Source organism: Brassica rapa, chromosome A10, assembly GCF_000309985.2.
Source record: "Brassica rapa cultivar Chiifu-401-42 chromosome A10, CAAS_Brap_v3.01, whole genome shotgun sequence".
In the NCBI taxonomy this organism is placed as follows: domain Eukaryota; kingdom Viridiplantae; phylum Streptophyta; class Magnoliopsida; order Brassicales; family Brassicaceae; genus Brassica; species Brassica rapa.
In genome coordinates, this window is record NC_024804.2 from 10,614,897 (window position 1) to 10,674,286 (window position 59,390).

Sequence of the window (59,390 nt, forward strand, 5' to 3'; positions counted from 1 at the left end):
TATTCTTCACTTCAGTTTTAAGCTTGTCATAGTCCTTTACTTTCTTGGAAAAAGGATAAGTCGGTATCATTAAAACTTCTGCACCATTACACAAACAAATAATATAAATATTAAAATGTCAAGAGTCTGTGATTCAAACTTCTCATCATGTGAAACTAAATAATAAGAAAATAGAAAGTAGAAAACATGTTTAAAAAATTCGGGTCTAGCAAAACTGCTGGTTGTTTGCCATGTTCAAGAGAGGCCCATGTGATTATCTCTGCTTTTAAAAGACTTTTCTTAATTTTGGTTGATATTACTTCATATCTGCACTTCACTACCGCTATATGAATACATACCGCAAGGAAAAAAAAGGTCAATACAATGTGTACAACTTAGAACATAGCATTGTTTGAGTTTAAAGGGACTGCTTGGTACTATCTAATAAAACGTATCATTTATATCTGATAAAACGTATCCTTTAGATACATAACTCTTTGAACTACTTATAGGTTAAGCATGATTATTCTGTTAGTTCAAAAAGTTCGAGTTCAAAAGGTTTAAAAGGACTGCTTGGTACTATCTAATAAAATGTATCCTTTAGATATCAATTATCCAATTACATCTATAAACCAATTACCTTTCCCAACAATCTCGGTTTGAGATGATACGCTTTCTCTCTTGGAACATCAGTCACAATACTCAGTTGCAAAATCACTAACATAATTGACACAATTTACATAGAAGTGTTTATCATGAAGGTGTGTTCTGAGAATGCATTATGCTTCAAACGATCACATTTAACACTAATCTTAAAACATCAGAAAATATAATTGAGAAAAAACAAATATTTCACGCATAACCTCAATAAAAAAATCAGCCATGAAATATAAAAGAGAGATTTGAATTACCTGAGTTTTATTATCATTGGTTTCATTGTAACAGCAGAGATAATTTACGGTTTCCTTCTCTAAGCCTTGAGTCAGAAAAGAGGTAATTCTAACAAAAATATTTAAAGATGTAAACAATCCCCAAAAGATAACAAATTATATAATTGATAGGACAACGTCAATGAGTTTCAAAGATTTTTAAAAAGCTTTGAGATTACCTTTGGCTCTCAGACGTACCGGAAGCGGATCAAGCACAATAAATAAATTGCACTTGATTAGCATACACATCTTATATTATATACTTGCTAAGTGATTTAACTTTATAAAAAAAAGAATTACTTTTTTCGAAATGGAAGATCAGTTCTTGGATAAACAGGTCGTCTCTTTTTGTACTCTTTTTGTTAGTTGAATCACTACTGATGCAAAAATATAGATAGAGATACAACATGGGGAGGAAGAGAACAAAAATAAACGGAGAAGAAGAATCCCCCATAAAATTACCGGTAATGGTGTTCCCATCTATGAATTACTTATTGATTATCATACACCTGTGCAAGATCGCAAAAGTAGAATTTAAAATTAGAACGATCAAAAACATATGAAAACTTAAAAGATAGATGCGTGAAACTAATGGGGGTGGCATGATATTTATATAGCAAATTAGTTTAAGTTTCTAAATGACCTAGCTTTCAAGAGAAGTTATGAGATAGAATATCTTCTAATAAATTTTAATTCAGCCATGAGAGAGAAAATCTTCTAATAAATTTTTTAAGATATTCTCGTTATAATATATACATAATTTTGGTAACTCAAATTTTGTAATATATATATATTTAAATATTAAATGCATGGTATTAGGAAAGAAGATATCTCGTTAGTTGATTGCAACTGGTTTTTGATATAACAAATCCCACTATAAAGATTTAAATAACAGATAATAAGAAAATAATAAGGAATTTTAACGTCAAAACCCCTCAACTAAGTTTGTTTTGAGTAAAAATCCTCAAACTAAGTATTTAACGAAATACCCCCTAAATTAACTTTATTTAATGAATTTAACTATAACAGGTCATAATTACCATTACTACCAGTAAATCTTTAGTTTAGGGGTTTATACACTAAGTAAACATAGTTGAGGAATTTTACCATTAAAAATGAAAAATTTAAAATATTGTAATAGGAGGATAAATTTTCAAAACACATTTTATAAATTAATGTATAAGCTTCTATAAATGATTTAGAACCTCTTATAATAATTTAAAACATCTGATAAGCCAATATAAATAATTTTATAAATGTATTTATAATTTTATAAATAATTTATAAAGCATGCATTGAATTATTAGACATTAATAGTTGAGGTTTTTGCCAAAACTAACCCACAACTTGATTTTAACCCCAAACATATACCCAAACTTGAATCAAATGCAAAACTAACCTAAAAGCCTAGTGAAATTACAGCTCAGCCCTTGTGACCAAACAAAAAAACAGAAGCCATTTTTACGAATATAGCCCCAGTAAATCGTCTGAGTCGTCTGAGATGTTGGAAGTCGTCTGAGATGTTGGAAGTCATCTGGACGACTGAAATATAAGTCGTCTGGTACCAGTTTATTTTAAAAATAATTTATAAATTTTGTAAAAAAATATTTTGATGCGTGAAAAATAAAAATCAAGTAATTATAAACAGTTTTAAGTGATATAAATTAAGATATGATAAAATTGATTTGTTTTGAAGATGGATGAGTGGAAGTAGTGAATCATGAAATACTTTGGTTTAGGAGTTTGGCAAACATATGTTGTAGTATTGAATGTATTGTTAGGGTTAGATTTTGGAAAACTAAAATGTTTTTTTCAAAAATTAGTTTTCACCTATATGTGTTTATTTCTGTGTACAGTAAACACTTTTCAAGTTTGATTTGATTTTATAAAGTGTTTAATTAGATAATTAAGTTTAGGGGTTATGTTTAGGGTGTGGACGACTTATATTTCAGTCGTCTGTTGAATAATTTACTCGGACGACGTATATTTCAGTCGTCCACATCGTACAGAACCTTTAATTTTACCAATGTATGTTTTAACCTAACCGGATCATTTACCGGACATATAAAAGCTAGTTTAGGGGTTATGTTTAGGGTCTAGACGACTTACATTTCAGTCGTCTGGTGAAGAAATTAAAACAGACGACTTACATGTAAGTCGTCCAAATATTACCGCCTAAAATTTTTTAAAAAAATTATTTTTCCGCTTAAATAATTTAAATGAGACGACTTACATGTAAGTCGTCTGGAAAGTCTTCTATTTTAGTTTCCCGCTAAAAATATTTAATTTCCCGCTAAGAATATTAAACTCCTCTGGACGACTTACATGTAAGTCGTCTGTTTTAATTTCTTCACCAGACGACTGAAATGTAAGTCGTCCAGGAAGTCGTCTGAGTCAAAAATATTTAACCTAATTGGATTTTTTGTCTTCCTATATAAAGAAAAATTTACACATTCTCTCTCCTCCTCTCAAATGGCTGCAACAAAAATGTAATGTTCATCATTCTAAAACTCTCCAACCTCTCTCTAATCTCTTTGACTTGAAAACACCAAACTTTATATGAATTTTTCAGTTTTGTCCTATGTATTTCTTACTAATCTATCTCTTTTGCTGGTTTTTAATCAAATGGTACTCATCTTCCACTAATTTAAAGGTAGATCTATTAATTTTAGATATGTATTTTTGTGTGTTCTATAAATGTAGATTTATCTAATCTTCCACTCATTTTCTCTATTTTTAAGTCATTTGAACGTTTTTGGATATGCAGGTTTTTTAGATCTGGATTTGATATGCAGGTTTTTCAGATCTGGAAGACTTCTGGGACGACTTACCTGTTAGTTGTCTGGAAGTCGTCTGGACTTCTTGGAAGTCTTCTGACAAAGTCGTCTGGACTTCCAGGAAGTCGTTTGGACTTCCAGGAAGTCGTCTGGATTTTCAAGAAGTCGTCTGGACTTCCAGGAAGTCGTCTGGACTTCCTGGAAGTCATCTGGACTTCATGGAAGTCTTCTGACGAAGTCTCCCTTTCATAATAGATCTGAGCGTTTTGGTAAGTTCTTATGTCTGATTTTTCTTCATTTGGTAACTTCTTGTTGTATAAAGTTCTTACTTTTTTTCCAAACTAAAACTCTCCAAACCCACTCTAATCTCTTTGACTAGAAAACACCAAACTTTATATGAATTTTTCAGTTTTGTCTCATGTCTTTCTTACTAATCTATCTTTTTTGCAGGTTTTTAATTAGATGGTACTCATCTTCCACTAATTTAAAGGTAGATCTATTATTTTTAGATATGTATTTTTGTGTGTTCTGTAAAGGTAGATTTATCTAATCTTCCACTCATTTTTTCTGTTTTTATGCTATTTGAACGTTTTTGGATATGCAGGGTTTTCAGATCTGGATTTAATATGCAGGTTTTTCAGATCTGGAAGACTTCTGGGACGACTTACCTGTTAGTCGTCTGGAAGTCGTCTGGACTTCTTGGAAGTCTTCTGACAAAGTCGTCTGGACTTCCTGGAAGTCGTCTGGACTTCCTGTAAAGTCGTCTGGAAGTCGTCTAAACTTCCTAAAAGTCTTCTCACAAAGTCGTCTGAACTTCCTCGAAGTCGTCTGGACTTCTTAAAAGTCGTCTGGACTTCCTGGAAGTCTTCTGTCAAAGTTTTCTTCCATATCAAGTGGAGTCCAAGCTTGTCTTTGTCGAGGAATGATCTATAATAGTTTTGTTTGTGGTCTGTTTTGTGAATTGCATGTCTACTCTTTTAGTTGTGAATTTTTTGTAAAATCAGTAATCATGTTTTCCAAGATGTATTAAATGTGCTAACAATGTGTTTACACATTTACAAATCAATGAAATAATAGACTTCAGTAGCCTTTTTCTTATCTTTGGATCTCTCATATGCAATAATAAACTCCAATGGCCTTTTTCTCATCTTAATAAACAAGAATGTTGGTAGCTTCATATTGATACAACATTTTAAGAAGCATTTTAACCCTTCTTCCAACTCATAACAATAGTCATCATTATTGTCTATAACAATAATACTTAAGAGATGGAAACAAACAATAGTAACTAGTCAAAGCATATCATATTTTTATAAGTTTGCGTTGAAAAACTTAGTCAAATTTAGTAAAACTAAGGGAGAGAACATATTTTGTAAATATGAGTTTTACATATCTTGAAGTTACTTATCACTCTTAAAAACACAAGTTATTCAAAAACTAACGTAGAAGACTTAAAAACTAGCAGAGAAGACGCAGACGACTTCAATCTAAGTTGTCCAGACGACTAAACTATATGTCGTCTGGTCATCGCAGAGGTTATTTTTGCAATTGACTTTGAAATCTGTTATTTCGGACGACTGAAAAATAAGTCGTCTACTATTGTTTAGTTAAAAAAAACTCCAAAAAAGCTAGACGACTTACATTTCAGTCGTCATAGGTTAGTTTTGCATTTGACTGGATTATTTCAGAAGTTTGACTTTTCTGGACGACTTACATTTCAGTCGTCTAGTAAAAATTAAAATAATAATATTTTTTTAAAAGTAGACGACTTACAGTTAAGTCGTCATAGGTTAGTTTTACAATTGAAAAAAAAAACTTCAAGATTTAATTATATACATATGACTTATAATTCAGTCGTCCACGAGACGACTGAAATGTAAGTCGTCCAGGATTTACGAGGTTTGACCAGAATCTCGGAAAAAAATCCTGGACGACTTACAAGTAAGTCGTCTCGTGGACGACTGAATTATAAGTCGTTTGTGTATAATTAAATCTTGAAGTTTTTTTTTTCAATTGCAAAACTAACCTATGACTACTTAATTGTAAGTCGTTTACTTTTTAAAAAATATTATTATTTTAATTTTCGCGAGACGACTGAAATGTAAGTCGTCTGGGGAAGTCAAACTTCTGAAATTATCCAGTCAAATGCAAAACTAACCTATGACGACTGAAATGTAAGTCGTCTAGGTTCTTTAGAAATTTTTTTGAAACCAAACAAAAACAGACGACTTAACTTTCAGTCGTCTCAGGTTACAGATTTCAAAGTCAATTGCAAAAATAACCTCTGCGTTGACCAGACGACTTCCAGGTAAGTCGTCTACAGCCAGACGACTTCCCAAGTAAGTCGTCTGACGAACAGATATGGAAAAAAACTCGATGTCATACCTTAAATTGGTGAGATAAGTTCCTTAGCATACATAAGGCTTCTCCAAGCACACAGAATCACAAACGAAAGTAACCCACCCAGAATCGTTAGTTTCTATGACTCTATGAACCATAAAAATTTTAGAATCAAAATCTTGGGTTTTTTTAGCTCATTGTGGAGAGAAAGTGAGAGATATGTTGTGTTTAGTTCACAAGAATGAAAAAAGAAGAAGGGTAAATCAATTTTGGGAGCATTAAGAGCTTCAAATTGGTTGTTCATGGTGGTTGTGGTATTGATGACAATGGCAATCTTGTAATTACTTGAAGATGATAAGGGTGAGAGAGTAAAAATGTCATTTTCGGAAAGAAAAAAAATTTGATGGCATTTTCGTAAATTATATGAACTTGTGGGGTGAATAGGACAGAACCAATTTTCAAAAAAAAATGAGGTTAGTTTTGTGTTTGACTTTAACTTGTAGGTCAATTCTGCAAAAAACATTTAATAGTTATTATGATACTTTATATACAAATATAATTATTTCTATACGAATATAAAATCATTATATCAACTCAAATAAACATTTTTGTTTATTATTTTATGTAATTTATAAATATATAAAAAAAATTGATCGCATTATTACTCTTTCATAATTTCAACAATTAGTTATCATAAATAATTATTTCTAATATTATGTAGATTATTTGTAAAGTGGTAATTAAATTATCCTTTTCTTTTAGATATAATTATAATAAATAAAATTAAAAATCATCGCCCAATCAAATTATAACAATTTGAAGAGTTCATTTATGATCAACACGTAATAAAAAATCACTTATGTGACTTCTCAATCAATATATAGTAGGATTTATATTTTTATAAATAATTTATAACATTATATAAATAATTTTAAAATTCTGATAAATTTATTCTGTAAACAACGATAAATAATTTAAAAATCATATTAATAGACATGTTTGGATTTTGTAATATTTAAAACTGTTATTATATAATTATATTCGAATACAATTCATCAAGTAGAGTATAAAACTATTATAATTATCTTATATAAAAATTCGTTCATTATATTTTATAGTTTATAAATACTAAAAGTAATAAATAAAACATTATTAATCTTTCTATAATTTCGAGAATTATTTGCCATAAATTGTTATTTTTGATATTCTTTAGATTATATGGCAAGTGATGTTAAATGTTTTTAGACGTACCTTAAATTTTAGATCTAATTTAAATAAATAAAAATTAAAAACAATCGACCAATCAAATTATAATAATTTTTTGAAACTTCACCTATGAGCGACACATCACCAGAAATCACTAAATTGACTTCACTTTTAATATATAGGGGGGTTACTACTTAACTTGCCTTGCACAAGTAATAAAATTTTTGACTTGTACTTACTTGTTAAAAACGAGTACTTGCTATTTCGAGTACTTGATCAAAAATGAATTACTTGCAAGTTACTTGTCCTGCTCTATTACTTGCTATATACGAGCACTTTGAACTATTTACAAGTACTTGCGATATATTTATGAGTTTTTTGAGTATTTAAGAACTAGTTACTAAATAATCAATACTATTAAAAGGGAATGAGTCCTAAAAAATCTACTTAGAAAAAGTTGTTGCACCTATTCATTAACTAATTAATTTTAGTCCTACTATTAATTACTTCCTTTAATTATTCTATTATACACAACTAATTAAACTAAGATGTTACAACAAGAAATATATGTTCCTATTTATTCTCCGAATCTTCATTGTCATATTAAAATGTATTAAATAGTGATCGTTTCATAAAGGTTCGTCAATAAATATTATATAACTATTGTCATTTTAAACACAAGTTGTTTTATGCTATATCACTTTTTCATTATCATCTCATGGTAACTGAACAAACCCTTATAGCATCAATAATGAAACTGCAATCAAAACATATATTTATGTACATATTTATATACAAATTTAAATATCAGTTTAAATATATAAAAATAGTTCTAATAGTATGTTCACCATAACGAAACAAAAAACTTATGAATTTCATTTAATATAATAAAATATATTTGATATAGGAACAATTATAGCAGACATAATAAAATTGAAATATGATTTTTTTGATCAATATCATTAAAAAAGGATCATTCCCAAATTATACCCTTAATGAAAATTGTAGTTTTCTCAAAAATATCATTTATTTTTACAAAGGATTAATAAAATTCATTAATGGCATTTAAGTCTTTTGGTTTTAGGCCTACAGATACACCTAAATGAATCTATAAATAATGGGCTTATATTTTTTTTTTTGATCAAAAATGGGCTTATATATATATTTAAAAGATATACTAACTTTAAATTTAATATAATTATAAATATATTATGACCTATAAATAAATTAACAACCATGAAAATATTATTTTCTTAAATATACATATCAATATTTAAAGTAGATCATTTGAATATTATACAGATTTTCAATACAAACTAAAATCCTATATCCTACATCATATATTATATACATATTTGAATATCATTTTTTCATGTATAATGTCATTTTATACATAATATTGATATGACAATTACGAGTGTTCAATAATATTTTAAAAACTATCTTAAAATATATTTTTAAATCTAAAATGAAAACAAAAACTTATAATAGGTTATTAATAACGAAAAATAAACTAATATTGTCATATTAATAAGTTTTCTTATATTATCATTTTTTTTATTTGGATGACATAGTAAAATTTTATCATATTCTAAGGAATCACTAATTTATGTAATATTAAAAAATATATGAGTAATTTAATCATTTTTAAAAAAAAATACTATCAGATATTTTATGTTTTGTCGGATCAATGGTATCAGATCGCAGGTTAATAATGAGTTTTTTGGTTTTTACCGAGGTATATCGGATTTTTAATTAACAAATTTTTGATTAAATCTGAACCGAATTATATACAATATATCGGGTATATAAGTTCAACCATGAATCTAGGTCGGATATGAAAACAAATCTTAAAACTCAAACATTATTATAGATCAACTACCATATTTCGAAGAAATACCATATTTTGAAAAGAAAAAAAAACAAATGATAAAAGCCTAAAAACTCAATTGTTATGGTTCGAAACAAAAATAATGATAGTTTGTAAATTAGTTTTCGATTAATAAATGAAAAATAAATAAACCCGCGCTTTCTAAGCGCGGGTCAAAATCTAGTATTATATTAAAAATAGACATAAAAGTTTGTTTTGTTTATTCTTTACTTAAAATAACATATGTATTAATTTAAACGAAATATTTGTTCATATTATAAAGAAGAAAAATAAAAAATCTATAAATATTTTGATATATAAATATTATATAATTTTTACGATGACAAAAATGTCTTTTCTAATCAAGTAACACAAGTAATACCAAGCCACATAGCTAAATATTTAATACTTATTACTATTTAATACTTGACTAGATGACGGCGAGTATTTAAAAAACAAGATGGATACGAAATAAATAACAAGTATAAGAAGAGTAATGAGTATTTTTGTCTAATCCTAAATGCAAGTAAAACAAAAAACAAATATGAACAAATGTTTAATAGATCATGTAACAAAATACTAAATAATGAAACAAGTAATAAATCAACTATTAAAAATAATAATGATACTTGATATTTGACTTGGTCTTGTAAGTAATAAAAATTGTTCGACTTGTTATTTGACTTAACAACAACGAGTATTTGAATTTTCGAAACGGGTACAAATTAAGTAACGAGTTTAAGGCGAGTAACGAGTAATGAGGCCCAGCCCTAACTGTCACCGTATATGCAATTTTTTTCCACCAAAGGTATTCGCATTTTTGTCGTTGAAAAAGTCTTATGTAAGCATTTGTCAGTTTACTAATCTTTCCTATATAAAATAGTGAAGTTAGTGTCAGTCGACAATCCATACTTTCAGTTTTACAGAAAAATACACATTATGAGACCATTTACAAGAAGGTTGTTGAATGGAGTAGGGATGGAGATGCCCTTAGAACTGTTGAATGGTTCCAATGAAAATGTTGAAAAAATTATGAATGTTAGGTGGATTATTTGTGTTTTATAGATAGAGACTTGTTTTGTTGGATTTGGACAAATAAATATTTTATATAATTATTAAATATTCTTTGTTTATATGTTTAGATAATTTTGTGTAAGATAAAATCTAAAAAAATTATAATCATAAAATTTAAATATTTATAAATATTAAATAAAAATAGATGAATAAAGTGTTGGACCTTTTTTATAAAAAAACTTGTAAATATATAAAAAAAATAGATGTATTATGAATGATTATGTGAAGATGAGAAAAAAGTTTAACTAATGTACATAGTCTGATAGGTTTGTCACTTAGCCTCACATTATTTTTAATCTATTTTTCTTGAAGCAATTTGCAAACTAGCCTAAAATTATAAAGTCATATACCTAGTTATAGCATTTCTAAAAAGATTATCTATTTTGAATTTTGAAAATTTTTATATTTGAAGTTTAAAGTGTTCTTCCGCAAAATCAAAATTTCAAACATAACTTAAAAACTTCAAAGTTTCTTTTAAAGATGCTCTATAATTTCAAATATAATTCTTTTTGCTCTAAAAAACCTGTAAAACTTCAAATATACAGTTTTATGGAGTAAAACTTTCATTACTCAAAACTTTAAATTTGAAGTTTCATCTTTTTATTTGTATTTTGGTTCTTATAATTAATTACATATCATATTTATGATCTCTTAAGTATTTTTTCACTTCTCGTTCTAATCTTTAAAATTTCTATATCTCATAAATATTTTTAATTTTTTTTTGTAAATTAAATTTTTACACATAAAATTAAAGAAAAAATTATAATAAGATTTATAATATTTTTAAACTATATTAGAAAAAAGAATATTACAAAAGAAATTTAATGAAATTTATTTTTAAAAGATACATGAAAACACAATTATTACATAAATTTAAATATTACAACAATGTTTATAGTTTGGTAAATTTGCTTCAGAAGTTCCAAAATCTCCAAAATATTGTCTAAACAAAATTTTGTGTAACCTAAGATAGAAAATTACAAAAATAATTTTATAGAATAATGTGGTATTTTATTTGTATTTTAATATTTAATTATGTATTTTGATTTATAATTTTCATTTTTTGTGTAAGATTTTATTAATTAATATTATTGTATTATTTTTGATATATGTGCTAATTATTTATAAAAAAAATTAATGATAAACTTAATTATGACAAATATAAGAATTATAATGTAAAATAAAAATAATTTTGTAAGTTAAATTTGAAATTTTGTTTTTACAGAATAATACTTTGAAACTTCAGACATAGAGTTCTGCAAACTTCGAACTCTTTGACACAATTTCTTTTTTTGAAACTTTTACGCATTTATTGAAAATTTTACGCATTTAAACTTATACATATTGTTCATATACAGTCTGGTGAGAAATAAATAATACTCCCTCTGTTTTTAATTGTAAGTAGTTTTACTTGAAAGCACAAATATTTAGAAAGTTGTTATTTTAAAAAATATATCATTTAATCAATTAATCCAACCAATTATAAAAAGCTTAACATTATTTTATTGGTCACACAATATCCAATAAATAAAAAAGGTGCATTGAAATATGTAAACTACTTATATTATGAAATAAACTCTTTTTGCTAAAACTACTTACATTTGGAAACAGAGGGAGTAATTTTACTTTTGAATTTCCTTAATGGAGTAGGAAATAAATAAAGTTAATAGCGTTCTCTCCCAAGCGCATATACCCTACTTATATACTGCATAGTTTTTTTAATATATAATTATCTTTTCTCTATAAACACTGACTGGGAAGAAGAACATGAGCTCGAGTTGTTGTTGTAATAAGAACATCGAGTTGTTGTAAGATCTCTCTTGATCTGAATTCTTCTTCGTTTAAGATTCCAAGTCAAACCCTTGATCGCTTCTCTTGCTACTAACGAACGACCTTCTCCTTGATCAAAGTTTTAACATTTTATTTTAATTCGACGAAAAAGTCTTTTCCTTTTCTCTCTCTCTCTTTTATTCCGACGATGGTTTTAGCGGCGAAGCAGGCTCTCTCCGCTAAGATCGGGTTCTCCAACCCTCTTTCGCGACGGAACCCATCTTCCCCGCTCCAACGATCTCCTCTCGCCGCCTCGTTTCCATCGACGACGGACCTTCCAAAACGCACCGTTTTAGCCGTCTCCAAGCCTCTGCACCTCTCTCCCATGAGAGCGAAGCCTCCGGCGAGACGCGAGGCGTACGAAGGCGATAAGTCGGAGCCTCAGCCGATCGATGATGCGGCGGAAACGAAGTCGGAGGCGGCGAAGAAGCTGAAGATCGGAATCTACTTCGCGACTTGGTGGGCGTTGAACGTTGTGTTCAACATCTACAACAAGAAGGTGTTGAACGCTTACCCTTATCCTTGGCTTACCTCCACGCTCTCTCTCGCCGCCGGTTCGTTGATGATGCTCATCTCCTGGGCTGTTGGGATCGTTGAGACTCCGAAAACTGATTTCGATTTCTGGAAAACTCTTTTTCCGGTAAGTGTGTTGGTGGAAAGGTGGAAACTTTAGGTTAGAAGTCGATGTTTACGATGAGGTTTATGGTCAAATTTGATACAGATCTTGCATGAATATTTGTTGTCTTTTTGTTACCTGAGTGATATGCATACTTTTGTTTGCTTCCTGAAGATGTCTTCTTTCGGCTGTTTTTGTTTTTTTTTTAATTAAATTTCATAGTAAATTTGAAATTATCGTGTTGTACTTTAAGCTTCTAGTAAACTTTAGTCTAAGTTAACTTTAGTCTAAGTTAAAAGTATTGAACTTTATATGATATTTTTGATTGTACTAAAAGAGGGGTTTTGGTTGGATTGTTTAAAGGTTGCTGTGGCACATACAATCGGTCATGTGGCTGCAACGGTGAGTATGTCCAAGGTTGCGGTTTCCTTCACTCACATCATCAAGAGTGGTGAACCTGCGTTTAGTGTTCTTGTCTCGAGGTTCCTTTTGGGTGAAACCTTCCCTACTTCGGTTTACTTGTCCCTCATTCCCATCATTGGTGGTTGTGCTCTCTCTGCCCTTACCGAGCTTAACTTCAACATGACTGGTAATTCTAGATCGTGACAACGTTGTTGTCTTTGTGATTTGGGATTGAGAACTAATAATGAATCATTATGTTACTTTCTGTTTCAGGTTTCATGGGGGCGATGATTTCGAACTTGGCTTTTGTGTTTCGTAACATCTTCTCAAAGAAGGGAATGAAGGGAAAGTCTGTGAGCGGAATGAACTACTACGCTTGTCTCTCCATGCTATCACTCTTGATCCTCACCCCCTTTGCAATTGCGGTTGAAGGTCCTCAGATGTGGATCGATGGCTGGCAAAAGGCTCTCTCCGACGTCGGACCTCAGTTCGTCGGGTAAACTCTTTTAAACTCAAAAAGCATCGTTTTGACGTTTTGTTCTGTTAGATGTAGTCTTGTCCTGTTCCTTAAAATATCAAGTTCTTGTCGTTTTGACGTTTTGGGTCTTTGTCGTGATTAGGACAATGAATCCATCTCATTCGCTTCCAAAATGTGCAGGTGGGTGGCTGCGCAGAGTGTGTTCTATCATCTCTACAACCAAGTGTCTTACATGTCTTTAGACCAAATCTCTCCCTTGACGTTTAGTGTCGGTAACACCATGAAGCGTATCTCAGTCATCGTCTCCTCCATCATTATCTTCCGCACCCCTGTCCAGCCCGTTAACGCTCTTGGAGCTGCCATTGCTATCCTCGGAACCTTCTTGTATTCCCAGGTATAAACCACACAACACTCAAAAATCTTTAAATGACCATTATACCCCTGCTATCCATATGCAATATGACAAATAAACGTCTCTTGGCTTCATTGCACAGCCACATGATGACCCTTTAGCCGTATGGTTAAAGCTAACTATTACTTCTTCGACATCATCAAGGATCAATATCTTGAAATCCTCATCTTGATGTTACTTTATCACGGTTTTTTTGCGTGTGGTGCAGGCAAAGCTTTGATCGGGCAAGACATGCAGTGTTCCAGTCCGATGTTGAGCTCGTTGATTTCGGTTAAAACCGGGGGAAAGAGCTTAATGTAGATATGCGTCCACAATAATGAAGAAAGATGAGAATGGAGACAACAAGGTTTAGTTTGTTAGGCAGTTTCTTTTTTTAATTGAGCTTTTGGATTTAAGTATTTGAATTTGGGGGAATACTGAGAAGATCACCGCCTCTTTGTAACTAAAGTGGGAAATACAAAATTGTCCCCTTGAGAATAAAACAACTTTCTTCAACTAGGAGAATTTTAAAATATATATAATAATATTTCAAGATTAATCTCGTTTATACATATTGTATGTATGGATTTTCAGTTTATATAGTTTCGTTTTATGGTTTTGTTTATTCACTAAATCACTAGCAACATGTTTTTTCATTTGTTAGAAATATTCTCTAAGCTTCAGTGACAAAAAAAAAAGAAATATTCTCTAAGCAAGAATTCCAAAGACTAATGATTTAGTTATCAAAAAAAAAAGAAATATTATTTGTATGAATATGTTGATGCTTGGGAATAAAACAGAGGCGTTAGATTTTTTTTGGTTTATGTGGCAGAAATAAAAAGAGACATGTCTCTTGGGTTTTCAGAAGAGGCAGTGATTAGGTTCAGTGAGGAATATACCCAAGTATCAATACGAATTTGCATTTCTTTTATTTATTTATTCATCAGAGTCACCACTTTTCTTTTTGTTAGTCATAAAGGATCACAAGCTGAACATGACAACAGCAGATGGTATATCGTATATGTTTCCAACAATTGGACCCTTTTCTAATGTAGCAATAGCAACATGTATTATAAAAATTTCAATAGTTTGGAGGTCTATTTGTATATAAAAATTTTTAAAAAAATTGGGAACCTAAAAAGAATGTTTTATCAGGCTTGCCCATATGACTGGCTCTCGAAATATCCTTAGACACTACTCCATGGAAACCGTCTCCTGTTGGATGGTTTGAATACAACCCTAACGCTAGCTTTCGGGATGTAAATGCACCTGTAGGATCAAGTTGGATCATTCATGACACGAAAGGAAGATTTGTAAATTCGTGACAGAAGGGATATTTTTTCACTTATTCAAAAGTGTCAAACCTTTGGAAGATTTCAGTCTTCTTCAGGCTCTACAAACGTTATAGAATCGAGGTTTCAACTGGATTATTAAATTTACGACGAAGAGAGAGAGGGCATAATAGTGACAAACTTAGAGATCAGTGTATCAAACTTTTTGCTAGTGTTCAAGTGGTACAAATAAGTAACAATCCAGCAGCAGATGTACTGACTCGAACCGTATAATATATAATACACAATATGATCAATGTCTTGTTCAAGAATATCTAAAATATATCATGCTATCGTGTGTTCTAGTAGAAACCAAGGAAGTGGCAGCAAACTAAAGAACAGTTTATTCAAACTTTGTTCTCTTCTTAGTCCTTTTCTGTTTCCAATTATTTTGGAAACGTCCCGACCGTTTAGAAGTACAAATACATTACAAGTACAAAAAAGATTTCACTGTCTTAAACTTAAAAGAAAAAAACAAACAAACAAAAGGGTCTTTATTTTTATCAAACTTCAAGATACTTAGCTACCGTCTGAACATCTTTATCTCCTCTTCCGCTGAAGTTCAACACGACTCTGCTTCCGTCCGGTAACGTGGGACATAGCTTCTCGAGGTGAGCTAGTGCGTGAGAGGTCTCCAGTGCTGGAATGATTCCCTCTAACCGCGATACTCTCTTGAACGCTACAAATCAAAATGAACATAGAATGTGAGATATGAAAACTACAGAACATTTTTATAATACAGAACAAAAGGCTATTCATTACCTTCCAACGCTTCTTCGTCCGTTACGCTAAAGTATTCAGCCCGTCCCATATCTTTCAGGAAACTGTGCTCCGGTCCAACTCCAGGGTAGTCCAATCTGTAAGAGACAATCCAAAACCGTGATCACGAGAGACTACTTATGATGGCTAATGGATCATTAAATATAGAGTTTTCTTTATCTTACCCTGCACTGATGGAGTGAGGTTCAATGATTTGGCCATCATCATCTTGCAGCAAGTAACTCATAGCTCCATGTAGAACACCCACATCTCCCTTTGTCAACGTAGCAGCGTGTTTACCACTATCCACTCCGAATCCCGCAGCTTCAACACCGATCAACCGGACCTCTGTGTCATTCACAAACTCATGGAAGAGTCCCATCGCGTTTGAACCCCCACCAACACAAGCCACCAAGACATCCGGCTTCCCTCCCCATTTCTCCAACGCTTGTCTCCTCGTTTCTTTACCAATCACCGCGTGAAAGTCTCTGACCATCATAGGGTAAGGGTGAGGACCCGCCACAGATCCCAATATGTAATGAGTAGTCTCAACATTTGTCACCCAATCCCTTATCGCTTCTGAAGTAGCATCCTTCAACGTTGCTGTTCCAGAATGAACTGCTCTCACCTGTAAAACCACGAGGGGTTCAATAAAAACCGGTCTAGGCACCTAGGCGTCTGGCTAGTCGGAGCTAAACGAAACTAGAAGGAAAAAAAGTCAATTTGTTGAACATTACCTCGGCACCAAGAAGTCGCATCCTGAACACATTAAGTGCTTGTCTCTCCATATCTTGAGCACCCATATAGATAATGCACTCCAGACCAAAACGAGCACAAACCGTAGCTGTAGCCACACCGTGCTGACCAGCTCCGGTCTCAGCGATAATCCTCTTCTTCCCCAAACGCTTGGCGAGAAGAGCCTGAGCCACGGCGTTGTTGATCTTGTGAGCTCCTGTGTGGTTCAGGTCTTCTCTCTTCAAGTATATAAGCGGCCCTTCCCCATTCTCGCGGCGGTAATGCTCAGTAAGCCTCTCTGCGAAATACAGAGGGCTTTCTCTACCCACGTAGTCTTTCAAGATCCCCGCTAACTCTCTCTAACAAAAGATTCATTCACACAAAAGACAAAACTCAGTCACAGAACAAGAACATCTATACATTTTGCTCTGCATCGACAAAGATCCAAACTTTACCTCAATCTCAAAGACCCACAAGGCAAAATGTTAACTTTCTATTCAAATTACGAAGGACAAGGTACCTGGAAATCATCGTCGGTGGCGAGAGAATGAAACGCCGTTTCGAGCTCGGAGAGAGCGTGCATGAGCGTCTCAGGGACATACTTGCCACCAAACTTCCCGAACCGACCGAACGAATCGGGTCGTTGCCAGAGAGACGGGTCAGATCCGGCGGACATGAGAACAGGCGGGTCCTTGGCGATGGTGCAGGAGACGGAGAACGATGGCCTTGAGCGAGACGATGGCAGAGGCGTAAATTTGAGAGCTTTGGAGGGGGATCTCAAATGGGTCAATTGGGGAGAGGAAGAAACGGAGGTTCTGAAAGAAGCCACGGTGCCTGAAGCTGCCATTACCGAATTAATGAATCTCTTTCTCAGTCAATATATCTCCGCCTTCCTTGAATATCCAATTGTCTCCAAAGGAAGGGGTTTTATAGATTCCTTAGGAACTATAGAAACAATGATATGTTGATAATATTCTTTTACCAAACAAAAAGTAAGTTGGTAGCAATGAAGAAGATGTGATTAGATTTGTAACACATGGTTTTTTTAAAAAAATATTCGAATGAGCCGTCGTTACCTACCATCTGTTTCATTTAGCATACCATTTTTTCATGTCTTTTGTTATAAAACATTTTTTTCAGTTACCGTACATTAGTACTAGGATAAAACTCGCACCTTAGACCATCTTTATCCTAAAGACCCTAATGAGTCTCTTAATTTTATTTTAGTATTATTTAAAGAGTTAATTTTGGTGAGAGACTTGATTAAGAAACTTGACACTTTTTCCCCCTCCATTGCAAGTCTCTTATTTTAGGTTTCTTAAAAAAAAATATTAAACATTTTTTATTAAATTTTTTTTTAAAAAATTGTTACATAAAACATAATAAAATACTACATTGTAAACATATATTTTTTAAATTAAAACATAAAAACAAAGATTAGAAAAACAAACGAGAATATTTGAAAGAAGCGTCCGAGCTCAGTTGTCGTCTTCATCACCTCCAAATTTAGACCATAAATGTTCAACTAAATCAGCTTTTAGTTGTTGATGCATCAGTCTATCACGAAATTCTAGTTCGAACACTCATCGTATTCGTGATATTTGTAGGCATATCTGTCGAGAAATTGAGATCGACATGCGAACTTCCGTTGTCTTCTGCTTGTTGGAACTCCGAAGGATCAAGCAGAGTGTATGCATCTCGTTCGTCTTCTACTATCATATTATGGAGTATGATACATGCTCGCATAATCTTTCTAATTTTGACTTTATCCCAAAAAAGTGCGGGATATTTAACAATGGCAAAGCGAGCTTGCAAGACTTCAAAAGCACGCTCGACATCTTTTCGGATAGCTTCTTGATGTTGAGCAAATAAAACTGCTTTCGGCCCTTGTGGTAGTTGAATAGATTGGATAAAAGTTGTCCATTTCGGATAAATATCATCTGTGAGATAGTAAGTCATGTGATAACTGCATTTTAAATCCTTAATTTGTTATTTTGAAGATAACAAGGCATTAGATCTATTTAATTTGGATATTAGTTTGTTTTGGGTTGGTTGTTTCGGGTTTCAATATCGTCCAATTATATAACTGCATTTTAAATCCTTATTTTTTTGTTCATTTAAAATGGTTGATGTTTTGATTTTATGGTGATAATCCAAAGACTATAAATATTTATCTGGTTTCATGTCATATGAATTTAGATAATCTTGATGTCAACCAATCATTTCGTATTAAAATTTCTATACGTATGCAAAATTAAATCAAATCGAGATAATGGTTGAAGAAAAAATAAATTTATAAAAAAGCATTTCATTATAATCGAAAAATTAAGATTATCTAAATTCATAAAAAAGCATTTCAGTCTTCTCCTTTTTGATCGAAAAAATAAAAAAGCATTTCATTATAATCGAAAAATTAAGATTATCTAAATTCATAAAAAAGCATTTCAGTCTTCTCCTTTTTGATCGAAAATAAAAAAGCATTTCATTATAATCGAAAAAATAAATTTATAAAAAAGCATTTCAGTCTTCTCCTTTTTGATCCGAGTTGAACACGGATTCCTTATCGCTGAATTCTCATCATAGTGTTTCTCCAAGTTAAAAATGGTTGTTCCTTGGCGTTTAGCAGGAGTGAGTGCATTAGCTTCAGCTTCTTGGGACGACCCTCCATATAACATTAAGGAACTCTGTAATACATTTACAAAATTGTACAAATACACTTTAAGATTCATTGCAAGAACCAAAGGTCAAACCAATTCAAAGAAAAAATACATTACTTTAATCAATAATATATCTGACATGTTTTACGGTATCAAAAAACAACAGCTGTTTGAAATATACGAAACAAATTGGGAAAAGACAGGAAACACATACCCGGTTCGATTCAACCGTCTGAGATATGGTTTTCCTAGGAGTGTTGACAAAAAAATCATTTTTTATCCCCAACTCCATTTGTCAGCGTAAGCGGCTTAGGTTGAACAACAGCAAATGGAGGTTCATCCTTCGGCAACCTTTAAAGAAGAACAACACACAAATAAACAACAATGCCTGAGATAGACATGTGTATATCGTATTCTCTTGCATAAATATAGAAAACGAAAACCTATAGTGACAAAAATGCCTCCATCTCAGGCATAAATGGATTCAGTTCGACATCTGAAACATTGTAGGCATTGGACACTACGCTCGTCTGCAGTTGACAGTGTAAAGGTGTAAAATTAAAATTATAATAAACTTTAATCACTCAAGCATATCATGTTTTTAGTTTTAAGATAGTTCTTAAACTCTATTCTTTTGTCTTCTTAATTTGAATTGGCTATAGCGGATTAAAAGATTCATATGATCAAACCAGAGAGATTATGAATATAAGTGTATACATTAATTCTTATGACAGTCAGTGAATATTAATTCTTCCAATTTTAAACTCCCATCATCTATCATTGGTGTTTCTATTTTAGTTACATGGTTTGTTTGTTTTCTCTTAAGCGGCTCCGTTCTGTCTTATTTTAGGGTTGTGTGGTCAAGCGACGGTATCACAAGATGGGTTTGGTCTTCTCTCAAATCGATCCGAGTTGCCCTCGCCAGTCCTTGCAGAAGTTGAGTGTAGTCTGATATTGGGTGGTTCTTGCCTTTAAAATAGCCTCCTTTCTCCTTGCATGTCGTGTTGGATTTGGCTCGTGTGGTTTGGTTCTCCTTGACGTTTCCTAAGAGATTTGATCGAAATCTCAATCTGGCTTTGCTACTTTTCTGGCGGTTATTAGTCAATCTTCAGATGGCTTTGCCGGTTCTGTTTGAAGGCTTGTTAGGCTCTAAAGTGGCTTGCTTTCATCGGTTTCAAAAGCTTGTGGCTCTTTGGTTTATTTGGCTATACTTATTCAAAGTGGGAGATTCTGTTACCAGGAAATTTTTGGTTGCTTTATTTCTTATGGATAGTGTGGAGAAGTTTGTCTATTTTCATGGTTTTGAACCTTAGTCTCAGGTTATGCTCATGTTTCTTCTGCTGTGTCGTTTTCTGTTTTGTTTTTTGTATATCCAGTCTCCCTTGGCTAGGGCTTAGTTTTCGGGGAAGTATGTTTCCGTCAGTATTTCCCGGGAAAGGTTCATCCTATCGCCAGACTTGTGTATCTTCACGTTTTAATGCAATTATTTACAGGGGAAAAAAGGTAATCCAGTTGCAGCCTAAAGCCTATATTTTAATGTAATCGCCTTTTCAAAAATTCATTTAAAAATTAGATTTGATTTGTTGATTTAGGAAAATAAAACTATTATTTTACACCATACAAAGTGTATGAAGAGTCATATTCGTTCATTAACTTTGCAAGTGTATGTTAAAAAAAAAAAAACTTTGCAAGTGTATATATGGATGATTTTGATTTACACCATACAAGTAGATGATTAGTCAATTCCTTTTTTTTTACTATGACTTTCTAAGTATCTATATGGAAATTTTATTATTTTAATAAGACATACATGGTTATAGCAGATTTATGATGGATCCTTATTTGACCAAAACCTACAATGCGATAAGTATAATATATATATATAAGCCATTTGAGATCTCATATCTGTAGACATATCTATGTTTCGAAATCTCTACATTTCTCTTGAAAAAATGGATTCGAGCGCTCAACCAAAAACATCTTTGTCGACCCTGCCTGATGAGATTCTAATCCTCATCATTTCTCGTTTGCCTTTGGTGGATTGTGTTCAGACGAGCGTTCTCTCCAAGCGGTGGATGTATCTCTATCTTGAGAGAATTGATATTGATGTTAATCCTATCCAGTGATGTTTTCGAAACTTTAACAATGGATTTTCCTATCTAAATCCATTTATGTTTGCTTCGATGTGTTTGTTTTATGAATAAAAACCTCTGAAAAAATAGACTTGGTCATCTCTGTGGACCAAAGATAATAATAAATGTTGGAGTAACATTTAAAGATTTAGTTAATGTTTTTCTTATTCCTTTAATTTTAGTTCGAATTTGCTTTTGGTTTTGTTTAACACGAGCAATGTGTAATATGAGCATGTATTCACAAAGTTTAAGTTACAATATCTAGTTAAATCATGTCACTTTTCTCTTCTCCAGTGTTTTTAAACCCGGAAATAACCGGCGGTAAGACCGGGTTAAATCGAGAATCAGACACTAATCCAGGTTGGATTATTGCCAAAACCCAACTAAGGTTGAACAGGATAAAAACCCATATTGAACACTTAAAATCCCAGAAACCGTCGACCCAATGAACCGGCCAAACCCTGATTAGTATATAAACCAAAATTCTGTTAACAAAACAATCAATTTTTTTTCTTTTAAAATAAATATATGGTTTGTGAAAGATTAATAAAGTGTCTACAGAACTTGTCTCATATTTTTCTTCCGACGTTCCTGCAACTCCCAACTCACAAGACTCACAAACTTAAATGTTCATGTCAATGTATTGTTTTTTGTCAAATTTTCAATTAGGTTAAATATTATTTCGTAATCACTTGTGTTGAAAGACTTTAATAACTGAAACATTAACGTATATGAAATTTGTATAAATGATACATTTACATGTTTTCTCGTTCATAAGCTGAATTTTCTCCAAATGTCTTTTTGGCATCTTTGGACTTACATCATTTGCAGTGAGAATATATTTTGTGCTTTCAGTTTTCTTAATTGATGTATCATATCTCTCTTATTAAATTATCTAGGGTTTGCTATAGAATCATTTTCTCTTCAAAGCCAAAAGGCTCTTCATTTCTTATAAAACCCTAATCATTTACCTTTCTCCTATGAGATGCAACTTGTCCTCAAGCTGGCATAAATTAATCTAAGCATGTCTTATAAGAAAAAACCCAGATTTTCCATGTTGTCTCTTTCAAAATCCAAACCTACACAACATGGTATGTCATAGCCAAAGATCCTCCAAATGCAACCAAACATAGTATTTCTTTCCAACATAAACATCATATATATTGCTTCCAGCTTCACTGAATCCCATATATATTGCCTCATAGCTGAGTTATTTTTCCTTCCTCGCATTAGCTGCAGCTTGTTTTCAAGCTGGTGTAGTTCTCAATACTTCAAAAATATATATATTCACTCCAGCACTGAATGACTATATAAACATATACAATCATATTACATTTGTATTTCAGTTTAGGATTAGTACAAACGCAATAAAAAGAACATATATCTTGTTCTCATTAAATATGGTAAATATTACAAAGTTTATGTCAAAGTAAGGTGGATTTTACTGAAATTTAAAGTAAGAGGAGCTAGGGAGATGGCATTGATGGCCACACAACTTCAACTATATATCACTAAATACAATGAAACCTATTATCTGACATATCAACTGCACATTCAAGATTGGATAAAAGCAAAGTTGAAGAGAGTCAGCAATGGCAGGTCCGAAAATGGCTATACATTCACAAAAATATATCACTAAATATAAGGAACCGTATTATCTGACATATCAACTGTTAATTTTTCTCACATTCTCACTTCCCATCCTAAGAAGTTATAAGTTATCACCACAATGTTACAAGATAAACCTCAGAATGAATCCCTAGGGAAAACATTCTCACAAAATACTTGTGCTGAGTAACCTAAGTTAAAATGAAAATTTGTTTCTATCAGATACTCAAGTAGAGCCCTCGTATTTTTTTTCTTCCAAATATGTATGAGAGTTTGGATGCAAGTTGCTATCAGATGCTCAGGTGGAGCTCTCTTCTTATGTAGATGCATCATGCAACATACTGGATGATTTATTATCAAAATAAAAGTTGACGGTTTTTGAATAAAGCGAACATAACTCAAATCGGAATTCAGATTCCACGAAATAAAATCATTATACCGTTAAGAAAGTTCACATGGCAATTAACTGATAACACGGAGTCTGATTTGAAGTATAGAACCATGGATGCTTAAATTTGGTTGCATTAAGGTTGGACCCGTCAGAAATATTAGCGACACTTCTCCAAAAACATACTGATGGTTCTCCACGACAAAGAGTATTGTTGTCAATTTAAAAGTACAAGAGAGGCATGTTATTGATGGCTATGGCTCGTCAATCCTAAGGTTTTGGATTTGGGTTAAGTAAATGTGGTTATTAAGAGAGAGAAATAGCATAATGTTTTGTAGTCGAAAAAATAATATATAGCATGCTATGTAGTCTTCTTCTTTTTGATAAGCATGTTATGAGCTGCACAGTGCTGTAAGATGAAATTGAGAAGTTCTCTTTCTTTGACATTATGTTGGGAGATGAAACGATGGTTTCAATATTTCACGAAAAAGTACATTTTTTCCAATAGTAACTTTATTAGACTAATTCAAATTAGAATCCGATTCAGAAAATCAAATCATTAAAATATAATCAATTTAAAACATAGCTTATATAGAAACCAAACACTTTGTGTGAACTTGTCCATCATTGTATCTTTTGTTCTTTGTATATGTTTGATTGCAAAGTTATGGAAGAATTCTTTACAACGCTTAAATTTCTTCACATCAAAAACGAAAATCAGTCATTTCATCAGTGTCACACCTTCGTCACCCGTTGAGAAGAGATTATTTTAAAAACTACATATACAGTTAAATATTTAGTTAAATAGTTAATATGTGAATAGTTGTATTGTTGATGTGTCAAGATGAAATATTATATTTTCTACTTTTTATGTATGTATCTTGTTTATTGTTTTAAAAAAAAATAGCTATCATGCATGAATCTACGTACAAATAGTTATTTGTTACAACCAAATTCCAATTCCAATTCAGACAGGCTCAAATTTTGACAACTTTAGGGTATTCAACATTTGCTAACTCCTACCTATATTTGAATCTTTTGATAGTAAATTATAACAGAAATGTAGATATATTTAAGAATTGATTGACAGCTACATTTCAGACCTAATATTCACAGAATTTAATAATTTTAAGAGAGATTCTTTTACATCATTACATTCTTAATTCGTGCCTCACCATCAATTATGAAAGGATTAGTTTCATCAAGAAAACTTTGTCTCTTGTTTACTCATTTATTGGAAAAAGAGTTGATTGAAAGTCTTCCCATCATTAAGTAATCAAATTATATATTACTTGCACATTATCCATATTCATCATCATTGTTATCTTAGTCTCTCTTCTTTTTTGTCAACATTATTATCTTAGTCTATCTTTTAGTATTATTGCGTTCGTGATAACCGTTTTCTTCTTTGGTTGAATCTTGTACATCTTTAGTTTAACATTAGTACTCTTTAGTTCTCTTTCTTTACATGTTTGTTTTTGTTTTCATCTTGTATTTAATTAGTGTTAGAAGTTACAAAATCATTCTTGTATTTGCTTAGCTTAGAATCGTTTGGCTTATTTCGTGTGTCTTGCATATATTCTCTATGCACACTTTATAACGCAACGGTCCATATCTTGTATCCATGAATGAAAGTTTGTATACTTGTGAGCACACTTCAGATTTATGTTACAAAAATCAGTTTTGACTTTTTTATCTTCCTTCAGTCGTAGCTCATCAGTGTGCCTTATGATATACAAGTATTAATTTGGTGTATTTGTAATGTAATTTGATCAGGTTTCTTAAAAGCATTTTTTTTCTTTTTTTTAATAGAAACTCAGTTTGAGAAAAAAAAAAGCATTTTCTTTTACAAACTCAGTTTCATTATGCAAAAAAGAAAAACAATAATATCTAAAAAACAAAAAACTAATGGTATTTTCTTTCAACTATTTCTCTTAATGGACGATTATCAACTCTTTTAAGAAATTTATGTACAAACGTGAGAAATGAAAAACACTATATTAGGAATCATAGTCGATAATGGGTTCACCTAAGGTTAAATTTCTGTCGATCTTCCAAGGCAAATTAAAAAGTTTAGCCAAAATGAATTTGAAGATCTTGTTCACATTTATGTTGTGTGTCGCACTTGAAAAGAACAATGACGCCTTCATCACCTTCGCGTACGCTCTCGCCTAGTAATTATTCATACAATCAAAGAAAAGCAACATCACCTTTTTGTATGTACAACTTGTCGCAAAATCAAATTATTGACAACTTGACATAATCATGGAAACGTAAAATATAATGAAAAGTATCTTAAATTGTTATATCTTATGGTTAAGTTATATGATTGGTATTACCTGAGTGACAATGGTCCATTGTAGATTGGGTGGGAGCCGAACGAAATCATCGAATTTTGTTCCTATTAAAATCGGAATTGCCGTCTGATAAAAGAAAAATACAATATTTTCAAACAATTTTAGAAAAGGAGTTTCTTGGAATCAGATTCCAAATATTTATAATATACTTTTTGAATTTATACTATTATTTGCAAAGTAAGTTTTTGGAATCGAACTCTCACGTTAAAAGTTAGAGTGGTTAATATCGTTTATACTTTTTATGAATAAAATGTATAACTAAATTAAAAAATAAAAACGAAATTTTAATTTATTTGATTAGATAACTGATTAAAATTAATAATAGTAAAAATTATCCAAAATCTGAAAATATAATTTTAAAAAGAGATAATTTATGTATATATTGTATTGCTGTCTGAAAAAGTCTTTTAGTAAAAAGTTAAAAACATGAATTATATAACTAAATATTAATCAAATTAAATTTTTAATTATATAATTAAAATAGAATATTGAATTAGCCGAAATCTAAAAATATAATTAAAAAAGATAATTTCTATATATATATATATTGTATTATTATCTGAAATAGTATTTTAAGAAAAAATTAAAAACATAAATTATATAATTAAATATTAATCAAATAAAATTGTTACTAAAATTATAAATATAGTGTACAAAGAACTTTTTAAAAATTATAAAAATGTTTAAGCCCGCATCGCGGGCAAAATACTTAGTAAACTATTAAGCAGGATCCTGCTAAATTCCAATCGGTGTAACCGAAATTAAACCAAAAAGTCGAACCAAATTTTCTGAATCCAAAAAAAAAAACAGAATTGATACTTTTGAAAGCCCTCCAAGTATAAAAAGTGAAATGGAAAATGAAATCCTCCAAATATATATTTTCTTATATAATCGAATCTATTGACATTGAAGACGATGTAAGGAACAATTCAATTTGAATTTGGTTTCTTTACTTTCTTAATTAAACAGGTAAACTAAGGAAATAAAATCAGTCAAAAAAAGAAATAGATTAGACCAAATGACCAATCTAATCCACAAAATTGATTGATGTGATTTTTATTATAAAAAGTCTATGATATAAAATTAAGACGTACCGTATTCCATTTTCTTGCCTGGCTATACCACCCAAAGACACTGCCAAAATAATCAAAGACTATTATTATAAGTATATAACCAAACGAAAACTTTAACAAAACAATCGTATTAAAAAGGAAAAGGAAAATACAAACCTGTTAAGAGTAGATCGACTGGTTAGATCAAACATGAACAAGATTGCTACTGAATCTTTACAAGCAATAGGTATATGATCTTTAGACCTCTTTTCATCACCTACAATATCATAATTAGCAATCAGTACACTAATCACCAATATAAACAAACTCCATTGTTTATTTGATTAATTAATATTAATTTGACTCACCTCCTACATCCCAAATGCTAAAAGAAATTGTTACTCCTTGAACATAAAACGTTTTGTCCATCAAATTTAATCCAGCCATCTCCAGGAACCCTTGATTCTCGTCTCCAACATATTTTATCTTTAGAAAGAAAATAAATCATATAAGAACTAATCAAGAAATATAAGAAAACAGTAAAGTTATTAACAAACACAAGTTTCATACTTACTACAAAAGTAGTCTTCCCTGTTTGACAATCGCCTAATAAGCTGATCTTGAGGCTAACCAAATCTGCATCCGAACTTGAACTTATCCCTCTACCGGAAACAGTTGTATCATCATCGCTGTCGAAGATCTCTCCGATGGTGGAAGGAGTCCGGTGAACGACTCGCCGGTAAATAATAGGTTTCTCGATGATACTTGAACAAGATAATATTTTCCTCCATACAAACCTAAAAAAGTCTCCAAATATAGATACTTTCTCCATGATTCTCCATTTTACGTTCACGTGAACGATTTTCTGACACAAAGGTGTCATCTTCCCGGCGATCTCATGGATTTTGTCGGCCATTTAAAGAGAGAGTTGACGTGCTTTTGACGTTCACAAGCTCACATCTTCTTTTTATTCCCTTTTTCTAAAATGTCTCTTCGTTTGGTGTTACGGTGTAACTGGAAGTTACCGGTTTATATGAGTTGGTTGTTGACCCGTCCATGCTTTGCAATACCGAGGGTACCCCTAGTTGGTGTGTTATTGTATTGGCTCTTAGTTCTTGGCATGTTGCAATGGAAGGATCATATAGTAAATTGAAGAGCTTAGTATTGAACCATGGAGTAAACCCCAAGTGTACGGCGTCACCACTCACTAGTTATCATTTGATTATTCATCTTCTTTTTCTTTTTCTTTTGTCAACATTTGATTATTCATCTAAATTTACCTTTTTATTGATAGTATTCTCCCACCGTTTGTTTTTAATTGAATATTATTCATCTAATTTTTACTTTAAATATTTTTCTACCGTGTTTTTCTTCCTATTTAATTAAGCCTAAGTATTTATATGTAGTAGTAGCATCACCATTATGCAATAGCTATTAAGCTCACTGAGGAAGGAGATAATAATCAAAGACGGTATTCACCTAATCAATTATAACTCTATTAACATTATTCCTTTTGTCCAAAAAAATAACATTATTCCTAAGCATATTTATATATACGAATCTTGTTAAGACTACTGTGAAAGAAAATAGTAATCAGATATACGTATACATCCAAGTGATCCAACCAACCATTTATTAAGTAACAATTGACTGTTGGATAAGATAAAGCTGTTTCTAAATAGTAACTCCATTTGAAATAGGCCTGGGCATCCGGGTCGTCGGGTCGGATTCGGATCGGGTCTTTTCGGGTCCGGGTCTTTCGGATCTAAGAGTTTAGGATCCGATAGGGTAATTTTAAATTTTCGGTTCCGGGTCGGTTCGGGTCGTACCGGGTCCGGGTCGGGTCGGGTCGGGTCTTAGATAGTTAGACCCATTCGGGTAATTAGAATTTATCGGTTCGGATTCGGTTCGGTTTCGGGTCGAGTTCGGTTCGGGTTCGATCTAAAAAAGACCTAAAAATACAAAAAAATATCTGAAAATATTTATATATCCGAAAATATTCAAAATTTTATTCAAACTTTGTGTTTTTATTATATTAAAATGTGTATATATACTAAACTATGCGAAATACAACAACAATTCGTTGTCTCCTAGTGGTTGACCCCCATGTTCTCTAGACAAATAACCCGTTTTCGATTCCTCCTTGATGCATTTTATTTAATTTACATTATTAATTCGGGTACCCATCGGGTTTCGGGTTCGGGTCGGATCCAAGACCCGCGGGTCCTCTACAACAAGATCCGATAGGGTAATTTGATCGGGTCGGTTTCTATCCGAACCGAGTTTTTTCGGATCGATTTCGGGTCGGATCTTCGGGTCCGGGTAAAATGCCCAGGCCTATTTTGAAACACAAAGCACGAGAATATTGAGAAGCGTTTTGTTGAAGGAAACGACACTTTTTTGTCTTTTTATAAAGGTAGTAGTAGTTTCTTAAATAAATATGTGCGGTCGACCATCAATGTAGTTCCAGTTGGATCTGACACACACATTCATAACTTTATGTTTTTTTATTACTCCTATTGGTTTAATCTTAAAACGGTTTCATCAGTTCTTTTTTTCGTAATTCTAATTTTTTCTTATCAATTGAAAAGGGATTATGTTAAGAGTTTAAATTTACATGCATAACATTTCAAGTTGAACAATGTTTTACCAACTTTTTTCATTGGGTCATCTGTAAGAGTTTACTAAATTATGTGGATGTCATGATATACTACTGAAACTAATTTGGGGTCACATAAATATAATTAAACAATTAAAAATATGCCAATAATTTATTACAAAATTTATAATTCAGTTTCATAAGTATACTTATCAAGAATGAATTATTAAGAACGAAACCGTATTAATCTTTGCTCCCAAGAACATTTCTAACAAATCCTCAAATCCTCAAAATTACTTTTCATTTTTTTCTTTTTATTTTCTAAGTTACATATAGTTATACTAATATTAATTTTTTTACCACTTTAATCTTTGTAAATATATTTCGACCAAATATTCGAATATATATTTATATATATATATATATATATATATATATATATATAAATATGTTACTACTGAGACAAAAATACAAAATATGTTAAAATTAAATTAAATTATCTAAAATAGAAATGTTATGTATATGTGGTTTAACCATTTGGTAACTCTTTTTCGAATTAAACCCTTTTAAAATATTTTTTTTATTTAAAAATTTTGTGAAACCAAAATATCTATATATGAGTAATAAATATTATGCTTTGCATTTTTATATTTATTTAATGTTTATTTATAAGAGTTTGGTGCTTATAATTAGTTATTATGAAAATTGAGAATTATAATGTAATATGTAAAAAAATAAAAATATATTTGAGATTTATTGTTGGAGCAACTAACCTAACACCCTCAAAATGAGGTTTTTTTTTATTGGAGAAGCTCTAGTTAATAGAGTTCATTTATGTTTTAATGCATATCGGTTATAAACAAATGGTGGATTGGATACAGCGACATCAATCAATTCCTATGACAATTCTAGGCTATATATGAAAAATCAAATGCTGAATCGAAAACTTATAGGTTATAAATGGGTGTATTAGTGGCATATATGTGTAGTTTCTTGAGGCAATTAAGAAACACCCACAAAGGAATAACTCGTTGGCTTAAGAAACACCCACAAAGGAATAACTCTTTTATAAAAAAATAACTCGTTGGCTTGTCCCTCTCGCTTCTTCCTTTATAACACTTCTAGAGTTTAGTTATTTTAGCTCAGCAATATATCTATTTAACCAGTGTTGTATTTCTCATGTTTGTTATCCGTCAATACATATAAAATTACTAATGTGTATTTTGTTCTGCAACAAAACAAAATTGAATTGGATGGGAATCATTCGTATTTCCAAACCATGACATATTTAAGCTTTTATATCTTAGATTATTTTCTTAGACATTAGTTTTGTTTAGAATAATGTACAAGAATCTGGATAACGTGTTCGCTGTCGCCATGGAATCTTTATCTTCAATCAGAAACTTTGTCAAAGAAAAAAAGTTACGATTTTTAGTATTTATGCGTAGGTTATAAACTAGACGAGTCCAATGGATGTATCGATATGCTATAATCATACAGATAATGGTCCAACCACTAGAACCACCTACGTTATTATATAATTTTATTCCAACTCATAGTAAAACATAAATACAAAAGCAATTTCGATTTTTTTTGTTATATTTTTATTGTATTGGAGTTGGTTGATGATACTAAACTAGTTATTTATTTGTTGGTGGAGTCTAACATCACAGAGCAATTAACTAAATTTAAAATGTATGATGTTTTATCTAAGATCATAAGATTAGTTTTATCTAAAAATATTATCATAATATAGTTTAAAATTAATTATAAACTATCAAATATAGGTAATCACATAGTTCCAAGTTACTAAAATTATCTTAAAATATAAAATCGTTGTATATTTTCAAGTACAAAACAATCATTTATCCACTGATGAATCATTACTTTACAGTGTTTAGTTTATAAAATTCTAACTTATAGTAAACTGTATTCACAAATACAAGATTTAACAGAAGACCACACAATAAATATGTCACTTTGTATAGTATATATTTAGCTCAGACTTATCATGAATTTTCAACTTAAAACTAATCTTAATATTTTATATAGTAGTATTGGTTTTTATAAATTTTGATTTTGAATTTTAACCCGCACTCTTGAGATGATAGTTCTTATTGATCCATCCCGAATCGTGTAAGAAATCCTTTTTATAACACCCTGCTTAAGTCAACAAATGCGATTTTGACACTATGTTAAATGAGCTTATACGAATTTTCATTTTAAAACTAGTGGTGATAAGTGAATTAACTATAATCATTTACATATTAGTCTTGATCTTTGTAAACTTTAGATATGGGATCTCAACGATACATTCTATTATCTAAATCGACAACAAAGCCAAAAACTGCATTACACAAAAAATTTTGGATACCATTAAGGGATTTAAAATAATTATGTGAAAAATAATGGACTAGTGAATTCAATATACATGGTGGCGTCAAAAATTAGGAAATTGTGCATTTATTTAACTAATTGACGAATCATGTATGCTAGATAGAGAGAAAGATGATTATGTCCTCCAGAGGAGCTGAGACTTCTAGGGGAGTAGGTGCTGAGGGAAATAGGGAACTGACACCAACTAATAGTGAAGATGTGTCAGACTGCAAAATTGACTTTTGTGATATTTGTATGGCGTAGAATTGGTATTATATTAGCTGGTAAATAAACAAACGTATGTGGGCATTTACAGTTTCACTGATATTATGTGGTGTGTATAGCGATTTAACTCAAAACTTTATCCAAAAGTATTTTCTTTAACTCTGGTTATCTAAATAAGAAACTGGTTTATTACAGTTTATCAATAACATTAGTTTCATCAAATTACATTAGTCGAACAGAGTTACTACGATATTATAAAGTGGTAGAGTGAAAACAAGTTCACCGCCAAAGAATGGAGTGAAACTAATGTTTGAGGATGATAACAATTACAACAATTACGAGAATGAAGAAACTCCATGACATAATGATAAAATGGCGTAGGAGCTTATCGTCACAGTCGTAAGGAACGTGAGCGTTAGCTTTTTGGTGAAGGAGTGTGTTAGACAAGAGTGCTTGATCCGTTTGTTGGAGGGGATTTATGTGGTTTGTAATAGTAGTTTGTAGATTGTTGATTTGGGATCGCACATGGGCCCCAAGGGAAGGGGATTCTCTGTTTATGTCAGTCCAAGGGAAAAAGATGGACCCTGAATATTGCGGATGTCATAACTCAGCCATACATGCTATATTTATGGAGTGATTACGCAAAGAATTCTAAAGGAATGTAGAATAATCTATCATACAATCATTTTGGATCCATCCTTGGTGTGAGTCTGACTATTGGCTGATAAAGTGGCACAATCGAGATAGGGGACTTATGTCTGAGATCCAAAAGGCTGATGTGAACTATTGTGAACAATCTGCCCGGCTTGCGCCTGGAATGGGGAGTTAAAGAGTGGAAAAAGGATGAGTAAATAAAATTTGGATACTAAGCATATTAAACACAAAGCACATAGCCTAAGGCAATACATATAATTGGAATACCAACGACGATAATTAATTCCGGTCAGCAGTGTGTTCTGCGTATCACCATTTGATATCCATGTTATTATAAAGAAATATATAGTGAGTGAGAAATATTTTGGTAAATTTAGCAATATTGAAATCTTACGAGAGCTAATACGGCTGCCTAAGATGTCTGGGTTTCCAAAGTCCGGACAACATCATGTGTTTATTTATTGGTTAGTGATGCATGTTGAAATAGGAAATGAATGCAAGAACCATACGGATACTTTGGTAGCTTCCTTTGTGTGACTATTGGCTGATAAAGGGGCATCGTCGAAGGAAGGATCTTGGGTTTGCAAAACAAAAGGCAAGCGTGAAGTAGTATGACCTATCCTCCCATCTAATCCCTGGAATAGGAGCCAACCCAAAATAAAAATAAAACAACCGAATATTTTATAAAAATCCCGATTTGTTTGATATATGAATAGAGTTTCCGGTTTGTTTAAAAATCCGGATTTATTTGATATATGTATAATGTTACCGGTTTCGCTAAAAAACAACTGGTTTTTATGATCTTCCTTGAATAAGAAAAATGCAAATACGGTATGTATATTTATATTCGAAAGACTAAAATCGAAGCTCGGTTATTAACACTTATTTGATGAACTCAACACAAATAAAAATCCAGCACCAACAAATAGTACGTAAATGTAGGGATTCAAATAGTAAGTTTGAAAACTTACAGGACAAACTGATGCATTATGTGGTAGCGTTGAGTATTGACTCAGATTCCCCATAACTTGAGCAATGATCTCATCGTTTGAGTCACGCTGGGGTTGGACGATATCTAGCTTACGTTGTGCATTGTTAGTAGTGTCAACGTTGGGCCGCGTGGGTTGTGTTGTGGCGTTAGCACTGCTGTTAATCTGCATGACAGAGTGGATGACTTCCTCTTTGAAGTTGTTAAGGAGATTTTGAATTGAAACCATGACGGTGGTCTCGAAAGACGCAAATTTAGCTGCAGTATTTTCGGCCAAAGTAACAGATTTGACAACATTCACATTAACTCTTTCAACCTCAGTTGTCAGCATCGACAGAATAATGGCTGTGATACACTTATCCTCGTTCATTTTTGTGTGTGTCTGAAGTTTGGTTTTCCTCTTCTGCTTCACCCAACTTTCGCTATCTCACGCATTCTTTCAACATCCAATTTGGTAGCGCCACCTTTTGAACATTTCAACAGTAAAGAGATGCCTCTGCGTTATAAGCTTCAGCAGATTATCGACTTTGACGCCGACGACCTTGTCTGCCCATACAAGGTTAGCAGCAACTATGGGCTGATCCAGATCTTCAGGGATTATGCTTCTTACCAAAACCTGGAGGAAGCATATAACAAACCAAAAGTGGTATTAGTACACATCTCAAATATGAAAGTATGTCTCTATAGTAATGAAGAAAGGACACAAACATCAGTCTTTTTGTCTACTTCACGCACATGACCAGGGCTTAATGTCTGCTTTTTGGTCTTCTTATGGGTCAAATCTTCATCTTCATCGCATCTATCCGATTCAGAAGATGAGCAAATTTCCAAAATAACTTCAATTAGAGCCGGTGCAGCCTCTACCATAACCAGTTGGAATGCCAAGGCAAAACCTTTAATTGCTATTGTATTCTGCCATAGGGAGACCTCATCTCTCTGTTTTATACTCCCCATAAGCATTTCAAACGCAAGTCGACCTTAGAGAAAGGAAAAGAATTCCTCCAGGTCTACCATAGCATATGCATGTTCTTTAATCATCTTCATCTTCAAGTTTGTAGCGAGTAGAACAGAAGACACAATTACAAGACATGCCAGCTTAATCCTTACTTCTTTTCTGTAATCGTTTTTCTTCTAAGCATTTTCAAGGTGGTTGAAACTCGAAGATCCTCAGCTTTACCAAATAACTCTGGCCAATAGGGTTTCTCATTTATGTTCATCTTCATCTTCGACTTCGCCTTAGCTCTTTTAGGAAATTCACCGCTGTTGAGAACGGTTACAATGGTGAACTCGCAAAGAGAAAACCTAATCGGTTACCCAGCAAACCGAAACCAAGCTTCGTGTTTTTTTCTCCACTTTTAATTTGCCTAGATAAGATGTATCTAACAAATCTTCCAGAAAAATCAGGTTTCTCGGCGATATCAACAATCTTACCAAAGAGAGACATGCGTAATGTCTGGATCTCATCTTCTTCGAGGGAATTAAGGATGTGATTAATGGTCCTGGAGGACTGGTAGGTAAGAACCCTGACTCCAACCGGTTCTTCACCGGCTGCAAACATCATCTCCGGAATGGGAAGCTTTGCATCCGTAATATCATCTTCTGGAAGATTTATGATGCGAGATGAGATTAATTTCAAAATGAACTTTAGAGGTTTTGGGAAACTGAACAGTCTGAAAAAAAACGCTTATGAAAGGTTTCATACAAGTTGAGAAGCTTTTTCCAAAAATTAAAAGAAAATAGATATTGTTTGCAATGTAAACTGAACATAACTAATACAGAAACGTGCTTACCTGAGCTGACAACACGTCTATCTAACTGTCCGATAGTCAGCAATAGGGTTAAAAGTGGTATTTTTATTTTTCCGGTTCATTCAAAACGCGGAATGTCTAGTTACCTAAATAACTCTCTCTTTATAGTCATCCAGTGCGAAACTCAAAAGTAATATAAATAGAACCAATGATGTGTTGGACCACGTGGATGTCCTTCAAAAGAGAATTGAACCACTTATGAAACAGATGATGATAGATGTTTGTTACTGAACTTTCAAGTTCTTTTTTTTTTTGAATGAAAACTTTCAAATTCAATGATGTGTCTGGCTATTTTGTTACTCGTATATTTTATTGGCTTTTTGTTTTGTTTGAAGAAGAAACTAATCATAATCGGAAGTACAAAGAGAATGCCAATGTCTTTTACGTACTAGATTTCGACTTCTCAAACTAATAATCCTCTGCACAATCATCTACACGCGAAAGCTCAGTTTCATCTACTCTTCGTTAAGAGTTAAAACACATGCATTTTTATCACCAACAAACTCGAATTCAGTGCGCATATATATTTATGCATCCGTCCCATCATATTCATTTTTAGGTTAAGTAACTTCTCATAATAAAACACTACATATATGTCTTGCATCTTTTTTTTATAAATGATAGATAGCTCACTTATTGTTTGACCAAAAAAAAAAAAAGATAGCTCACACTTATTAATACTACTACTACTATTTAAAAAAAGAAACAAAAAACTAATATGCATTCAATCCAGGGTTGACATATCGATATTCAGCATAAAGAAAAAACCACAATCTTTAGAAATATCGAATAAAGATGTAACGCATCTGTATTTTTTGGATTGTGGGTAAAGAAGATGCCAAAAATAAATGAATGTAATGACAACCAAAAGCTTCGTTTACAATTACATTGTTGGTTTGTGGACAAAAGAAATATAACACATTCTCATTTTGGTTTAAACTGGTTCATACCGATAAACAGACCGGATGGGCCAGCGTATATAATAAGGTAAAGTTTGCATAGCAGAGAGCTACTTTAACCAATGCTCTCATTGAGTTTAGAGAAGCCAAGCTTCTTGAGTCTACTGGTTATTGGATTAGCCCAAGCCCGATCTGGATTCCCGCATTTCACATCCACAATATCCACAATATTCATTCTCTTCTCTCTTCTAGGAGTTCCTTGCAAGGATACATTATCAGAGCCAAGCATTGGAAGCTGATGAGTGCTTTTTGCATTGTGACCCTTTGGTGTTCTAGCGTTATCGGAGGCAACATTTGGAAGCTGATGAGTGCCTTTAGCATTGTGACCCTTTGGTGTCCTAACATTGCTGCTGCTAGCTTCGTCTGATGATTTTCTTGCTTTTGGTCTTCTTGTAGTGGAAGAAGAGGTGCCACAGTCAACAGAGACAGGGATGGTTGTTCTAACGGGTCTTGTTGTGGGAGTCTGAGGCGAAGGTTGTTTCATGGAGTCTAGCTCACGAGTCATTAGAGTTGCCACCGTTCCTGTTGCTCCTATTTTGATGGATCCTCCTCCACCTCTGATCAGTTCAAGCTTCTGAGCCATTATGAGTTCTGTTTGTTTGCTTTTCCCTCAGCGACTCTCTTAGAGGATAACTGCTAGAGTTTTGTTCTTGCTTCAAAGGTCTGAAAAGGATTCTGAAACAAGCAAACAATGCATCAATCTAGAAGAATCAGTAATCATTTAAAAGGGATTCATGATTGTCAAAGAACCAGTAGCTCAAAGTTTCTGACTTAGCGAACTTTTGAAGCAGAAATGGGGAACTTAGACAGCACCAAGTGTACAATGAGCAGGTAGATGTTTCAAAGCTCTTCACAAGCCATTTGCAAGCACAAAATAGAGGATGGAATCTATTGTGCTATTGCCCAACATAACTAAAAAACTTTTGACATTCAAGAACGCTACATATAGCAATGAGCAGGTATATGTAAATAAGTATAGTATCTAAAGAGACAAAGCCACAACTGAATAAGCACATGGAGAAGTACATCATTGTTATCCCCCACTGGTTTCTCTTTTAAGTTGTTTCAACAGATTGGTCGAGATAGAAGGTTGAATCTCGAAGCAATCCAACGTCATCACAAAAAAAAAAAAAAAAAAGATTCAAACTTTACAATCAAAATCAGTTCAAAGCAAGAGAGAGAGAGAGAGAGGGAGAAAGAGGAAAACGAAACGCTAATGACAAAGTGATCTAAAAGTAAAAGGCAATCATGAGAGGGACATTTCTTGGATTCTAGAACTTGACTAGTCACATCCGACCAACAAATAAGTAAATCCAGAACTCAAAATCTCATCAAAGTTTAGAACTTTACCGATTCAAAGCGAGCAGAAGCTGTTCCTCATTCAAATCCCTCAAGTTTTAGAGCTACCCGCACTGAACTGAACAAGTAGGTCTTTTGGATTGGGTTTGAAATCTGAGATTTCTTGTGGAGCGTGACGGAGTAATTAAGGCAGCGACTAGTCAACGTACACGTTCCTCGTTTACACTGTAGAGTTGATTGCTCCAATGATTTCAAGTAATAATGTTTTACTTTTCTGTAACCGCAAAGAGACGATTATAAATATTATATTATAGGGGCTTATACTCTTTCAGTCTTCATGGATTTGGTCTTATTATATCAATTTTATCAAAATGATACATGTTTTATAGAAAAACGCTGACGTTTTGATAACCAACCGACAAAAATTGTTGAAGTAGGTGGTGTGTTGCTCCTCCGGTCATTTCAGTAACTAAGTTTTTGTTCCTAGTTCTCGTGTCCGTTGTCTCAGGGAGAAGCGTGAAGAGGAAAAAGATAAAAGACTAGACCTTTTCGCGTTCATGGATTCGATGATGGGTAAACTCGTGATGGGTTTGGTCGTGGTGGTTGCGATCTTCGAAGCTTCAGGTGTCGACGCGTGGACTGGAGAGATTCGCGGCAGAGTTGTATGCGATGTCTGTGCCGATTCTTCAATCGGACCAGAGGATCATGTCCTTGAAGGTTACCCTCTCTTTCTGCATGTTGGATTGTCGGAAAAAAGATTCTGATTTTGTAAATGTAAAATATAGAACTCTGAGTTTGATTACTTAGTGCTATGTTTAAATGTATGTTATCAACACCGAGAATATTGCTTTGATCTGTCAATTACTCTGTTAGCCACGTTATAGCCTGAACCTCACACTATTGTTTGTTCTCCTTTCTCGAGCAAGTTGTTCTTATCTGTGCTGAGTGTCAGTCTGTAGTTTCTGCAGATTTATATCTAATGCTTTTACGAAATTCTCTTGTTCATATTTAAATTTCTGGATATGCGATTATGGTGTGTGTGATCTCTCGTGTCTCTGGAGCTTTGTAATTAGTATGTTCATCCTTATGTTTTCGTTCCTTTGCTTTATGTTCCCAAAATGTCTTGTCGAAATCTCAAAAAATTGGAGTTGCTCAAATTCATAGCGGAAATGATTGTGACATGTCTCGTTTATCACACTTGCCTTAGGAAGCTACTCAGCTCTATGTGATTATGTGTTTACTACTCTGAAGCTGCTTACATATCATCTTTGCTTTAGTTGATTATCTTTGTCAATTTGAGGATCATTCACATGCATTTTCGAGTTGCTTTAAATGTATCTGTTCAATTGTGTGTGTGCATACTTTACAGGAGCTGAGGTTGCGGTACTCTGCATAACTAAGTCCGGAGAAGTTGTGAACTACCAAGCTTTCACAAACTCAAAAGGTGTCTACACTGTAGCGGAGACAATGCCAGAGAGTGAACGTTGGGACGCATGCCTTGCAAGACCCATCAGCAGCTTCCACACTTCGTGCAACCACTTAAACCAGGCCAATAATGGGATCAAATTCAGTTATAAACGCCCTTCCGGTTACTTTCATGCCGTGAAACCATTTGTGTATCGACACCAATACGCACCTTCTTATTGCTGATGCCTGATTCAAAAGAGCCTTTATATATACCCTTATTATGTTGTGTAAACTTGTAGTAATAATTTTTTTTTTTGAAAAAGTGTAAACTTGTAGTAATAATTGAAATATTAAATAGTTTGGATATTTTTGTTTGTATAATGTCAATATTGGAGCAACTCTTTAGATTATATGATTACACTTGGGTTGGCATGCTCTCTGCCTAGGTTAAGTGTTTGGATTGACATTTGTTTTTCGCTGCTATATTATTTGTGAACCACTATTTCTATGCGATTTTTAGTTATATAAGATTAGGATATTGAGCGTCAGATTATGATATTGTCTAAATGTCTTCATTTATACAATATATTTACTTCTTTGTTTGTTTGATTTCTTTTAGTTCATTCACTATCTCATATTCTCATGTATGTTCTTATGTATTCACTGTCGGGTTGTTGTGTGTATTGACGTGCTTGTCTGGACTTTTCCAGTATTTACGTTTGTTTGCATTGTTGCAATTAGATTATGCTAGTTCTAGTTTTTTTAAATACGAATTCATTTGTTTTTTTTTTAATTTCGTACAATTATTAAGACACCTCGTGTTAAATCATCAACGCAACCTTTTTTATATGTTTACATTTAGGTGTCACATCGATATTTTAAATGTATTTTTCTGAAATGTAAGAAAAATATTGTAAACATATAGTCAATGAATTTCTTTTTAAAACATTTATATTTTCTTGAAATTTATAAGGTTTGGATTATATTATATATTTTTGACTAAATTTTTTACCAAACTCAAATTATATGTATTTTCACTAAATATTTATTTTATTTGTTATATCTCATTAATTTTTTTTTAATTTTTTAGTCTTGTTTTGATTTATTGATCTTTAGTTGTGTTTTCTATCATTTTTAGTTTAGTCTTAATTTCGGTGATTAAAAGTTAGAACGAAAACGATATGTGAGATTCATTCTTATTTATTTTGATTTGCTAGATTTGATGAAATGTTAAAAACAACTACATAAATGTATATTTTATGTTTAGTTATATTATATATTTTCATTAAAAAAAATTGTAGAAAAGTTGATGTTAGCATTTTGACTGGATTGAAAAATAAATATTGATTAGAAAAAAAATAGGCTGCTAAATTTTTTTATAGCAGATTTGATATAAATAAAAAAGATGAAAATTTAGAAACAATTTATTAATGTAAAGAAAATGATGATGAAGTATCAAATTCATAGAATACATAATAATAATAATATGAAGACCTAAAGAGAGATTTACAGATTTCCTTCCAAGTGTTTTTTTTATCTAAAGGATCATAAGAGAGTTAAACTGAAAAAAGAAGTCTTTGTTCAAAAAAAAAAAGAGGTCTTTGTCAAAGTCAAAGGAAGGGAGCACAGGAGATCAAAGAAGAACAGTCGATGTTGAATGGGTCCTACAGATGACGTGTCTAAATGCCATAGGTTATACAACGTGTCTCAAGCCTGCGAAGTTTTTGTTGGAGTGAAAAGACGAGAATATCCCTTTCGTCATTCTTTGCGTCAGTCAACCGAAACAATTGAATGTTCGGAGGAGAAAGGCATAAATCTGGGAAAGAAAGTCCGTTATAAAAAAGGAACAGGGATCACAATTTTCCCGAGAAAATACGAAGGAAGGAAGGAAGGAGATCTTGATGATCAGAAACAACTGTTTTGTCTAATTCCTGCGAGAAGAAGAAGAAGATGATGATGATACATTGGTTTAAGCAGCTGCGATCGGCGTTTGGCGTCGCGTTTCTGTGGCTCGTTTGCCTCATTTACTTCACTCAGGTCTCCCTTCAACCTCTGTAAATTTTCTCCTGTAATTCAATCTGAAAATAGCGAGTCTCGTTAAAGCATAACAGAATTGGTGATTGATTTCCGTTGTCGTTCGTTCTACTTGCACACAAATCGTAATCTCATGAATCAAAATGCGATTAGGGATTTAGAAGCTTTTGAATCGAAAGCTTCGACACGTTATTGGATCAACATTTTCACTGCGCTTTCCTCTGTTTCTTCTAGTAGCTTTGGTTAGGTGTGATTTGAAGATCATACAATTTTTAGATTTAATAGTATCGACTTATTAATTACTACTATTAGCTATAGAAAATGGCATTGCGTGATACTCAAGTTGATTAATTACATAGTAGTATTGTATCAACTTAGGATTAGCTGTAGAAAATTCATTGCGTGATGTTGATTTTACTTGTATTTGTACGACCAACAAAAAACAGGGATTTAGATCGTTTGTGTGGACAGCAGTTTCGTACCAGCTCAAAGACAGGCTTCAGCTATCACCATCAGCTTCTCAGTTCGTCTTTTCTGTCGCCTTCTTTCCATGGAGCATCAAACCATTATACGGGTATGATTCTTCATGCCTCTTTAACGTAAAACAAGCTAACGTTGGCAGTGAGAGTAATAATGACATTTTTTTTTTTAATTTTGGTAGAATCATCTCAGATTGTATCCCTATAGGAGGGAAGAAGAGGACACCGTACTTGGTGATATCGACAGTGCTCTCTCTTGTTCCATGGCTCTTGCTCGGTCTAGACTCATCCTCCCGAAGTTCCAGCCTCTATCTCATGATTTTCTTGACCGTACAAAATCTTGGATCAGCCATGGCTGATGTTGTGATAGACGCCATGATTGCTGAGGCTGTAAGAATCGAAAAGTAAGGTTTATATCTTCTTCAGTTTTTGGATCCGCACTTTAAGATCATAGCTTAATGACTAGTTAATCGTTGACCAGGTCCTCGTTTGCTGGAGATCTTCAGTCTGTCTCATGGTTTGCTATGGCTGTGGGTGGAATCTGCGGTAGTCTCTTAGGAGGCTACGCGTTGAACAACTTGAACATAGAAACAATCTTCCTCCTTTTCACGGTGTTGCCTGCGTTACAGCTACTTTCATGTCCTCTCGTTGAAGAGATTCCTGCTAGTAATGAACCGTTGCCTGAGCTGCTGGACTCGAACGAGTTTGAAGAGAAGAGCAAGATGAGCAATGATACCTATCCACACACGAAGAAGTCCAACACAAGAAGAAGGAAAGGGCAGAAGAAAGGTAAGAAAGGAGCTTCCAGTGGAAAGAGTGAGACACACAAGAAGCAATCAAAGTCTTTAGCTTCAAAGTTGTTCCAGTCATTGAAAGCAGCCGCTTTGGAATTATGTCGTGCGTTCAAACAACCGATCATTTTGAGGTAATAACACATTGCTTTCTTGATTAGTCTCTTTAATAAGTTCTTGAAGTGTTTCTTTCTTGTTTATATTTTTTGTTGATTTTTCCAGACCAATGGCGTGGTTTTTCATAGCGCATATCACCGTGCCAAACCTCTCTACGGTCATGTTCTATTACCAAACCGAGGTGTTGCAGTTAGACGCTTCTTTCCTAGGAACAGCCCGTGTTGTTGGTTGGTTAGGTCTCATGCTTGGAACCTTTATCTACAACCGCTATCTCACAAATATGACTCTCCGAAAATCTCTCTTGTAAGTCTATGTCCCACGCACATCAAAGAGTTCTTTTCAAGGATCTAATGAACAAAAGCATCTTCGCAGGTTTGCTCACATTGGGCTGTCTATAACCATACTCCTCGATATGACCTTGGTGTCTAGAGCAAATGTGGGTTATGGAGTATCAGACAAGACAATGGTTCTCTTCGGATCGGCTCTAGGTGATGCCATCAATCAACTCAAGTACGTTGTTGCTTTCCTTCTTTTTTATTAATTGATTACATGTTCCTTTTAGAATTGTAAACTCATAAGCATGCTTTGGCTTTAATCACAGATTCATGCCGTTCTTGATCTTGTCTGGTCGTCTATGTCCTCCTGGGATTGAAGGAACACTGTTTGCGCTGTTTATGTCGATAAACAACCTTGGGAACACAGTTGGGTCGTTCATGGGAGCAGGATTGGCTTCACTTCTTGGAATCTCTTCAGGGTCCTTTGAGAATATGTCTATGGGCTTAGCTATTCAAGTGTTTTGCACTTACATACCCGTGTTGTTTCTTTTCTTGATACCCAAGGAAGCTACAGGTGTATCAGCTTCATAGGCTAGAGAGCAAAGATATTTTCTAATATAAAAGTTATAAAAGTTTTGAGATCAGAGTTTTTTGGATTTTTTTTGGGCATCAGGTGTTGACTTTCTTAAAGGCTTTTGAAATTGACAAACATCAGACACACAGTATATATTAAATATACATCCTCCCATTATCTTTTCAATTACTGGTTACATATTCGTCTGATTACCAGAATTATTCGGTTTTGTACAATTTAAGGTTCACCAAAACATCATGTCTTCTCTTTTCTTTGCCCATTATAACCTATTTCCCCAGTCTTCTGTCTTTCTGAAGCTGATTTTGTTTTGTCTTCATTTGCATATTGGCTTATAAACTGAAGCAATGGTTCAGACATGGTTGAACTTAAGCTATTGGTCTTGCTTTTGATGCGCGTAACAAAGACCAAATGAGCTCCTTTCGTTAGAGCTTTCAATTTCTTTTCTTTTTTCCCTCTTTGTTTTTACTAAGATTTTTGTATAAAAGCTAGAAATAAAATAAAAATGAGTATCAGTTCGCAGACTGTTAACTTAAAAACCTGAGAAGAATATCAGTTTACCAGCTTAAACTGGGAAAGTGTTGGAAGTAAAATGGTATACGTAGTTTCCTGATGAATGTTAGCCTCAGTAACAAGGGGTGGTGATAGTTCTTTATTGTATATTCTGTTTACCTATTTCTACCTTTTGTTTACTGTAGTAGTAGACGACCTATTGAAAAATGCAAATAGAAGTATGTCAGCCTTTTGCTCTCCATTTACTTCAGTTGGGTTTAGTTGTTTTAGTAGATATTAATGGTACTGAATCACTTGTCATTCGATGCTTTTTCCAAGAGGGTCTTGCAATGATTGATGATGATCTCATAAAGATGGTAAACGCCGGTATTGGTTCCATGCATGTGTTTCTTTTGTTTATGCGCATCCAATGGAGTTTATACTTACGATTCACACTTTTTTGAGTAAAATCATCTGTAATTGGCTGGCTAGATAGTAAGGAATTATGTTTATGTACATGAAGAAACGAATCTTGTGGTGCTACATTACTTCTGCCAGAATGTGGAGCCATTGTCATAGCGTTAATAATGCATACGTAACGTTAATCAGCAGTGCTACGCAACGTGCAATCTAGGCTGTGGATTGGACATAAACCACTTCAACGCCTTTATACATAACAGATTTGATTTTTGTTGCTTTAAAAATACGTCTTTTTAACTTCTTTAAAGAAATTGGGAATATATTATTGTGACGTATACGTGAAACATACTTCAAGGATGTACGCTAGTTAGATGATAGCATTCCAAGGAACATTCTCGTGATTTTATAATGTTTTGGTGTACGCTAGATTATCTTTTATCTATATGACTATATGTGAACCTATGCGATATGAAATTATATGTTATTAACATATTAATAATATTTGGATGATTTAATCTTATTTTTCATCTATTTGGACAAAAACGTTTATTTGTCACCATCTGTAGATATCTATTTTGTCACAGAATGCTTGCATTGTCAAAATGAATAATTAATTACGATTCAAATGTATCGATCATTTTATGAAAAGAATAAAAATTGTATCGATCATATGTGAAATATATACAATAGATCATTGTTACCAAAACAATCATAAATCAATTACTAATGCTAAAAGAAAAAAGATTATAATCACTAATTATATGAAAACTTGCTTTTAAGAAAAATATTTGCTTATATTTTAAAATTAAACTATAAAATCAAAAACAAGTGAAGTAAGAGAAAATAAACAATGAAATGAAAGCAGAAATGAAAATGAAACTTCAGTAATGTTGCTATTTAGACAAATGTTGATTACTGTTACTTTCAAAGAAAATAAAACTTATTATAAATATAAATAAAACAATGTTTCGTGGGAGCAAAAAGCAGCGATATTTTGCTATATAAATAAATTTGTTTAAATATTTATCGTGGAGAAACTCTGAACGCAAAACGGACATGGCGTCTCCATCTTCCTCATCATCTTTCACGCTTTCCTCTCTGTTCGCCACCGCCGTCCTAATTCTAGTTCTCTCAACCGCCGTATCATTGAAATCGACGTTACACCCTCGCGACATGCTTCCACATTTGCCAAGACAAGTCTCGTGGCCCATCCTCAACTCCCTTTACGGCGCAGCCGATCTGCTTCCCACTTTCATCGGAACAGCGAATGCAGGAAACAACACCGTCAAGTGGAAAGGAGCTTGCTTCTATGAGAACACAGCTCATATGGAGTTTCATAACAAGTCCGGTAGCAAGTTTGGTGGAGGCACGCTTCACATTAAGGCACATTCAATTTGCAAGAACCGCTATTTTTTGTCGGTGATGTGAAACTGTTTTGTAATGAATAAATCCTAAAGCTCTGTTTCTTTTTTTTTTGGTTTGTGTTTATGAAGGCGGATAAAGCACATAGCTCGACTTGCATGGATCTTTATGTCTTTGCAACTCCATATCGTGTGACATGGACTTGGTACTTCATTTCACGGCCACACACTGTAGAGTTCCCTGAATGGGATGGACAAGCCGAGTATGATTACGTAGGATGGTTCTTTCTTGTGCTGCTTTATCATTTTAGTGACCTTTGTGCATGGCCGGGGGTCTGATGAAACATTCCTCTTGCCCCCCCAAATTTTAAATAGCTATTATATATATCGTATAGCCTCCAAATTGTCAAAAAAAAAAAATATTAAGATTAATCTAAAAATATTTATAACCCTTTAAATTTCAGATCCGCTTGTTGATGGGTTCTTGTGTATAACAGGTTAAGAAGAAGGGAGTTTCGATATTCCTGATGCACGCAGGGATGTTAGGAACACTACAAGCACTGTGTGATGTTTTCCCTCTCTTTACCAATACTGGTTGGGGTGAAAGCTCTAATCTCGCGTTTCTTGAGAAGCATATGGGGGCTAAGTTCGAAGCTCGTCCTGAACCATGGGTCACCAAAGTCAACACTGATGATATCCACTCAGGTGATCTACTTGTTCTATCCAAGATCCGTGGACGTTGGGGTGGTTTTGAGACCCTTGAGAAGTGGGTGAGTGGGGCTTACGCTGGTCATTCAGCTGTCTTCTTGAGAGACACACAAGGGAAGCTGTGGATTGGTGAGTCCGGTAATGAAAACGAAAAGGTAACAAGTTGCATAAAACTTTACTCCATTTGTTTCATGAAAATGTCGTTTTAACATATTTTTTCTTGTTATATAAAGAATGTCAATTTAGAATTTCATTACAATATATACATATTTTAAACTTAATATTAGTTACAAAAGGTTTTGAGCTTCGCAATAATTTAATTATCTAAATTCTATTGGTTAAATAAACGTATGAATTTTAATTATTTTTTTAATTTATGTGAAGAAGGTTAAACATAATATTTTTTATGAACCATAGTGAGTATTTTTTATTAACTACAAGAAGACTTTTATGTTGAAGTTTGGTTGTTATTTGATCATAGGGAGAAGATGTAATAGCGATATTACCATGGGAAGAGTGGTGGGAGTTTGAACAAAAAAAAGATGACTCGAATCCTCAGATTGCATTGTTACCTTTGCATCCTGATGTTCGTGCTAAGTTCAACGTTACTGCTGCGTGGGAATATGCTCGGAGCATGGATGGTAAACCATATGGTTATCACAACTTGATTTTTGCCTGGATCGATACCGTTACTGCAAACTACCCTCCTCCTATAGATGCTCATCTTGTAGGTTTTTCTCAACTTGTTTCTTGAATCTTCTTGATACTTTATTATTGGAGCTGATCTTTTTTTTTCTCTCTCTTTCAGGTTGCCTCTTTCATGACTGTTTGGAACAAATTGCAGCCTGAGTATGCTGCTAATATGTGGAATGAAGCCTTGAACAAGCGTCTCGGAACAGAGGTATCAAAACTTGTGTCCTTGTTGTACTTGTATCTATCCTTATCTAACATGTTTTAAATTGATGCAGGGTCTTGGTCTTCCAGATGTACTGGTGGAAGTAGAGAAACGCGGATCTTCTTTTGACAAATTACTAACTGTACCTGAACAAGACGATTGGGTATACAGCGATGGTAAATCAACCTCGTGCATTGCTTTCATCCTTGAAATGTACAAAGAAGCTGGCCTATTCGGCTCATTGGCTAGTTCTATTCAAGTCACAGAGTTCACGGTAAGAACCAATACATGAGTCTATGTTACCGGGTCCTCTGTTAATACTTTCAAAATTTTGCAGCTAAAAGATGCTTACATGCTCAACTTCTTTGAGAACAATGCAAGCCGTCTTCCAAAATGGTGCAATGACAATGACAGTGTGAAGCTTCCTTTCTGTCAGATACTTGGGAAGTACAGAATGGAACTTCCTGGTTACAATACTATGGAACCTTACACCCATATGAATGAACAGTGTCCATCTCTGCCTCCAAAGTATAACAGACCAGGGAACTGCTAAAACCCATTAAAATTCAACTGTTGTCTTTCCTCGTATATATGTTTGTTAATACCAACTTTTTTTTAACTCTTAACAACTTTTAATTTGTTTGTAAATATATTGATAAGGTTTGTTGTAACCTACTGAAACTACATATTATGTAATTATTTATATTATTAAACACACAAAATGGAATTAAAAGAAATCTTTTGAACATTTCTCTTGGTTTGAAATTCAAACGATCACACACAATGGCACTCAATGCGTGTAGTGGAAGCAATTTTATAAGAACTGGGGGTTTAAACCAAGTTGATTTGGTCTAGTGGTATAGGAGCTCCAGCTGGAGTGCTCGTCCATGGGTTCGAGACTTGGCCACTACAGAATTTACATATGAGCTGCAGACCGAAGACCGTTACACGGTGAGCCACATGGTGATGTCCTGGCAGCGTCCATGCTGACTTCGATCTCTAGTCTGGACTATCTCGGTGGAGCCAGGATTCTCGGTTAGAAAAAAAAAAAAAATTAATTACTTCAGTCGCCGATTCAAAGATCTAACTAAACGGCTATTTGAATTTCACTGTAACAACTAATGGGCTAAGCTGAATATTAAATGATTGAGCCCATCTAAAGCCCACAGTACCATTAGTAAAGAGTCATTCATATAAAGGAAGCGATGAGACTAATCAACGTGTGTCTTTAAACTTTCTCTTCACCGAGATTTTATTCCTTTTACGCATTAGCGACAAATCCCCCTTTTCTAGGTCGTCACGATGCAGCAGCCACCACAAAACGCCGCCGGAGCAGGGCAGCAGATCCCTTCTGACCAGCAAGCCTATCACCAGCAGAAACTCTCGTGGATGATGCAACAGCAACAGGGCCAGCAATGGAACCAGCAGTCAGCGCCGTCACAGGGTCAACAGCCCTACGGATCTCAGAATCCAGGATCCGATAACGAGATTCGCTCCCTGTGGATCGGCGCCTTGCAGCCGTGGATGGACGAAAGCTACATCATGACCGTCTTCGCTCAGGCCGGCGAGGTAAAATCTTGTGAAAAAGTTTTTAGTCTTGGTGGAGAGGTTGTGACACGTGTATCGATTGAAATCTTGATTCTTGTGTGTTGTTTCAGGTTCAATCGGCTAAAGTGATTCGCAATAAACTGACTGGTATGTGCGAGGGTTACGGATTCGTTGAGTTCGCTAACCACGCTGCAGCTGAGCGTGTGTTGCAGACATACAACGGTACTCAGATGCCTAACTCTGACCAGACCTTCAGGCTGAACTGGGCTCAGGCCGGGGCTGGTGAGAGACGCCAAGCTGAAGGGCCTGAGTACACTATCTTTGTGGGCGACCTGGCTCCTGAAGTTACTGACTTCATGCTCGCGGAGACGTTTTCGAATGTGTACGCGTCTGTCAAGGGGGCTAAGGTTATGATGGACAGGAGCACTGGACGGACGAAGGGATATGGGTTTGTTAGGTTTGGGGATGAAAGTGAGCAGATGCGTGCGATGGGGGAAATGAATGGTCAGTACTGCTCGAGTAGGCCTATGCGTCTTGGTCCCGCTGCCAACAAGAAGCCTCTTGCAATGCAGCCAGGTATGCCTTATGCTTGCTTGAGTAGTTTTATTTTCTTTGTTGATTGCCTTTCTTTTGTGAATGTGTGTTCTGTTTGCTAAAGCTTGTTCTGAGATGTCTGCTCTTTGTTTCCTCTCGGTTTGCACATAAAATGAAAGCATCCGTGTAAAAGGTATTAAGATCAACTCCTGTTGTCTTAAAACAGGGGAACAAGTGGCTCTCTTTGGGGGGAGCCTGGAACTGACTTCAGCTTAAAATGATCCCACCTTTTTGCGTGGCTTCATTTAGGTCAGTTGGTTATGTTTTCAGAAGATTTTATACACAAACTGGCTTCATCAGCATACAGTTTTGAGCCTTTTTATCTTCAAATTATATGTTCTCTTTGCAAAATGCTTTTTTATTTATTTTCTAAATTTATTGTACTCCTTGAGCTTGCCATAGTTTGATATCTGTTCTCATCAATATCTGTATCAATGATCCTTGAGCTGTTTTTTCTTTGGTTTCTCTGAGTGTTGATGTGTGAATGTTATTTGCATGCGTTATTAAAGTTAATATCTCGTGCTTCAGTTTAGTCTCCTTATAGTTGTTTCACCTTGTTGAGTGGGGTTTTATGCAATATAATAGTCTTTATCCTTCTCTCATTTGTTATTTGCAGGCATGTATCAGGACACCCAAGGAGGAGGAAATCCTGGAGAAAGCGATCCAAGTAACACAACTGTGAGTAGTTAGTTAGTTTGCTATATTTTTCCACAAAAATATTTGGTTTTCTTTTGCTTGAATGAAAGCCTGATGCGTACTACTTTCAGATATTTGTTGGTGCTCTGGATGCTAGCGTTACAGACGAAGAATTGAGGGCAGTTTTTGGTCAATTTGGAGAACTTACTCACGTGAAAATACCTCCGGGGAAGCGTTGTGGATTCGTTCAGTATGCCACCAGGTATAATTAGTCACATGTGCCTTTCGCCATGAATTCAAAACCATGCTCGTTCTTGTGTTGCACACTTCATTATTGTCTTTGTCATATGCTTCAGGGCGTCTGCGGAGCATGCACTTTTAAATCTGAATGGAACACAATTAGGTGGACAAAGCATCCGTCTTTCATGGGGACGTAGTCCGAACAACCAGGTTTGTTTTTTTTTTTTACCATAATAAATTGAGAGTGATTTGAAACAAAAACATAATAATGTTTAAAAACTTTACAGGCACAGCCTCATCAAGCTCAATGGAATGGTGGTGGTGGATACTATGGATACCCTCCACAGCCGCAGGGCTTTGAACCATATGGTCATGGAGCTCCTCGTCCTCAGGATCCTAGTGCGTACTATGGTGGCGGTTACGGTGGCTATGGCAACTATCAGCAGCAACGGCAGGTAACGCAATTACTACTAACAAATAATAATCCTTTCTATAAGATTTTACCAAATGTGAAGAACTTGTAAGTATGTTGTTCTTATCGTTGTTTTCTTATTTCAATGCAGTGAAAGATCAACAACACCAGCTTTTTCTACCAAAGTCTTGGACAATGGGCAAAATATATATCAGTCATCGTTGAGTCTTGATAGGAAATTAGATTTAAAAGTGTTTTGTCTTTTACATGAAGTGAGTATGGTTTTGCTATTGGGTTAATGTTGTGTTCTTAAACCAAAAAAATAATAAGGTTGGATTTGCTATGGACATGTTTATTTAATGTTGAAACTCTGTTTTTTTAAAACATTTGTCAAAAGTATAAGAATTGGGCAGACCTATAAACGGCCATCGAGATATTCCATGACAAAAGGGTATATGAGTAGGTTCACGCACAATGATGCACAAAAAGAGGACACGGTGAGATAACAGTGGTTTCTAGACAGACGCAAGCGAAAATAAGAATCAATCTTTTAACATAGTAAAGATGATAACACAACTAATTCCCTCGAAAGATTTTGATCCGGCCCTTCCCTAGAATTTTATCAGAAAACTGATTCGAATGGTAAAGTTAAGGTTATATAAATAATTGTTTGTAACACGATTTGATTGACAAAGAAGAGACAAAACTTGTAGGAAACTATCACATTGGTTCATAAAATGAAGTGCTTCCTTGGGAGAATCGGCGAAACGGAGCCTAGACAGACAAAACGTTTCCTATGTGACATTTTCATGACTGCGTTATCAGTTTGAGAGCCATCTCCTCAAGCTCAGCTATGGAGATGGCATCTGTGTTGATTTTTCCTCCTTCCTTTTCTTCGTCTCCATCACCATTATCATCAAAGTACATCTTCTTCGCTCTTTTGCGTTTTTGTCCTGTTTCTTCTTCTGATGATGCAGAGCCTTCTTCTTCTTCCTCCTCCTCCATCTCTCCTTGCTTCCTCTTAATCTTTTCTTTCATTCTCTTCTCCCTCCTCTTTTCCCTCTCCACTTTCTTGTCCTCATGATCCACTTTCCTCAGTTGCTCCCCCAGTTTCTTATAGTAATCCTTCCTTGCCTCTGCCAAAAATCAAAGAACCAATTCCATCCACATACGTTGTAAATAACTGTATCATTGCTAGTTTGTGGGAACAGAATGATAACATAACTCGAGCTTGCTTTACCTTCATCAAGGGCAACTTCAGTCTCAGTTGTGGCAGCTACTATTGCCAAGGGAGCCACTGGATTGCCTTCCTCATCAAACTTGACCCTGGACCCACTTGGTCTGTGCTGGCTGATCTTCAGCTTCTTGTTTTTCGAAACCCGAGTTCCTGGCCTGAAACTCAACATGAATTTTATTCAAATACTGGATTTGAACGAACACAGAAAATAGTACATTATGTAAAACACACATACATGGGAACTCCTTCGTCCTTGTTTGATTTTTCTACTCCCTTTCCCTCTTCATTTGGTCTCAGAGGAAAATCCTCTTCCTCTAAATCTTCACCTAGAAGATCCTTCTTCACAACCCGAGTAGGTGCTACAACATTATCCTCATCATCATTCTCCGGTTCAAGAGCGATTGAACTCTCAAACACTCCTTTCTTCTTCGTTTTAAGGTTTGCGAATCGGATTCTAGGAGTAAATGGAAGACCAAGTGAAGCAGAGAAGTCCTCAATGGACAGCTTCGTCACGTCGAAAATCTCCTTATCTCTTCTTTTGTGAATGGACCTCAGATATGTGATGAAGGCTCTCTGAGCAACAGTTTGAAGATCTGGAAAATTGACTAACAAAGAAGCCAAGAGTCTAGAAACCTCCTGCAACTTGTCACTGTTTGCCTGTGTTGAACAAAATCTTTCAAAGTCAAATACGTTTTCTACTACAGACAGTAGAGAGTCGAGAAAATTGAGGAGGACGGGATCTATTACCTTGGTGACTCTTACAGGAATTCTAGCTTCTTGTAATCTCTCAACCATTTTTTCCTCAGAAGGTGTTAGAAAGAGGAGTGACTTCCCTGAAGCATTGAAACGAGCTGTACGCCCAACTCGGTGAATATAAGAAGCTACATCTTCAGGACAATCCACCTATCACATTAATATGATGACATCAAAAGAAAATTACATAGTATTGCAATTCTGAATGTTGATGATTGATATTACCTGAACAACCCAGTCCACAAGCTTGTCAAAATCAAGACCTCTGGCAAGAACATCGGTACAGAAGAGAACAGATTGTCTCTCAATGAACTGAGAGTACACTCCCATCCTTTTCTCTTGGCTCATTTTTCCGTGAAGGCTCTTCAAAGGTATTCCAGGCCGGAGCTTGTTGAACGCTTCATGAACAAATTTGACCTATCAAAAGAGTGATATCTCTTCATCAATCTCAAGATAAGACAAAAGTAGCAGAATAAAAGCGAACAAAACTATCTTCCAAGTAGATGATTCGCAGATGAAAAGAGGTAAACTTATGTAACCTGTTTCTTGGTGGATAGAAAAACAAGAATCCTGTAATTAAGATGAGATTTGATGAAGCTCCATAACATGTCTAGTTTCTTTTCAACTGGGACAATTATTACAGTCTGCGTCAAGGTAGTAGGGGTAGCTGTAACAGACTCTGCATGTACACTGATGTACTCGGGATCTCTCAGACTGAGCCTTGCTAGATCCTTGACTTTCTTCGTTTGGGTCGCAGAGAATAGCAGAGTTTGCCTGCGCTTAGGCAACTGCGAGATGATAGGATCCAACTGCCCCTTAAATGCAGAATCAAGAACACGGTCGGCCTCATCTAAAATCAGAATCTGCAAACAAAAGAGTACATCTATTACATATTTTGAACCCATAAGAAGACTAAAGAAATCAACCAGACAAGGGAATGCACATCTACTAGTTCTACAAACCAACCATCATCCTAATGTGAATGCACATCATTCGATGTAATAAACTATCCTTAAAACATGAAGAGAAAGCACAAGACCTTGAGATTGGAACACTCGAAGTTTGGAGTCTCATCCATATGCTGGAGAAGCCTACCGGGAGCACACACCAAAACATTCATATGATTAACCCTCTCCTTCTCAACATCAACTCCTTCACGACCACCAATCAAGAGCCCAGCACTGAACTTATGAAACTTGCCAACTTTATTCAACACACTGAAAGTCTGAGCAGCTAATTCCCTAGTCGGAGATATGATGATACACCCAACTCCATCTTCAGGACCCCATCTCTCCTTGTGCAGCTTCTCCAGCACCTGAAACCACCACAACAACAACAATCAATTAACATGAAACAAAGATAACATAAAGGAAGAAACTTTACGAAACCCTCACCGGAATAACAAAGGCGAGAGTTTTCCCCGACCCGGTCCTCGCCGCGCCGAGAATATCTCTTCCGCATAAAGCGTGAGGCAGAGCGGCTCTCTGGATATCGACCATCTCAACGAACTTGGCCTCTTTCAGCCCTCGTTTCGTTTTGTCCGATATCGGCAGCTGATCGAACCTCCTTACGCCGGCGTAGCACGAGAAAACGGCGCCGTTTTCGCCGTCTTCGAGCTTTCCGATCTTCGCGTCTTTCGGGAGAGGGCCCAGAGCGAGCGGGTTGGATCCTGAATCGGGTTTTTGGGATTCGATCCACTGTTCGAGGAAGATGACTTCTTCGGCTTCGTCGAGGCGCATCTGCTTCTTCATTCCCCTGGTCTTCTTAGGTCTTCCCATCTTGGCGGTAAGCACGTGAGAAAGAGAGAGAGAGAGAGAGAGAGAGAGAGAGAGAGAGAGAAAAGCTTTCTGGCGACTTTGAGAGGATTAGAATTTGCAGTGAAGCTAAGAAAATTAGGGTTTTAGAATATGATAGAGAGAGAGAGAGACCTCAACAGGCTTCAAGGGTTTAACTACGATGACGGTTTTTGAACTTCACAAAAACTTGATCAACCTAAACTGATTTAGGCCCAATAAAAGCCCACCTTAGGCTTTTCTTTTCCCTCTTTTTACTAGGGGTAGGCACTTCGGTTATTTTATCGGTTCGGTTCGAGTTCGGTTCGGTTTGGTTGGTTCGGTTCTAGAATTTTTCCAGCTGAAGTAAATCATAGTTAGTTTGGTTTGGATCGATTTCGGTTCAGTTATGTTTGGTTCGGTTTATGTTCGGTTTGGCTTGTATTCGATTCGGTTCGGTTTAATCGGATTTCTCTTAGTTTATTTATTGTACAAGAAATCATGTTTTAATACATACATGTATGGTTGTCATGAAATAATCGCGTTGGACATAATCAAAAATTAAGTATGTAAATTAAATTCAATTTAATTAGACTTGGCTTAGGTTTTAATTTTAGGGTTTAAAAGTATACGGTATTGAAAAAAAATTAACATAGAAATTATGTGGGCTTAATGACGAATATTACAAAAGTTAGACGAAGTGTCTTGGAAATCAAATTAAATTAGGATTTAATTCGTGCAAAAGGAAATTACGTGGGCTTAATCTTAAGATTTTAATATCTTGATATTACTAATATTTTTAATTTAAATAATTATAAAAAAACTTCGGTTTATCGGTTCGGTTCGGTTTAAACCGAACTGAATTGAACCGTTCGGGTTGGAAAAATCTGAACTGAAAGATTTGAAATGGAATTTGGTTTGGTTCGAATCGGTTTTGGTTCGGTCGGTTTGGTTCGATCGGTTCTGTTCGGTTTTTTTGCCGATGAATCGACGATAATGCATTTTTGAGAGTGGATCATACAATTTTTTTTTTTTTTTTTGTAAAAGTCCATCATACATTTTTCTTACCTCGAAACAAATAATAACCCCTCACATTGATCTTTCTGATAAAAAAAATCGACTTTTGATTTGCTTGAATTCAATTATCTTGGATATGGCCGATACAACCACCAAAAGATAATTAGTCAAAAAAAAAAACCACCAAAAGATAACAAACCACTCTCTTCAACAGAACCAATGCAAGAACCAGCAAGGAAATCAAACCAATACAACCACTTTACTGATCATTCTATTAGCTTGGTTGTTCTTTAAAGTTTAAATCTTATTAGAAAACTAATCTTATTACCATTTATTTTTTTAGCTTAAAAGATTTTGTTTTATTTTATGTGTAATCACTATTTTTGTGGCTGCCTTTTGTAACTCTCACAATTTGTTTGTTTTGTTTTAAAATATTCTAATGCTTCTTTATTATTATGTTATAAATTACAAAATGATTATTGTAACGCCCGACCCGCCCACAGCTAATGGGCCACCCACGCCCGCTCTCTCGGCCTGTGGGCCCCATCCCATCTGATGGTCGGTCGTTAATTTTCCAAAGGCTCGAAATCATTGTTTACTGACCCTGCAATCACCACCCGACCTTTTCCCATGCTTTGGCCTCACTCGCACGCTATCGCGAATCACTTCCCGATAGGTCACCCATCCTTCCACTACTCCAGCTCAAGCACGCTTAACTCTGAAGTTCTTTCAGGATGTGCTCCGGAAAAAGGTAAGTCAACTTTGGTGACATAGGTAGCCAAATCAATTCTCTTAAGCCTTTCCGTATATCACAACTCGGGATGTTACAATTATATTGATAATTTTACAACCAATATCATGTTTGGTTTTAGCTGTTTATTTGCACCACCTTAAGATAAATTCACGCTTGACGATTAAGTAATTTTGTATAAGATTTTCTCACTTATTTACAAAATTGTTAATAAATTATTTGTCTAAAACGAAAAAACCGATAATTAGATGTACAGTAAAAAGTTCTATAAATTATAAATATTGAGACTTTTTATATTTTATTAATTTATAGAATTATTAATTTACAAAAATTTCTTTCTTAGATTTTTATTTATTTTAAGATATAATATTTCTAAAATTAAAATATATATTTGATTTTAATGTATATACATTAATTAATATTTTGAAATTCGACTTTATATTAGTTTTATTATATTATTTAGTGTATATGAAATATGTTTCATAAAATTTAAATGTGTTTTAGATATAATTTTACTACATCTGATCAAAATATATCAAATGTTAAAAAATATAAATAAAAATTCATTATGAATATAAAACAAATAATATAATGGTTAGTTTGTACTTATACAAAATGTATATACATATAAATTATTAATTTATAATTTTAATGAGACTATCTATTTACTTAAAAAATTTAAAAAATTATTATCTTATTATTTTATCGATTTATGTCATATTTTAAACATGTCAAAAATTTATTAATTTATAATATTTATGTATTTACCGAATATTAATATATAGATTTTCTACTGTATAAACATCCTCCTATATATTAAAAGAGAAGTCACTTTAGTGATTTCTGGTGACGTGTCGCTCATAGGTGAAGTTTCAATTTAATTGTTATAATTTGATTGGTCGATTGTTCTTAATTTTTATTTATTTAATTTAGATCTAAAAATTTAAAGTAAGTCTAAAATCATTTAACACCACTTACCATATAATCTAAAGAATATTACAAATAACAATTTATGGAAACTAATTCTCGAAATTATAGAAAGATTAATAATGTTTTATTTATCACTTTCAATATTTATAAACTATAAAATATAATGAACGAAATTTATATAAGATAATTATAATAGTTTTATACTCTACTTGATGAATTGTATTCGAATATAATTATATAATAACTATTTTAAATATAACAAAATCCAAACATGTTTATTAATATTATTTTAAATGATTTATCGTTGTTTAAAGAATAAATTTATCAGAATTTTAAAATAACTTATGAATAGTTTAAATGTAAGTTACCTTATTTAGTTTGCAAAGTAACTTATGAATAATTTTTTTTCTTGCGCAAGTTGCAAAGTAACTTATGAATAGTTTAAATGTAAGTTACCTTATTTATTTTAAACATTTATTACCCAAGTTATTATCACATTTATTAAAATTTTAAATGCCAATTTACCTTAATGTTTCTAAATTCTTAATTCGTTTATAATGACTTACCTTATTATAATATAAAATTCCCAGTGAAATAGTTAATAGGAGGATAACTTTCTTTAATCTATTTCAATATTTATTGTGAAAAATAAATATAGCAACGTCATTTATTTTTGAAAGGTCGACAATATAGAGTTGTCTTATTGAGAATAAGCATTTCTTGCGCAAGTTAGTATCACATAATTCGACTTTTAAATCTTTCTAAATTGTTAATTCATTTTTAATGACTTACCTTGTTTTAAATATGCATTACTTGCGCAAGTTCTTATATATATTAAATGCAAACCAGCTTATGACAATGTAGAGAGTAAAAAAAAAAAAAATTGCCCTAGGGCCCCTAGCAGTGTTGAGCCGGCCCTGGTAAAGATACATGACGTATTGAGGTTAGGATTCTTCACTTGTGGAGAAATTACAACAAAGATTCCGGAAACACCGTCGAAATGGTTTTCGTTGATAAAGAAGTAAGTAGATTACTACATTTTTTACAACTCATAATCGTCTTTAATCTTTTTTCTCAATCCAACTCATATAACTTTATCTCATCTTCGTGTAGGGGACAAGAATTCATGCTTCAGTTGGTGAGCAGCTCATCAAACAATTTGAAGGGAAACTAACCGAGGGCGATGCAAAGGTCGTCTAGTTATTCAAATTGTACGATGCTATTGGTGATTATCGGACAACCGCGCATCCGTATAAAATTGGCTTCTTTCAAACAAATTTTGTTGGAACAGCTGATGAATTTCCGAGTGAAGTTCCGGAGAAGTATTTTGTGGATGCGCGGTATGTCAATTTAATATTTTGACTATTTCAATTTAATATTTTGACTATTTTGCGGATGCGTGGTATACCTTCACAGCTTACGAATCAAGTATTTCGACTATTTCGATGACGGTATGTCAATTTAATATTAGTTTTTCAATAAAATTTAGAAACTTATAGATCTATCAAATAATGTTAACCCGTCCAATTGCTTACAAAATTTAAGAAATTTTTGCAGGTTTCTCATGGATTTTGGTTTGTTTATCGAGAATTGTGCTTCATAATTTATATTATTTATGGATAATATTTTCAATTTTATTATATTTTCTTTTAATATGTCTACATAAATTTTTCGATATTATTTATGTAAAAATAATATTATTCACCTAAAATAAAGAATTACAACATATATACAATACAATTCTAATTAATGATAATATAAAATCTGTTACTTCTAAAACTATGCACTATTTATTCCATATTTTGAAAGAGAAATCACTTTAGTGATTTCTGGTGACGTGTCGCTCATAGGTGAAGTTTCAAGAAATTGTTATAATTTGATTTGTCGATTGTTCTTAATTTTTATTTATTTAATTTAGATCTACAAATTTAAGGTAAGTCTAAAATTATTTAACATCATTTGTCATATAATCTAAAGAATATTACAAATAACAATTTATGGAAACTAATTCTCTAAATTATAGAAAGATTAATAATATTTTATTTATTACTTTCAATATTTATAAACTATAAAATATAATGAACAAAATTTTATATAAGATAATTATAAT

The 59,390-nt window shown here is 33.6% G+C and overlaps 9 protein-coding genes across 11 annotated transcripts; 5 read left to right on the plus strand and 4 right to left on the minus strand.

The window, feature by feature from the left end:
• Positions 1-11,868: 11,868 nt before the first annotated feature.
• LOC103844933 (glucose-6-phosphate/phosphate translocator 1, chloroplastic) lies at positions 11,869-14,471 on the plus strand. The gene is made up of 5 exons (XM_009121760.3): positions 11,869-12,645; positions 12,985-13,210; positions 13,297-13,519; positions 13,682-13,895; positions 14,122-14,471. Exons 1-5 carry the CDS (start codon positions 12,154-12,156, stop codon positions 14,131-14,133), a joined length of 1,167 nt encoding a protein of 388 aa, XP_009120008.1. The 5' UTR covers positions 11,869-12,153; the 3' UTR covers positions 14,134-14,471.
• Positions 14,472-15,544: 1,073 nt separating this feature from the next.
• On the minus strand, positions 15,545-17,717 carry LOC103844934 (tryptophan synthase beta chain 1, chloroplastic). The gene is made up of 5 exons (XM_009121761.3): positions 17,238-17,717; positions 16,720-17,076; positions 16,168-16,610; positions 15,986-16,080; positions 15,545-15,902 (listed from the first exon to the last, which is right to left on the minus strand). Exons 1-5 carry the CDS (start codon positions 17,562-17,564, stop codon positions 15,727-15,729), a joined length of 1,398 nt encoding a protein of 465 aa, XP_009120009.1. The 5' UTR covers positions 17,565-17,717; the 3' UTR covers positions 15,545-15,726.
• Positions 17,718-24,883: 7,166 nt separating this feature from the next.
• On the minus strand, positions 24,884-28,459 carry LOC103844935 (septum-promoting GTP-binding protein 1). 2 transcript variants are annotated; one of them, XM_009121763.3, is made up of 6 exons: positions 27,486-28,459; positions 27,280-27,397; positions 27,089-27,188; positions 26,954-26,993; positions 25,842-25,903; positions 24,884-25,673 (listed from the first exon to the last, which is right to left on the minus strand). In XM_009121763.3, exons 1-6 carry the CDS (start codon positions 27,825-27,827, stop codon positions 25,652-25,654), a joined length of 684 nt encoding a protein of 227 aa, XP_009120011.1. In that variant the 5' UTR covers positions 27,828-28,459; the 3' UTR covers positions 24,884-25,651. The 2 variants fall into 2 exon arrangements, with proteins under 2 accessions (XP_009120011.1, XP_009120010.1); XM_009121762.3 differs by having other exon boundaries at positions 25,008-25,673; positions 25,842-25,925; positions 27,486-28,425.
• Positions 28,460-36,395: 7,936 nt separating this feature from the next.
• Positions 36,396-38,107, minus strand: LOC103844936. Its single transcript, XM_009121764.2, has 2 exons — positions 37,871-38,107; positions 36,396-37,195 (listed from the first exon to the last, which is right to left on the minus strand). Exon 2 carries the CDS (start codon positions 37,101-37,103, stop codon positions 36,576-36,578), a length of 528 nt encoding a protein of 175 aa, XP_009120012.1. The 5' UTR covers positions 37,104-37,195; positions 37,871-38,107; the 3' UTR covers positions 36,396-36,575.
• Positions 38,108-38,269: 162 nt separating this feature from the next.
• LOC103844938 lies at positions 38,270-39,728 on the plus strand. 2 transcript variants are annotated; one of them, XM_033282834.1, is made up of 3 exons: positions 38,270-38,536; positions 39,189-39,511; positions 39,549-39,728. In XM_033282834.1, the coding sequence occupies exons 1-2, from the start codon at positions 38,377-38,379 to the stop codon at positions 39,467-39,469; spliced, it is 441 nt and encodes a 146-aa protein (XP_033138725.1). In that variant the 5' UTR covers positions 38,270-38,376; the 3' UTR covers positions 39,470-39,511; positions 39,549-39,728. The 2 variants fall into 2 exon arrangements, with proteins under 2 accessions (XP_033138725.1, XP_009120013.1); XM_009121765.3 differs by having other exon boundaries at positions 39,189-39,692.
• A 787-nt stretch (positions 39,729-40,515) lies between these two features.
• On the plus strand, positions 40,516-43,696 carry LOC103844939 (probable folate-biopterin transporter 4). Its single transcript, XM_009121766.2, has 7 exons — positions 40,516-41,263; positions 41,707-41,834; positions 41,922-42,143; positions 42,221-42,664; positions 42,753-42,950; positions 43,020-43,157; positions 43,249-43,696. Exons 1-7 carry the CDS (start codon positions 41,177-41,179, stop codon positions 43,511-43,513), a joined length of 1,482 nt encoding a protein of 493 aa, XP_009120014.1. The 5' UTR covers positions 40,516-41,176; the 3' UTR covers positions 43,514-43,696.
• Positions 43,697-43,944: 248 nt separating this feature from the next.
• Positions 43,945-48,138, plus strand: LOC103844940. The gene is made up of 7 exons (XM_009121767.3): positions 43,945-45,809; positions 45,920-46,060; positions 46,285-46,650; positions 46,977-47,222; positions 47,304-47,396; positions 47,464-47,664; positions 47,728-48,138. Exons 1-7 carry the CDS (start codon positions 45,483-45,485, stop codon positions 47,941-47,943), a joined length of 1,590 nt encoding a protein of 529 aa, XP_009120015.1. The 5' UTR covers positions 43,945-45,482; the 3' UTR covers positions 47,944-48,138.
• Positions 48,139-48,606: 468 nt separating this feature from the next.
• Positions 48,607-51,204, plus strand: LOC103844941 (polyadenylate-binding protein RBP45A). Its single transcript, XM_009121769.3, has 7 exons — positions 48,607-48,959; positions 49,049-49,514; positions 50,149-50,210; positions 50,300-50,430; positions 50,525-50,618; positions 50,696-50,863; positions 50,972-51,204. Exons 1-7 carry the CDS (start codon positions 48,693-48,695, stop codon positions 50,972-50,974), a joined length of 1,191 nt encoding a protein of 396 aa, XP_009120017.1. The 5' UTR covers positions 48,607-48,692; the 3' UTR covers positions 50,975-51,204.
• A 250-nt stretch (positions 51,205-51,454) lies between these two features.
• Positions 51,455-54,744, minus strand: LOC103844942 (DEAD-box ATP-dependent RNA helicase 32). The gene is made up of 8 exons (XM_009121770.3): positions 54,205-54,744; positions 53,850-54,125; positions 53,350-53,673; positions 53,036-53,227; positions 52,805-52,960; positions 52,293-52,714; positions 52,061-52,212; positions 51,455-51,956 (listed from the first exon to the last, which is right to left on the minus strand). The coding sequence occupies exons 1-8, from the start codon at positions 54,586-54,588 to the stop codon at positions 51,628-51,630; spliced, it is 2,235 nt and encodes a 744-aa protein (XP_009120018.1). The 5' UTR covers positions 54,589-54,744; the 3' UTR covers positions 51,455-51,627.
• Positions 54,745-59,390: the final 4,646 nt, after the last annotated feature.

Bases quoted from the DNA above. Each gene is read 5' to 3' on its own strand.
- LOC103844933 (XM_009121760.3), top strand. From the start codon at position 12,154: ATGGTTTTAGCGGCGAAGCAGGCTCTCTCCGCTAAGATCGGGTTCTCC. The intron at 12,646-12,984 runs GTAAGTGTGTTG...GATTGTTTAAAG, and splicing joins TCTGGAAAACTCTTTTTCCG to GTTGCTGTGGCACATACAAT. The intron at 13,520-13,681 runs GTAAACTCTTTT...CAAAATGTGCAG, and splicing joins GTCGGACCTCAGTTCGTCGG to GTGGGTGGCTGCGCAGAGTG.
- LOC103844934 (XM_009121761.3), bottom strand. From the start codon at position 17,564: ATGGCAGCTTCAGGCACCGTGGCTTCTTTCAGAACCTCCGTTTCTTCC. The intron at 17,077-17,237 runs GTACCTTGTCCT...ATCTTTTGTTAG, and splicing joins CCACCGACGATGATTTCCAG to AGAGAGTTAGCGGGGATCTT. The intron at 15,903-15,985 runs GTAATGAATAGC...TTTGATTTGTAG, and splicing joins GGACGAAGAAGCGTTGGAAG to CGTTCAAGAGAGTATCGCGG.
- LOC103844935 (XM_009121762.3), bottom strand. From the start codon at position 27,827: ATGGCCGACAAAATCCATGAGATCGCCGGGAAGATGACACCTTTGTGT. The intron at 27,189-27,279 runs GTGAGTCAAATT...ATGATATTGTAG, and splicing joins TAGCATTTGGGATGTAGGAG to GTGATGAAAAGAGGTCTAAA. The intron at 25,926-26,953 runs GTACGTCTTAAT...TTCTTTTATCAG, and splicing joins AGGCAAGAAAATGGAATACG to ACGGCAATTCCGATTTTAAT.
- LOC103844936 (XM_009121764.2), bottom strand. From the start codon at position 37,103: ATGGCTCAGAAGCTTGAACTGATCAGAGGTGGAGGAGGATCCATCAAA.
- LOC103844938 (XM_033282834.1), top strand. From the start codon at position 38,377: ATGGATTCGATGATGGGTAAACTCGTGATGGGTTTGGTCGTGGTGGTT. The intron at 38,537-39,188 runs GTTACCCTCTCT...CATACTTTACAG, and splicing joins AGAGGATCATGTCCTTGAAG to GAGCTGAGGTTGCGGTACTC.
- LOC103844939 (XM_009121766.2), top strand. From the start codon at position 41,177: ATGATGATGATACATTGGTTTAAGCAGCTGCGATCGGCGTTTGGCGTC. The intron at 41,835-41,921 runs GTATGATTCTTC...TAATTTTGGTAG, and splicing joins AGCATCAAACCATTATACGG to AATCATCTCAGATTGTATCC. The intron at 43,158-43,248 runs GTACGTTGTTGC...CTTTAATCACAG, and splicing joins GATGCCATCAATCAACTCAA to ATTCATGCCGTTCTTGATCT.
- LOC103844940 (XM_009121767.3), top strand. From the start codon at position 45,483: ATGGCGTCTCCATCTTCCTCATCATCTTTCACGCTTTCCTCTCTGTTC. The intron at 47,223-47,303 runs GTAGGTTTTTCT...TCTCTCTTTCAG, and splicing joins CTCCTATAGATGCTCATCTT to GTTGCCTCTTTCATGACTGT. The intron at 47,665-47,727 runs GTAAGAACCAAT...AAAATTTTGCAG, and splicing joins TTCAAGTCACAGAGTTCACG to CTAAAAGATGCTTACATGCT.
- LOC103844941 (XM_009121769.3), top strand. From the start codon at position 48,693: ATGCAGCAGCCACCACAAAACGCCGCCGGAGCAGGGCAGCAGATCCCT. The intron at 49,515-50,148 runs GTATGCCTTATG...TGTTATTTGCAG, and splicing joins GCCTCTTGCAATGCAGCCAG to GCATGTATCAGGACACCCAA. The intron at 50,619-50,695 runs GTTTGTTTTTTT...AAAACTTTACAG, and splicing joins GACGTAGTCCGAACAACCAG to GCACAGCCTCATCAAGCTCA.
- LOC103844942 (XM_009121770.3), bottom strand. From the start codon at position 54,588: ATGGGAAGACCTAAGAAGACCAGGGGAATGAAGAAGCAGATGCGCCTC. The intron at 53,228-53,349 runs GTTACATAAGTT...CTCTTTTGATAG, and splicing joins TTCTATCCACCAAGAAACAG to GTCAAATTTGTTCATGAAGC. The intron at 52,961-53,035 runs GTAATATCAATC...TTAATGTGATAG, and splicing joins TTGTGGACTGGGTTGTTCAG to GTGGATTGTCCTGAAGATGT.